The sequence below is a fragment of the Dysidea avara genome, chromosome 2, assembly GCF_963678975.1.
Source record: "Dysidea avara chromosome 2, odDysAvar1.4, whole genome shotgun sequence".
In the NCBI taxonomy this organism is placed as follows: domain Eukaryota; kingdom Metazoa; phylum Porifera; class Demospongiae; order Dictyoceratida; family Dysideidae; genus Dysidea; species Dysidea avara.
Window position 1 is genome coordinate 49,715,840 of NC_089273.1, and position 72,089 is coordinate 49,787,928.

At 38.0% G+C, this 72,089-nt stretch overlaps 4 protein-coding genes and 2 long non-coding RNA genes across 6 annotated transcripts; 4 read left to right on the plus strand and 2 right to left on the minus strand.

Moving 5' to 3' along the window:
- Positions 1-7,784: 7,784 nt before the first annotated feature.
- LOC136246245 (uncharacterized) lies at positions 7,785-10,569 on the plus strand. Its single transcript, XR_010696327.1, has 3 exons — positions 7,785-8,066; positions 9,722-10,410; positions 10,463-10,569. It is a non-coding gene; the product is annotated as an uncharacterized lncRNA (long non-coding RNA).
- A 12,772-nt stretch (positions 10,570-23,341) lies between these two features.
- Positions 23,342-24,597, plus strand: LOC136248191 (uncharacterized). Its single transcript, XM_066040003.1, has 4 exons — positions 23,342-23,432; positions 23,640-24,260; positions 24,312-24,512; positions 24,557-24,597. The coding sequence occupies exons 1-4, from the start codon at positions 23,342-23,344 to the stop codon at positions 24,595-24,597; spliced, it is 954 nt and encodes a 317-aa protein (XP_065896075.1).
- A 19-nt stretch (positions 24,598-24,616) lies between these two features.
- LOC136246246 (uncharacterized) lies at positions 24,617-25,389 on the minus strand. The gene is made up of 2 exons (XR_010696328.1): positions 25,295-25,389; positions 24,617-25,236 (listed from the first exon to the last, which is right to left on the minus strand). It is a non-coding gene; the product is annotated as an uncharacterized lncRNA (long non-coding RNA).
- Positions 25,390-26,370: 981 nt separating this feature from the next.
- Positions 26,371-29,007, minus strand: LOC136248193 (uncharacterized). The gene is made up of 7 exons (XM_066040004.1): positions 28,657-29,007; positions 28,420-28,605; positions 28,240-28,359; positions 26,927-28,122; positions 26,697-26,870; positions 26,454-26,642; positions 26,371-26,382 (listed from the first exon to the last, which is right to left on the minus strand). The coding sequence occupies exons 1-7, from the start codon at positions 28,886-28,888 to the stop codon at positions 26,371-26,373; spliced, it is 2,109 nt and encodes a 702-aa protein (XP_065896076.1). The 5' UTR covers positions 28,889-29,007.
- A 12,125-nt stretch (positions 29,008-41,132) lies between these two features.
- On the plus strand, positions 41,133-45,160 carry LOC136248194 (probable outer membrane protein pmp20). The gene is made up of 2 exons (XM_066040005.1): positions 41,133-45,075; positions 45,138-45,160. Exons 1-2 carry the CDS (start codon positions 41,133-41,135, stop codon positions 45,158-45,160), a joined length of 3,966 nt encoding a protein of 1,321 aa, XP_065896077.1.
- On the plus strand, positions 45,072-49,566 carry LOC136247550 (probable outer membrane protein pmp20). The gene is made up of 2 exons (XM_066039307.1): positions 45,072-48,514; positions 49,283-49,566. Exon 1 carries the CDS (start codon positions 45,174-45,176, stop codon positions 47,736-47,738), a length of 2,565 nt encoding a protein of 854 aa, XP_065895379.1. The 5' UTR covers positions 45,072-45,173; the 3' UTR covers positions 47,739-48,514; positions 49,283-49,566.
- The last annotated feature ends 22,523 nt before the right edge of the window (positions 49,567-72,089 follow it).

Here is a 72,089-nt window from a genome sequence, read left to right on the forward strand (position 1 = left end):
GTAGCAAAATCACCAGAGAACACGTCTGGCCAACGTTATAAGGCTGTCCACCAGCAAACCACTGACTCTTGCCAAGCCAGGTCCTTCACAAGGCCTGAAACCGCCATTTGAGCACTCCACACCACCCAGAAAAGACGTGTGTAAAAACCAGCCTCGTGTAGTTTGAGTAGTGCTAAGGGTCAAAACTTGTAGTACGATAGTGTAGCTATCCACTGGTGGTGTTAGTTTGATTTTGCCTGATGTGCGATTTGGATCGGTTCTGTAAAATCTGGTCACAATTCAGGTACACAATTTCCATTGAGAAGGCTCTCAGATTCAATATTGTATTGTTCAAATTTCAGAATTTTCCACTTTCAGCATTATTATTCTAACATGCACCTATTTAGTGTTGTGCAATTGTGAGAGGGTGCATCATGTACTTGGTTGTCTGTACCTACCCAAACTTTTCCATTAACAAAACGCTTCAGAGAGCCATACCTATAATCTAAAGGCAGTATATAAAATATCTACAGGCAGAAAATAGTATGAATGTTATGTGTAAATGTCTCCAAATTGCAGTATTTTAGCATCTAGTTTTCAAAAATCTCCTGGGAGGGGGGGGGGGGGGGGGGGGGGCATGCCCCCAGACCCCCCTAGTTCCGAAGTGTGCTTTGCACACCTCTACCCAAGAGATTAGTACCTTGAGTTAGCCCCCCCCCCCCCCCCCCCCTTTATAAATCCTAGATCCGCCCCTGTAGTGAATTGTATAATAATGCACATACATTATTATTATTAATTGTAACTACACCCATGCAATCGTGAGTGGCCCATGCATTGTCATTTACAGTTTGCTTGCTAGATGGGGACATGATATGGGCTTCAGCTCCCAAAGCCCCCCTGGATCCGTCCCTGCACTATACTCACAGGGGCGGATTTAGGATTTATAAAAGGGGGGGGCAAACTCAAGGTACTAATCTCTTGGGTATAGAGGTGTATGAAGCACACTTCCCAGCATGCAAAGCATGCTGGAACTAGGGGGTCTGGGGGCATGCCCCCCCCCAGAAAAATTTTGAAAAATAGATGCTAAAATACTGCAATTTGGAGGCATTTCCACATAAAATTCATAATATTTTCTGCCTGTAGATATTATCTAATCCAAAACAGCCAAGCTGTAAAAAAAGTGTGCAGCCCTCAGAAAGGCTATGGTGAAAAAAGATGTGAAATCCAAGGTGGCAGCCAAGAAATGGCTGTGATGGTAGGTTAATGGTAAAAAATTTAATAATGACAATTCAGGTAAATTTTGTGAAGCAGCACAAAAATTCACCTGAATTGTCGTTATTAAAATTTTTACCATTAACCTACCATCACAGCCATTTCTTGGCCGCCACCTTGGATTTCACATCTTTTTTCACCATAGCCTTTCTGAGGGCCACACACTTTATTTACAGCTTGGCTGTTTTGGATTAGATTTCATTTCTTTTTGTATTTGTATACCCCAAAACCGGCCTATGGCCAGCTTTGGGACTTTTTTAACCTATGTTTTTTTTCTTTACTACAGGAAGAAGTAAAAATGAAGTAGATATACTTTAAATATTTTATCAGTAAATGTACAAATTATATATATAATACATATGTGACCGGATTTGCAAAAAGGGGCCTTCCACACACATCCAATTTGCCAACTTTGACAATTGATAACTTCAGATTGGAAAGAGCTATTGCCTTGAAATTTGGGCAGTGGTGATTTCTTTGCAGCTGAACTCTCCACATGATGGTTTCTTTGTAGCTGAACTCTCTACAAGGCAATTTCTTCTAGCTGATCTCTCTACAGGGAGATTTGTTTGTAGCTGTACTATCTACAAGGTAACTTCTTCTAGCTGATCTCTCTAAAGGGTGATTTGTTCGTAGCTGAATTCTGTACAGGTGATGTGTTTGCAGCTGAGCTCTTTACAAAATGGTTTCTTTGTAGCTGAACTCTCTACAAGGTAACTTCTTCTAACTGATCTTTCTACAGGGTGATTTGTTTGTAGCTGAACTATCTACAAGGTAATATCTTCTAGCTGATCTCTCTACAGGGTGATTTGTTTGTAGCTGAATTCTGTACAGGTGATTTGTTTGCAGCTGAGCTCTTTACAGAATGGTTTCTTTGTAGCTGAACTCTCTACAAGGTAATTTCTTCTAGCTGATCTCTCTACAGGGAGATTTGTTTGTAGCTGAACTATCTACAAGGTAACTTCTTCTAGCTGATCTCTCTAAAGGGTAATTTGTTCGCAGCTGAATTCTGTACAGGTAATGTGTTTGCAGCTGAGCTCTTTACAAAATGGTTTCTTTGTAGCTGAACTCTCTACAAAATAACTTCTTCTAACTGATCTTTCTACAGGGTGATTTGTTTGTAGCTGAACTATCTACAAGGTAATTTCTTCTAGCTGATCTCTCTACAGGGTGATTTGTTTGTAGCTGAATTCTGTACAAGTGATTTGTTTGCAGCTGAGCTCTTTACAAAATGATTTCTTTGTAGCTGAACTCTCTACAAGGTAACTTCTTCTAACTGATCTTTCTACAGGGTGATTTGTTTGTAGCTGAACTATCTACAAGGTAATATCTTCTAGCTGATCTCTCTAAAGGGTGATTTGTTTGTAGCTGAATTCTGTACAGGTGATTTGTTTGCAGCTGAGCTCTTTACAGAATGGTTTCTTTGTAGCTGAACTCTCTACAAATTAATTTCTTCTAGCTGATCTCTCTACAGGGAGATTTGTTTGTAGCTGAACTATCTACAAGGTAACTTCTTCTAGCTGATCTCTCTACAGGGTGATTTGTTCGTAGCTGAATTCTGTACAAGTGATTTGTTTGCAGCTGAGCTCTTTACAAAATGGTTTCTTTGTAGCTGAACTCTCTACAAAGTAACTTCTTCTAACTGATCTTTCTACAGGGTGATTTGTTTGTAGCTGAACTATCTACAAGGTAATTTCTTCTAGCTGATCTCTCTACAGGGTGATTTGTTTGTAGCTGAATTCTGTACAGGTGATTTGTTTGCAGCTGAGCTCTTTACAGAATGGTTTCTTTGTAGCTGAACTCTCTACAAGGTAACTTTTCTAGCTGATGTCTCTACAAGGTGGCTAGTTTGTAGCTGAACTCTCTACATGGTGGTTTCTTTGTAACTGAACTTTCTGCAAGTTGACTTCTTCTAGCTGATCTTTCAATAGGGTGATTTGTTTGTAGCTTCACTCTCTACAAGGTAACTTCTTCTAGCTGATCTCTCTACAGGGAGATTTGTTTGTAGCTGAACTCTCTACAGGTGATTTGTTTGAAGCTGAACTTTCTAAATGATGGTTTCTTTGTAGCTGAACTCTCTACAAGTTAACTTCTTCTAGCTGATCTCTCTACAGGGTGATTTGTTTGTAGATGAATTCTGTACAGGTGATTTGTTTGCAGCTGAGCTCTTTACAGAATGGTTTCTTTGTAGCTGAACTCTCTAAAAGGTAACTTCTTCTAACTGATCTTTCTACAGGGCAATTTGTTTCTGGCAGAATTTTCTACAGGGTGATTTCTTTGCAGCTGAACTCTCTACATGGTGGTTTCTTTGTAGCTGAACTCTCTACAAGGTAACTTCTTCTAGCTGATCTCTCTACAGGGTGATTTGTTTGTAGCTGAACGATCTACAAGGTAATTTCTTCTAGCTGATCTCACTACAGGGTGGTTTCTTTGTAGCTGAACTCTCTAAAAGGTAACTTCTTCTAACTGATCTTTCTACAGGGCAATTTGTTTGTGGCTGTATTTTCTACAGGGTGATTTGTTTGCAGCTGAACTCTCTACATGGTGGTTTCTTTGTAGCTGAACTCTCTACAAAGTAATTTCTTCTAGCTGATCTCTCTACAGGGTGATTTGTTTGTAGCTCAATTCTATACAGGTGATTTGCTTGCAGCTGAGCTCTTTACAGAATGGTTTCTTTGTAGCTGAACTCTCTACAAGGTAACTTCTTCTAACTGATCTTTCTACAGGGCAATTTGTTCGTGGCAGAATTTTATACAGGGTGATTTCTTTGCAGCTGAACTCTCTACATGGTGGTTTCTTTATAGCTGAACTCTCTACAAGGTAACTTCTTCTAGCTGATCTCTCTACATGGTGATTTGTTTGTAGCTGAATTCTGTATAGGTGATTTGTTTGCAGCTTAGCTCTTTAAATAATGGTTTCTTTGTAGCTGAACTCTCTCAAGGTAACTTCTTCTAGCTGATGTCTTTACAGGGTCACTAGTTTGTAGCTGAATTCTCTACATGGTGGTTTCTTTGTAACTGAACTCTCTACAAGGTAACTTTTTCTAGCTCATCTTTCTACAGGGTGATTTATTTGTAGCTGAATTCTTTATAGGTGATTTGTTTGCAGCTGAGCTCTTTAAAGAATGGTTTCTTTGTAGCTGAACTCTCTACAAGGTACCTTCTTATAGCTGATGTCTCTACAAGGTCACTAGTTTGTAGCTGAGCTCTCTACATGGTGGTTTTTTTGTAACTGAACTCTCTACAAGGTGACCTCTTCTAGCTGATCTTTCTACAGTGTGATTTGTTTGAAGCCGAACTCTCTACAAGGTAACTTCTTCTAGCTGATCTCTCTACAGGGAGATTTGTTTGTAGCTGAACTCTCTACATGATGGTTTCTTTGTAGCTGAACTCTCTACAAGGTAACTTCTTCTAGCTAATCTCTCTACAGGGAGATTTGTTTGTAGCTGAACTCTCTACATGATGGTTTCTTTGTAGCTGAACTCTTTGCAAGGTAACTTCTTCTATTGATCTCTCCACAGGGCGATTTGTTTGTAGCTGAACTCTCTACATGGTGGTTTCTTTGTAGCTGACTCTACAAGGTGATTTTTTCTAGCTGAACTATCTCTTTCCATAGTTGCATGAACTCCCTACAAGGTAACTCCTTCTAGCTGATCTCTCTATAGGGTGACTTGTGTGTAGCTGATCTCTCTACAGGGTGACTTGTGTGTAGCTGATCTCTATACAGGTTTCTTATTTCTAGCTGATCTCTTGAATTCTCTTCAGGATGACTGCTCTATTAGGATGACTGCTCTATTAGAGTATCTCGATCTCGCACTTGCTGCACCAAGTTGGATTTCGTGTTATAACTCCGTGGCTTTAAGTTTGATTCTTCTACACCATTTATGAGCCTTTCTAAGATGATTACTCCATCTGTACAACGATTTTCAAAGCATTACCCTAAGCGGTTTATCTGGTAGGCGTGGCAAGCAGTCGTTTTTTTATTAGCTGATCTCGATTGCGTAATTGTTACACACTGTTGGTTTTTTCGTTGTATCTTCCTGGTTTTTAGCTCGATTTCTTTCAAACCACAATAAGTTTGAGGTTCAATAGTTAACCTATTCACCCACCGATTTTCAGCTTTTTCCCATACGCGGTTTACCCTGTAGGCGTGACAACATATTGGTGTTATTTTTCGTGAATAATCGCTCATAACTCTTTGCCTGTTTATCGTATTCCAGCCAAAGTTGGTACCTAGATGCGCCTTTATAGTCCCCTTCTGTGTGCCAAATTTCAAGGCAATCGGATATGGCGTTCGAGTTTTATAGCAGTTTTTGTAAGTGTGCGACAAGAAAAAGAAAAATAAGAAGAAAAAAAACGAAGAAACTGAGCCAATTTTTGAAGTCGCATATCTCGGGAACGCGTGAAGCGATTTCGCTCAAATTTGGAATGTAGAGTGCTGCAGTTTGGGGGAATGTCCACAGCAAAAATCGTCTTGTTTCATCAAGGAAGCACAGAGCTACGGAGGTGCGAAAATTTCGTTTTCTTTCTTCCTGTCAATATACTCACGGGTGTTACGCGCCGGCTTCTTGGGCCGCACGACACACTACCGTGTGTCTTGATATATACTGCCTGTAGATTATAGGTATGGCTCTCTGAAGCATTTTGTTAATGGAAAAGTTTGGGTAGGTACAGACAACCAAGTACATGATGCACTCCTCTCACAATTGCACAACACTGAATAGGTGCATGTTAGAATAATAATGTTGAAAGTGGAAAATTTTGAAATTTGTAAAATACAAGATTGAATCTGAGAGCATTTTTAATGGAAGTTGTGTACCTGATTTAAGTATTGCCATACATATTAACTACACAAGTAGATGAATGAAGCCCTTTAAACAGACCAATGCACTTCATTGTATGTATAGGTGCAGGCAGATTTGGAAAAATTCCTTAACAGAACCAACTACATGTTTCCAATGAATGTTCTATTAGAGTAGTTAGCTGACTGCTCTATTAGAGTATCTCGATCCTGTACACCTCCAATGCTGATACAGGTCCTTATTGCACAAACTGTAGCATAAATCTACTGATAATATCTTGGAAAGATGTTTATAAGGTGGTTTTATGAGCATTTGTATTATTAGTGATCATATAATTATGCTAAGACAAAAGTTCATTATAGTACTCAGCATATTTGATTCAGTAAAGCCTTAATATGAAGGGGGGCTTCAGCCCCCAAAGCCCGCCCCTGACTCAGGGTTTCTGATAAAGCATCACTACATGCAGGAGCATGGACAAATTGCAGTACTGGTATTATCAATGCCAGCCAGTTTACCCTGTGCAATCAGCCACGATGTTTTCAATGGACTCACAGGAACCATACATACTCAGCAGTCAGTGCTAGTTACAGGTATATCCAAAAATTTAACGCTACATGATGGTGACAGACATCACTGGCTAACTGTCAGTAACCTGACCAGGAATTGCATACGTTTATGTTATATAGCATGTAGCTATATAGCTCTCATTTTTGAGCTCAAATGGCTTGTTTGCGACAGATAGAGAGTCCATGCATATTCTAAATTTTGTAGACGTGCATGCATACACGAGAATCTTGATGACTGTGGCATATAAATTATTAGCATTACTTATTCTGTTGCTTTGTTCCTTGGTTGACAACCTGGATCTTTACTTTATGACCAGCTGTGGGAATTTATTGAAATGTCTTCAAAATCAGCATATAGTTTTCAATGTTTCCTATAGTAAAGGAAACTTCTATATATAAGAAGAGGGAATTTAAAGTCTGACAGCAAAACAGTGTGATTCTATGTTCCAAGGCAACCAGATATCAGTGATCTGATGAATAGTGGTACCCTCGGGCCTCAGTGGTAGCTACCATGGAAACGAAGATGCTTGGAACAGATATGCTCCTAGGTCAGTATTGCTTACAAATTCAGGCTGTGCGGCTTCAAATCATTATCTATACACATGCTTAATTATTTGGTTGTATGAAAAGCTTTCAAGCTGCTACATGTACAGACTGATATGTTGTTGAGTATAGCCACTATTTGCAATAATTTGATTTGTTCTATCACCTGAACAGCATACTCACACTATATTATCTAAACGATTGTTGCTGCCAGGTAGCTAAGGGAATTAAGATTGCTAAGTAATCGTCGCCTCTGATATGAACGAGCAAACTTCACCCGTGAACAGTTGCTATTTACTGTAAACTACAGTTACTGTAGTTAAAATGGCTTTTGCAGGGCTGTAGCTAGCTAGCTAGCTAGATGCGTACGCCTAAAGTACGAGAGTGACCAGACCAATACCAAGCTACAATCATCTGGCACGACAGAGCTGGAAAAATGCTCGTGGGCTGGCACACAGACTAGTTCTAGTCTGGTCCGTAAAATATACTTGAACATATTAAACACTTGGCTTGCTAATCAGAAACTTCCGGTCCGACGGTCCGGTCCGGGCGAATTTTTTTTTTGGGCACACTTTGGACTTAGAAAATTTTCACGAAATATTTTTTTTCCGGATAATGTTGTGTACGTATCCTGGATACTGACATGTTCAAGACTAGTTAGCAGGGCCAACAACGTCGTGCTCTCCGCCAGGCTGGCAGCCGCTAGAAAAGAAGGGCGAAAAAATTGAGCCAGTTTAGAAGAACACTTAGTTTCTCCTGCCGTTTTTTCAGAAGGACTGTTCTTACCTTGTTTCTCTCACTGGCTGCCTTGCTGGCTGCCTCATCATTATGAACTGATTTGTCAGTGGCGTCTCGCATTATCTGGCAGCACAGAGCTATTCACAGGTATTGGTGAAACTGATTATGTGAGTGTGAAGCAGCTAGTGGTTTATTCTTGTGACACCACTATGTGATTCTTGTGACACCACTATGTGTGTGTGTGTGTGTGTGTGTGTGTGTGTGTGTGTGTGTGTGTGTGTGTCTCGTTTTTGTGCTATGTAATGTACCTATCAATGTCACGCCCCACCTACCCCAGGTCGGGAAGCAGGTGAAGATTTGTAGGGGATTTGTCACCCAAGCTCGTCCCCAGGGTAGGGGCATTTGCAACACGAATATCCATACTTTTCCATACTGTTGTGATTCCTGGGATAATTAGTAGGGGATTCGTAACTCAAAGTTGTCCCCAGGGTTGGGGAATTTGCATTCTCGCATTTGCAAATCCCCAACAGTCCCCACCTCTGCCCGACCTGGGGTAGGTGGGGCTTGACATTGATAGGTGCATAACTGTTTGTACCTCTGCAAGGAAGAACAGCTTAAGCCGATTGCATTGAGTTTAAACAGTAAATCAAATCTGTGCGTGCGTGTGCTTGTGTGTGTCACTATAGGTGTTACGAATTCTCTCATGGAAGAACGGCTCTGCCGAATGTGTTGAGTTTGAATTTTTAAAAATTCTGACATTTGTTAACTTATCTGTTTTACCAGTTATAACTGAACAAGGGATGGTCACCCCCTATGTATGGTCCTGTAAAACCATCTGTGACTGTGATCAAGATATTTGATCAACCTTGATTTCATCTCAGGAAAAGGGGACAAAGCTTAATTTACTGTTTTGCTAATACAAGCCACTTGATTGCCTCTTTTAAGTCAGTAGAAATTAACATCACAGTGTTGATCTCTTGGTTGATCGCTGTCGTGGATAGTTTTACAGGAGTATTATATATGTGTGAACAAGCAGTTGTGCTTTTGATGGGTTTAATAAAGAGATGTTTTGGTCCTTGGACGCTATGATATTTGTTGTATTGGAGATAACTTTGATTCAACCAGTTCTACGACTATGCTGCTGTAATCTATGGGCCTCATTATTAGGGTGACATTAACAGAGTTGAATCACTTAAACACAGAGTTTCAAAACTAGTTAGTGACTTTCATCGTTATGAAAGGTTACAACCACCCACCTTAGTATACAGAAAATTTAGAGAACCACATATCAAAAATTTCATGGTAACATGCACCAATCCTTGCAGCTTACCAGATCCACCATTTCCCATTGACATTCAATTGTACAAGCATGCAGTGCATGAAAATTTGTGAAGAAATAATTATTTTCTAAAGAATAATAATTGAACATTGGAATGCACTACCGAAACATGTTGTAATGGTTGACAATTTTAAGTGAGATTACTATAAAAATTAAAAAATGTGATTTGAATTGATCAGCCATCTGTCTTAACCTTATTAAGTATTAAAGGAAGACATACAAAAGCATGATAATTATGTGTTTGTTATTTTATTGTTGTAATATCAAGTGACTACAAGTTTAAGACTGAATTGCATCACAATTCACAATATAAAGTAATATTTTTCCCTAATTTGCCACTCAGATGTTCCTTGTACTACAGAAATGTTGCTGTTTTTATGTACATTATAGGTATATTATATTAGGTAATGATTCACTACTTTATTATGTGGTGATGATTTTGTGTGATGATCTATGATTGAGTGTAATGTTCTTAATTTGTAGGTGGATTCACATTGTTATTGTGAATGATTTACTTCTCGTCTAAATGAGGTGTGGAACAATGAGTCCGTACTATGGTGATCTTGTGAGATGACTGATCTATGTTTAATGATGAACAATTTGACTGTGAGCATTCAAGGGTAACAGCAACAACAAAAGACATGATTGAAGTTTTGCATTTAGGTGTATATTACAATAGCACCAGTGTGTGTATTGTAAAGCACCTTTACACAACTAATTTTTGTTGATGGCTACATGTTATTGATATCACCCTCTTTAAGAAAATGGTATATTCTTTTGCTGGAGTGTAGCCAATCGTATTTTGCTGTACATATAGAGTGTATATATGCTCACCTCAATATGCTAGCTGTATCCTCACACCTGAAGGCTGCATTAGTGTTAGTGTAGTAGATTTAGTGCAAGTTATTTGCTATTTTATCCAATGGTAAATTTGCAGAAGTACTTTTATTACTCCATGATTTATAAGGTAGTTGTGCTTGAAAACTTATTGTCCTTTACTGTTTAAATAATGCCTGCATGGCTGACAGCTGTAAAGAAATTACTCGTACAGTCCTTCCTGACCCCTAGGTACCAAGACATGTTCAGATAATCAAAGCCTATTTTTATACAGAGTTACTCTAATGGAATGAACGCCTTAGACGAAATACTCTAATAGAACAGACACATCTACTGTAAGTGTGTTGATAGTCGAAGGTCAGATAATCAAGTATTCACTTCTATTAGGTGTGATATATCCATTGTTGTGACAGCTATAGTGGATACTTTATGTGTGTACTAATTGTGTCACCATATCATCTCTTGTACAACTAATGATAGCCTAAAGAATTAAGGGATAAAAAATGAAGTTGTGAAGTTTACTCCCACATACTACTGGTATCAGTTCTCAGGTGCTATAATATAAGAGCACATGTCATTCAAAATTTCCGCAATAAAAATCAATGCATCCTCGTCAATTTTATAGAGTACATCTACTGTCCTTCTTTATGCATGTATGAACTTGAAGTGCTATTGTTATTAACACTTTACAGTGACCAGCACTGAAGGTCTATTAGTGTGTTAGTGTCAGGTCATTTGGGTTGCATTTCAAGGGACTTAATGTGGAGCTGTACTCATGCACCATTTGAGAATGTTTTTGGTGTCTTAAGTGATATATGGAACCACACCCACATCCTCTATGGTATTATGCCCACTTATTGGGTTTGTGTTGCTGTACGCAACAAGTCTGCATGGCATCAAGAAAAGTCCTATGCCTGCTTATGGGAGCCTGTAGACTACCATGGAACCACACCCACTTATTGATCATTGAATATGTGTGTTTTGATACCTGTAGCTACTTGTTCATTTTCTTTTGCATACAATTCTTCCTGTTGGTCGACAACCTTGACTTGCACCATGTAACTCTTACTCCTGAATTTAAAAAGCATTGATGGATTATCTAACTGTAGAACCTCTCTTAAAGTACCCTCCACTATAAAGAAAAATTTCTGTGGTTCCTATAGAATACAATTTAAAGGACAAACTCTCAGTAAGATTTCATCAGTTGGTCTCAAACTGTTCGTTACATACGTACGTAGTGGTTCGTTACATAGTGGTTCCAATAGATAAGTTTATATATATGTACACAATTATACCATACATACACTAGGTCATTCAACATATGCTTGACTCATACAGTACGGGAGCAGTTCTAATTACCAATAATATTAGAAATGTTCCTGTACAATAACCTGTATAAGAGATAGCACTGAGAATTTACAAATTTGTCTACAATGAAACCTCTTAAAGATTGGTAATTTTTGTCCTTTATAAAAAAGATGTACCTTAACTGTATGGTTGAGTCATATACGTAGAACTATGTACTACATTAGCCAGCAAGTAGACTGTCAGTCACTCAATTAAATGGTTAACAGTAATCACATCTGTGGATCACAATTCCTGCACAGTATGTAACATAGTTATTAGAAACTACAGTGAGTTTCTTTTCTGTTTTCATCAGCTCCCACATATTTACCCATTATTGCAGATTTAACAATTATTTTGTCTGAATAACAAAAAACTTGAATATGCAGCAAAAGTACAACATTTGTATATAGGTACCTAACTAGTCTCACATGCCAGGCAGTTTGTGTGGGGGCGAGAAATAAACAGTCTGATCACTGTTGTACACTTTCCATGAATAAACTGACATGCAATTAGATTACATCACGCTATTGTTTTGTGGCAAGGATGAATCGTGCCAGTCACGTCAAAGCAAGCTGAGGCGAAAATTGTACTGGTAATGTCATGATGTATTTGAAACATTGCTGAAGGTCTTCCTCAACAATTCCACTACTTCACAAATCCAATGATTATAAGAGCTCTGTACAAGGGGAACAAATATCCTAAGCCTATGGCATTGTTAAACTTCCGTCCTTTATTACAGTAAGAATTTGAATAATTGGTGTTTGTTTTATAGAGCCTGCAAGGCAATCTGATTGGTTCTGCCAACATTCCACAGTGGTCACAGAATGTGTGCAACAGTGACTAGAAGCTTATTTGCCACCCCCACACAAACCGTCTGGCATGGAGACTAGTTAGAACAATGAGTCCTTATTCTCACAGTGATTGCATAAAGATGAGATGACTTCGATCCAATAAGCATTTCTTGGCATTCTGTAGTGTGTTAGGTTACCTCATTAGACGTTGAATTCCCTAGCCATTTGCTTGCAATATCTGAATTTCCACCTACAAATAAGAACATCATACCCAATACACACAACATCACACAAAATCATGACCACGTTACCACATAATAAAGTGGTGATGAAAATTAAAATATCTATAATACACCTATCAATGTATTTACAGGGAGAATTGACACAAAACTGTTGCCGCACTATAGGGCATTAATTTTGATAATCATTCATTAAGCACACAAGTATACTTTTTCTTGTAACTTGTCATATCTCTGTGTGGATAAGTGAGGATTTGACACAATAGGTTTGCCCTTCTATGGGTCATTTGACATTCAGCTGTTTGAAATCCCCATATATGCCCAAGGGCAGGATAGTAGGGTAATACATTGATAGGTGAATTAACGTATATAACAGTAGCATCTCTATAGGGCAAGGACCATCTCTAAGTAGCGAAATGTTATTTTCTATTGGGACTTAATGTCACTACAAATATCAGTCACTTAATTGTTACTACAATAGAATAGCAAATAATTTTTTCATATTTCTTTCTGAGAAAGTAGAATTTGGTAATACTAATAAGATGACAAAAACCACAACTGATGTTCAGCAACATAATATTATAGTTCCAATACTCAGTAGGACCATCTGCACAGTCGTAGATGGTTTTACAGAACCACACATAGGTAGTGACCATCCCTTGTTCAGTTATAACTGGTACAACAGATACAAACAAACAAGTTATCTAATGTCAGATTTAAAAAAAAAATAATTTAAACTCAACACATTCGACAGAGCCGTTCTTCCATGAGAGAATTCATAACACCTATAGTGACACACACACACGCACGCACGCACGCACGCACGCACGCACGCACGCACGCACGCACGCACGCACGCACGCACACACACACACACACACAAATTGATTTATTGTTTAACTTCAATGCAATCGGCTTAAGTTGTTCTTCCTTGCAAGAGGTACAAACAGTTTAATACATAGCACAAAAACGACACACACACACAGTGGTGTCAAGAATAAAACACAAGCTGCTTCACACTCACATAATCAGTTTCACCAACCTGTGAATAGCTCTGTGCTGCCAGGTAATGCGAGACGCCACTGACAAATCAGTTCATAGTGATGAGGCAGCCAGCAAGAGAAGCAAGGTAAGAACAGTCCTTCTGAAAAAAACGGCAGGAGGAAAGAGTTCTTCTAAACTGGCTCAATTTTTTCGCCCTTCTTTTCTAGCGGCTGCCAGCCTGGCGGAGCCGGAACACGACGTTGTTGGCCCTGCTAACTAGTCGGCTTCAACATGTCAGTATCCAGGATACGTACACAACATTATCCTGAAAAAATATTTCATGAAAATTTTCTAAGTCCAAAGTGTGCCCAAAAAAAAAATTCGCCCGGTCCGGTCCGTAAAATAGACACTCCCGGCAAACCATCGGTGGGGACTATTCTACGGAACGGAACGGAACGGAACGGAACGGAATGATGGACTAAACTGCGGAACGGAATGCTTTCTCAGATTGAAGCTTGCAGCTTACCATTGCTGTACAAGTTATCAGTGGCACTTCCAGCAGGTAATCAAACGTACCCCAAGAAAGATAAAACGAATTTAAGGATCGATTGTGGGTTCTTGTTGGTTGTCATTAGTAACGAAGTACTAATTGTGGGAATAGCTGACTCAGTGTGTTCATCTTCGGATATATCAAGTAGGGAACTTAATGCATGACTTGCTTTTGCTAGTATGTGAGTTATTTTTACTTACTTGACTTTAGAATGTACAGTCTGAGGCCCAGCCTTTCTAATCGGCATAAATCAGTATGTGTATAGCTACACTACAAAGGAAACAAGTATGCATGGTGACAAGCTGAATCAACTCAGTCTAAGCAGAATCTAAAGGAATTTTGTGCAGTGTGTGAGGAGCAAACATTCAGATACCTCAAGGAGGCTATATTGTGTGAACATCAATGATTCATTAACAGAGTAGTGGACTATTGTCAGATGTCTCAGCCTGAGTACTGAGTTGAATTCTGGATGGGGTCTATTTTACAGAATGGAATGCTTTCTGAATCAACTTGAAGCTTGGCTAGCTGCTATCATTGCTGAAATTGCATTTTATCAGTGGAACCTCCAGGAAAATGGAATAGGATAATTATAAAACATTAATTAAGTGATTGTTTAGGTAATCATGACTTTATTCAGTGTAATAAACAGAATATATGGTTGATTGAGTGAGGCATCACTTTCAGAATGTTCAGACGACCAGTGATGAGATGCATGGATTCATCAAATTTTTGTTGTGGTTGGAGGCATTAAATATCCAAAAGCAAACTGACTGTATAATATTAATATTAATTCACTTTCTTTATATTTTCTCAATTTTGAGCCTGTATGCAAATAATTGAATTTTCCTTGTCAATAGAAATCCTAGAATAAGATGGGAGAGAAACTTATCTTTGTTTACCTATACTGTACTACCAAGAGTTCGTAATACTGATTTGTATGGGGGAGAGTGTCTAACTCTCAGTATGGCCTGTACAAACACCCTGCGTAAAGTTCACCTTTCATCAAATCAACACCTTTACTGGGGGATAGAAAACTGTTGATTAGCGTTGCTGAAGAAGGTAAAGCCTTTGTTCTGAAATAAGGCCGAGGTGTTACTTTAAGCAGGGTGTTTGGTGAATGCGTTCAAGTTAGACACTCTCCACCTTATTATGAACTCTTGGTACAACTTCAAAGGAAAATGAAGAAAACATACAGATGAATCAATAAAATCACTACAGTAAGGTGAATTACAGACTAGTGAGATCTTGGTTAATTAATGACAGTGGTTGGAGATTAAGTGTGGTAGCTTCTTGTTCTTGAATACATTGCAAAGTGGAAGTACAAATCAAAATGGGATATCAATTTCATTATGAAAAATTTGTATACATAAATAATCTAGCATTACTATTTCATTTGTCCTCCACTTAAACATGCTACAACAGTACTAGTGTCAGTACATTGGCAGTGAGTCTACCTTGAAATCTCAACTCTAGAGTAGATCCAACACAGGACAGCCCGCACTGTAACAAATACATGTGATCCCATTGTAATTTCATGGACCAGCTGGACTGGGAATCACTTGAAAATAGACGAACAAATTTAACCTGTTTTGTTTGAAGTGAAGCATGTGAAATGTTACACTTAAGAAATCCTAGGATTCTTAGGTGGCATGTAATTAATGTGAGTGTTCCATTTCAGGTCTGACTAGATACATTGAAATTACACACACATCCTGGTCCAAATCACGTTTGCCTGGTGGCTATGGGCATGGTTTCACATGCGGCTTATAATAGAGATTTGGCTGATCTTGGAGTTTTGGCATTTAGCCTGATTCAAGGCTAGCAGTCAGACACATCCTTGAATTGTGCAACAGATAAAATCAGCTCACTATTGAATACGGCATTAGTCCATTGCACCAGCTGTTAATATATAAATAACTCCATGCATACACTTCAGTGATGTTTGCAGAATATACCCTCCTTACGGTCTGCCAAAATATTTGCTCCTCACACACTGCACAAAATTCTTCAAGTTTTAATTCAGCTGGCTCTTTCCTGTTACCAGTATCTTCCTGCTTGCTTTATTTATACACTGACTTATGACTTGAAAGACCGGCCCAGACTGTTTTCTAAAGTCTAAATAAGAAAAACAGCTCACATAAAGTTCCCTTCCGTATGGATGAACATCTCTGATACAGCTCATCCCACAATAATACTTCGTTACTAATGACAACCAACAAAAACCCACAATCGATCCGTTAATTCTTTTTATCTTATGTTTAATCACCCACTGGAGATGCCACTGCTAACTTATAAGGGAAGTTTCAACAATGGTAAGTTGCAAGCTTCAATTTGAGAAAGCGTTCCGTTCCGTGGTTTAGTCCATCATTCCGTTCCGTTCCGTTCCGTTCCGTTCCGTAGAATAGTCCCCACCCAAACCATCCCTTGAGCTATTACAGTTGTATGCCAGAACAAATCGATATAGTAACTCTTTCTTACCAAGATCAATACCAGACTGGAACAATTTAGATATGGAAGATCTTGACAATATAGACTTACTAACTTTCAAGAACCGTTTGCAAAATGCATAGACACTAGAATTTTGTTTTTGTACATTAGCGATTTACCCAATGGGTTTTGCTAATCAATAATAATATATAATATAATATGTAATCAGAACGCTTCACGTTTAATCAGCGAATTTTTGTTTATGTTACGTCAAAAGAATGAATCAAATACCCTAACAGTACTGAAAGAAACAAAAGGAGTTAGCTAATATAGTACAAAGAGAAGAAAGTGTTATTTCGGGAAGGGCTATTCGCCTTGTTTGATACGCGAAAAACTCGGGCTACACTCTGATTTCTTATGTAGGGAGAAATGTGTATTCTATAAAAGCAGACCAATCCAATTTCGCCTGTGTAAAGGCGAAGAAAGCTCAATATCACTGCCACAGTTTTGGGTGAGGCACTTCCGTTAAGACCATTTTCATTACGTCATTACATTGATTCAAATTAAATTCCTCCAGAACAACTCGGTGATACTAAGCATACTAAGGCTGCAGCACAGGTTGCTGTCAGACCTTCAGTGCTGGTCACTGTAAAGCGCTAATAATAATAATAACCAGACCCTTACTCTATGCAAAGGAGCGGGGGGGGACGCCAGACTACTGGCTGAGACCAGCCTCGCCAGATTTAGTAAAAATTCCTCCGCAATCCAACAAATACTGCAGTCTCGTGCACAAAAGCAACTTTAAGTGTGTTGAATTATGGAAATGAGTACTAAACACAAGTGCAAACTTCCAGCGAAGGCTAGATTACAAACACTTTAATCAATTATGGCATGCGAAACGCGATTCATTGCACAAAACCAAGCCTCTCGTAGCTAATATATAATTTACAAAAATATTGTGGAATATACTTGACAACTACTCTGAGTGCAGTTAACAATAATTTTTGTGATTGTTGATCAATTTCAGTGACATTGTGTACGAAAAATCAATTTCTGACTGTTCTATAAGAATATCTTACTGCACTATTAGAGAGTTTCCTTCAAGTTATACATATCTAATCCAAAACAGCCAAGCTGTAAAAAAAGTGTGCGGCCCTCAGAAAGGCTATGGTGAAAAAAGATGTGAAATCCAAGGTGGCGGCCAAGAAATGGCTGTGATGGTAGGTTAATGGTAAAAATTTTAATAATGACAATTCAGGTAAATTTTGTGAAGCAGCACAAAAATTCACCTGAATTGTCATTATTAAAATTTTTACCATTAACCTACCATCACAGCCATTTCTTGGCAGCCACCTTGGATTTCACATCTTTTTCCACCATAGCCTTTCTGAGGGCCGCACATTTTTTTTACAGCTTGGCTGTTTTGGATTAGATTTCATTTCTTTTTGTATTTGTATACCCCAAAGCCGGCCTATGGCCAGCTTTGGGACTTTTTTAACCTATGCTTTTTTTCTTTACTACAGGAAGAAGAAAAGATGAAGTAGATGTACTTTAAATATTTTATCAGTAAATGTACAAATTATATATATAATACATATGTGACCAGATTTGCGAAAAGGGGCCTTCCACACACATCCAATTTGCCAACTTTGACAATTGATAACTTCAGATTGGAAAGAGCTATTGCCTTGAAATTTGGGCAGTTGTGATTTATTTGCAGCTGAACTCTCTACAAGGTAATTTCTTCTAGCTGATCTCTCTACAGGGAGGTTTGTTTGCAGCTGAACTATCTACAAGGTAACTTCTTCTAGCTGATCTCTCTACAGGGTGATTTGTTCGTAGCTGAATTCTGTACAGGTGATTTGTTTGCAGCTGAGCTCTTTACATAAATGGTTTCTTTGTAGCTGAACTCTCTACAAAGTAACTTCTTCTAAGTGATCTTTCTACAGGGTGATTTGTTTGTAGCTGAACTATCTACAAGGTAATTTCTTCTAGCTGTTCTCTCTACAGGGTGATTGTTTGTAGCTGAATTCTGTACAGGTGATTTGTTTGCAGCTGAGCTCTTTACAGAATGGTTTCTTTGTAGCTGAACTCTCTACAAGGTAATTTCTTCTAACTGATCTCTCTACAGGGAGATTTGTTTGTAGCTGAACTATGTACAAGGTAACTTCTTCTAGCTGATCTCTCTACAGGATGATTTGTTTGTAGCTGAATTCTGGTGATTTGTTTGCAGCTGAGCTCTTTACAGAATGGTTTCTTTGTAGCTGAACTCTCTACAAAGTAACTTCTTCTAACTGATCTTTCTACTGACAGGGCAATTTGTTTTTGGCAGAATTTTCTACAGGGTGATTTCTTTGCAGCTGAACTCTCTACATGGTGGTTTCTTTGTAGCTGAACTCTCTACAAGGTAATATCTTCTAGCTGATCTCTCTACAGGGAGATTTGTTTGTAGCTGAACTATCTACAATGTAACTTCTTCTAACTGATCTTTCTACAGGGCAATTTGTTTGTGGCTGCATTTTCTACAGGGTGATTTCTTTGCAGCTGAACTCTCTACATGGTGGTTTCTTTGTATAGCTGAACTCTCTACAAGGTAACTTCTTCTAGCCGATCTCTCTACAGGGTGGTTTCTTTGTAGCTGAACTCTCTACAAGGTAACTTCTTCTAGCTGATCTCTATACAGGGTGATTTGTTTGTAGCTGCATTAGCAGCTGAACTCTCTACATGGTGGTTTCTTTGTAGCTGAACTCTCTACAAGGTAATTTCTTCTATCTGATCTCTCTACAGGGAGGTCTGTTTGTAGATAACTATCTACAAGGTAACTTTTTCTAACTGATCTTTCTACAGGGCAATTTGTTTGTGGCTGAATTTTCTACAGGGTGATTTCTTTGCAGCTGAACTCTCTACTTGGTGGTTTCTTTGTAGCTGAACTATGTACAAGGTAATTTCTTCTAGCTGACCTCTCTACAGGGTGATTTGTTTGTAGCTGAATTCTGTACAGGTGATTTGTTTGCAGCTGAGCTCTAAACAGAATGGTTTCTTTGTAGCTGAACTCTCTACAAGGTAACTTTTCTAGCTGATGTCTCTACAAGGTGACTAGTTTGTAGCTGAACTCTCTACATGGTGGTTTCTTTGTAACTGAACTTTCTACAAGGTGACTTCTTCTAGCTGATCTAACACAGGGTGATTTGTTTGTAGCTGAACTCTCTACAAGGTAACTTCTTCTAGCTGATCTCTCTATACAGGGAGATTTGTTTGTAGCTGAACTCTCTAAATGATGGTTTCTTTGTAGCTGAACTCTCTACAAATTAACTTCTTCTAGCTGATCTCTCTACATGGTGATTTGTTTGTAGCTGAATTCTGTATAGGTGATTTGTTTGCAGCTGAGCTCTTTAAACAATGGTTTCTTTGTAGCTGAACTCTCTCAAGGTAACTTCTTCTAGCTGATGTCTTTACAGGATCACTAGTTTGTAGCTGAATTCTCTACATGGTGGTTTCTTTGTAACTGAACTCTCTACAAGGTAACTTTTTCTAGCTCATCTTTCTACAGGGTGATTTATTTGTAGCTGAATTCTGTACAGGTGATTTGTTTGCAGCTGAGCTCTTTAAAGAATGGTTTCTTTGTAGCTGAACTCTCTACAAGGTAACTTCGCTAGCTGATGTCTCTACAAGGTCACTATAGTTTGTAGTTGAGCTCTCTACATGGTGGTTTCTTTGTAACTGAACTCTCTACAAGGTGACCTCTTCTAGCTGATCTTTCTACAGGGTGATTTGTTTGAAGCTGAACTCTCTACAAGGTAACTTCTTCTAGCTTATCTCTCTACAGGGAGATTTGTTTGTAGCTGAACTCTCTACATGATGGTTTCTTTGTAGCTGAACTCTCTACAAGGTAACTTCTTCTAGCTAATCTCTCTACAGGGAGATTTGTTTGTAGCTGAACTCTCTACATGATGGTTTCTTTGTAGCTGAACTCTCTGCAAGGTAACTTCTTCTATTGATCTCTCCACAGGGCGATTTGTTTGTAGCTGAACTCTCTACATGGTGGTTTTTTTGTAGCTGAACTCTACAAGGTGATTTTTTCTAGTTGAACTATCTCTTTCCATAGTTGCATGAACTCCCTACAAGGTAACTTCTTCTAGCTGATCTCTCTACAGGGTGACTTGTGTGTAGCTGATCTCTATACAGGTTTCTTATTTCTAGCTGATCTCTTGAATTCTCTTCAGGGTGACTGCTCTATTAGGATGACTGCTCTATTAGAGTATCTCGATCTCGCACTTGCTGCACCAAGTTGGATTTCGTTTTATAACTCCGTGGCTTTAAGTCTGATTCTTCTACACCATTGATGAGCCTTTCTAAGATGATTACTCCATCTGTACAACGATTTTCAAAGCATTCCCCCTAGCGGTTTATCTGGTAGGCGTGGAAAGCAGTCGTTTTCTTTATTAGCTAATCTCGATTGCGTAATTGTTACACACCGTTGGTTTTTTCGTTGTATCTTCCTGTTTTTTAGCTCGATTTCTTTCAAACCAGAAAAGGTTTGAGGTTCAATAGTTAACCTATTCACCCAGCGATTTTCAGCTTCTTCCATTACGCGGTTTACCCTGTAGGCGTGACAACATATTGGTGTTATTTTTCGTGAATAATCGCTCATAACTCTTTGCCTGTTTATCGTATTCCAGCCAAAGTTGGTACCGAGATGCGCCTGTATATCCCCTTCCTGTGTGCCACATTTCAAGGCAATCGGATATGGCGTTCGAGTTTTATAGCAGTTTTTGTAAGTGTGCGACAAGAATAAGAAAAATAAGAAAAAAACGAAGAAACTGAGCCAATTTTTGAAGTCGCATATCTCGGGAACGCGCGAAGCGATTTCGCTCAAATTTGGAATGTGGAGTGCTGCAGTTGGAGGGCATGTCCACAGCAAAAGTCGTCTTGTTTCATCAAGGAAGCACAGAGCTACGGAGGTGCGAAAATTGCGTTTTCTTTCTTCCTGTCAATATACTCACGGGCGTTACGCGCCGGCTTCTTGGGCCGCACGACACACTACCGTGTGTCTTGATTATAGCTATGTTGCAGTGGTGTAAATTGACCTATATAATTTAATGCTGGCATACTGCATGCTATAGTAAAATCATTGTACCTTTTTCTGAAAAAAATTTTTTCCTCATACTCCACAGGGCTAAAAGGTCTATATAATAATTGTATTTTCAATGCTTTTGTTAATTTATTACACTGGTTTCCTGTTTTTTCTTATGTTCCCTGCAATTATGTCACCAATCATGTTCAAAGCAGTTGTGGTCCAACAGTGAAAAAATAATCGATACCAGTCGGATGCTTCTAAGGTAGAAACTAAGGGAGGTGAGTAGCTGCAGCACCGGTTGTATTTATTTATTTATTTATTTATTTATTTTTATTTGTTAATGCTTTATAGTACACACATACAAGCATGAGCTTAGGTACACACACAAATACAAGAATTGACAATACACATGGTGTACTAAAGGTCTGTAGGCTTGTTCCTACAGCCAAAAGTAGTAACTATAAAATAATAATAAAAGATCACATGATAAATAGTCTAAAACAGTGTGTAGTTAATCGAGAAATGATCGGTAACACACCGACTACAGGGGCAGTGGTAGTGCAGTGTATGGGGATTGAGGGGGTCAAAGTTATGTATGAAATGATTCCAGAAGTGGGACTTGACTCTGTTCCTGATAGTGTAAATAGACAGATTAATGTCGATTAATGGAAGCGCATTCCATAAGCGACAGATCCTTACAAAGTAAAAGTGTCATGCTTGTTAGTGGTGGAGGGATTGTGATGTAATTTGAAGCCTCCTGATCTGGCACTGGTAGAGAAGGAAATGAAATGGTGAATATTGAAACTACTGGTTGGATTTTTGATAGATTTGATGAAAAACATGATGTCTGAAAGCTCAAAGGTGTACATTAATGGGAGAAGCTCTAATTTGAGAAGTCTAGTTTTATAGTCGGAATGATTACGAGTACGGATGTCCGGATTCGATCCCCTTTTTTCGCTTTCTTAGGTTTTTGTCTAAGTTTTTTTAATGCACGAGACTCCATATAGTCTAATACATTTTGGGAGCGTTTGCAAATCCGCGAAAAAATTATGTTTAGCAACATTGCTCAACCTCGAAATATGCTAAGGAACTACTTTTCGCATCCCCTAGAGTTGTATCGCGTGTCCTAAAGTTGAATGCTCCGGAATAGGGCTGGGCGGTATTGGAGTTTCGCTTCACGATATATCGTGCAGAAATATATCACGATATTACTATTTATCGCGGTTATTAAAGATGACTGCTATATTAGAGTAGCTGACTGCTTTATTAGGGTATCTCGATCCTAGCTGACTGTTCTATTAGAGTATCTCGATCTTTGTAAAAAAAATTGACTAGCTAGTACTAGGTCCTTGTTTGCAGTAGTATCACATGATTATTTGAAGTGCATTATAACAACCTTAAGGGCTTAATAAGCTGTCACAAACACTAAAAATCGTAATAATATCGATATCGTGATATTATCGTTTCACCGAAATCTACGCGATACAGATATCGTTTCATTGCAATACCGCGGTATTACTATAATACCGAGAAACCGCCAAGCCCTACTCCGGAAAACCTACTAGACGTGTGCCCTAAAGTCGAATGCTCGGGGAATGTTGGACGCGTACCAACTCTAGCTCGCCTAGAGAAACGGGAGTGTCTATTTTACGGACCGGACCGTCGGACTGGAAGTTTCTGATTAGCAAGCCAAGTGTTTAATATGTTCAAGTATATTTTACCATAGATAATATATACCTTACCCGGGATTGGAAACGGAGGCAATCAACACCTATCAACAAGTTCACTCAGCGTTGTAGTATCGCGAGTTTAGTGTAACGTAATTCCGTAATTCAGTCCGTGTTTTATAAAATGGCGAATGCCGGAACTCGTAAAAGAACTCGTGCTAGAAAGAAGAGCTCGAAGCGGAAGAGTGGAGAATCCGATGGAAATGACGATGCTGGTTCGTTGTCATTATAGCTAACAATAAACAACCAGTGCTGGTAGCAACATTTGGGCATTTTTACAGCTTAAAAATTCAATCACTGATGTGCCTGGCCTGGCCTTGTTTGTGTGCAAGTTATGTTGATGTAGCCATTCATTAGCTATACCCATAGATAATATATACCTTACTATGCTATACCATACCTGTCTTTTTCTTTCAATGCAGATCCCAAAGCAAAAGATGCTTTTGTGGAAGCACTCAGAAGCGTATTGAATGATGATTCATTTAAAATAATGTCCTCAGAAGCAATTGAAGCAAGAAAAGCGGCACAGATTCTGTTGGACTGGTGTCTTGATGCTGCCAACAATAACTGTTTTACAACATTTGTTTTGAAATTGTCAGAAGACCTGAAACAGGCAATGAGCTCTTGTAAGAAGAAATCATGCAATCGTGAGAAACTTTGGAGAAACTTTTTTCTGTTGCGCTCTTCAGAGAAATTTCGAGAGGACTGGGTAAATTTTTTGGACTCCGCTAATGTGGCTGCTACACCTATCCTGTATCAGCATTTAACTGATATTTTGTTCAGGGGATACATTGGTGATCATGTGACAGGGTGTACAGCTGAAACCAAGGTTGATCCAGCACCAGCTGTAACAAAACGCGAAGGCAATGCTCTTCGTTATGCTGCCGGCTATGTTTGTAGACATTTACGTAAGAAAATCGAACGCAGTAAACATGAGCTTAAGGAAGAGATGGTATTGTGCCTGATGGCTTTAACAAAGGACACACCCGAAGAACATAGTGAATGTGGCAGTTCTGAAGAATGGACATTAGCACTAGATAGAGGTGGGCTATGGTATGTTAAAGAAACAACATTTATATTGTTTATTGCAATAGAAGAAGAAGTGAGAGAATGCCTAAAAATGTTACTTGGTAGCAACCCAGCAGCTGGAAAAAAAGAGGAGATTGTTGAAAAAGTTATCTCCAGTGATGATGTTGAATTTTATTGGCTGATTTCCACTGCAGATTTCGAGATTGGTGAGAAGGAGGTACATAGTGCACTTCTTAAGGAAATAGTGCAGCTTTATGTGACTATCTGTGGATTTCCATATGCAAGCTTTTGGATGGAGAAATTTAAGCAGTCAGCAAAAAAGAGTACACAGCGGTCAAAAAGCTTACGTAGAGACTTGTATGATAGCAGCTTATAGTATATTATATTATTAACATTTGCAATGCTATGCATAACACAACTTTATTTTGTGATTACAACAACACAGTAAATGATACAAGCAAAATATTAATTAATTGATAATAAAAATGGAATTTAAGGCAACAGCTTTTGCAGAAGTAATTCTAATACCATTTGTCACCTAATGCTAGCCATATCACATTGACTAAAGTTGAAAGAAGTTTTGTTAGCCAGGCACTGAGCAATTCTGCATACAAACACACCACAGTCTGAATTATTTGTCTGTTGTGGAACACCTTGCGAAGTAGAGCAATTCCATTCCGTGGTAGAGGCACAGTTGGATGATTTCTCTAAAATATATGATTTTAATGCTTCCAAACATGCTGGATTTGGTTCATGCAGCGAGTCATAATAAACAATCTGTAGGTCAGCTGTGCTTATGCTTGCTAAACACCAGTGTGCTCCAAGGTGCACTGGAACCAACAACAACCTCTTGCTAAATAAATCAGTTTCCTTTGTCCACCGGCACACTGCCTGGGAACCAAAATGTACAAGCTTTGGATAGAAAAATGTGCTGTATACATAGACATCTGTGTTGGCCTCAGCTACTAATTTCATGTAGCAGTTTATCACCTAGCAAAAGAAAATGGCAACACATAAAAAATAAGTACTACATCACGAATAGCCTTACTTGGTCATTTAACCATCCGGTATCTTTTAAAGTCCAGAAGTCATGACGTGTTAAAGTAATGGTACAACACCTTGATAATTCTTCCTCCGCAGGTCTGGTCCTAGTGCCTCACTAATCATATCATCATCATCAGTAGAATGGGCCTTCTGCTCAAATGATATGTCCATTTCTGTCACATCATTTCTATCGTGACTGCCAGCAAGTGTATCCTTTTCATCCATTTCAACAATGTCTACTTCTGCAGAAGTTCGTTGATGCTTATGACTTTTCACCTGATCATTCGAGCAAGATTCATGGGAGGCTTCTGTCACATCTGATGTTGCTTTTTCATTAAGTACTGGTGCTGGCACATCATTACTGTTAGGGTTATCGCTTGAACTGGCAGGCATATCAACAGTAACAACTTTCTGTACAGGAATATCCAAATATTTTGAAGCTGTAAACAATTCTTTTCTTGGAGCAAATGACTTATTTTTAACCTTTTTGGCTGCCAGTAACTTCAATTTGCTTTTGAACACTCTTGGTGGCTTTATAAGCTTAGAATAAGATTTGTCCCTACATTTAGCCTTGCACCGTTTCTTAAGTGGCCTGCTCTCCTGCTCTATATCTATAGAATGCTTCTTGCCACGGCAATTTCCTTTTGAAATGCTTCCACAAACAGAATTGATTACTTTCAGTGCCTGACTATTCTTACAACTAAAATCATTGACATTTGGGTTTTCATGTCTCCCTCCACGTTGCCTTTGGCAGCCAAAGTAATTTTCAAGAGGATCTTGACAAAGCCTCTCACTCAAGAAGATTTTAACTCCTGGTATGGTGAATATGTATTTAACCAGTTCCACAAATGATTTAACTAAAAAAGATTAATTGATAATTAAAATAATATATTATTACTGCATGCAATACCTGTGACAGTGCTGCCAAGACGAGTTTCCCTAGGCATTAACATCATTTCCTTTTGTTTTGGAGAAAATCCTTCCCTTTCATAGACACTTTTCTCCCAGTTCTCCAAGTAAGGCAAAAATTCTTCTTCAAGCCACTGCAGTGCATAAGCAAACAATAAAGTACAACATCTACTAAGTAGTTCTCTAAAATGGTCTACTGTCTACAAACAATGTCACACCCCAATGCATACATTATAATAATACCAATAACATACTTGCAAACGAAAATCCTTTTTAGAAGTGTAGGGATCTTTGAATGATTTCCTGCTGTGGTATCCAGTAACAGCATTGGATACGTTGAAGCAATCAAAAAACTTATCAATCATTTTAACAAACTTGACTGTTTCCTGTACTTCTTCACCATAATTCTCTTCAAGCGACTTAGCCACTGTCTCACTAAGAGCCTACACATGTATAATGCATTATACAGCATGCTAATCACATTCTTGTGAACTTACTTGTGCAGCTAAATCCACTCTCATCTTCGAAAACGTCGTTAAATAAACATGCTCGTACCTCAGCTTTTTCACTTGTCTAATAACTCCTCCTTGTTGGGGTACTGCTTGTGGTCCTCCTGTATCATCAAGGTAAAGTTGTTCTAAGTGCCCCCATGATATTTCTTTACCATTGCACTAAATGTAAAAGGAAAAATAACGTACTCTCATTGCAGCTATAGCTATCAACTTACCCATAATTTTCGTTTGTTACTGTTCCAGCTATTTCTAATTGTTTTTAGCAAATGAGGAGGATCAGATATGAAATGCAAGTCACGTGGTCCCTCTCGTACAAAAGGGTTGGGTACTTTGTAGACCATTTCATCTTTGGCATTGTGGAGTTTCCACAATTGACGATTTGGTGATGCACCATCACACGTAATTCCTAAAACACGGAAGCCCATTCTCTCAAGCCTTGATATTGCCTCCCACACAGGGTCAAACATCAACTCTCCACTGAGGTTGTTACAAGCAAACTGCACATATGGGTAGTTCAACTTCTGAAAAATGCCTCTCACCATTAGCACCAACATTGAACTTGCGAGTTGTTGTTCATGTTGTGTCTCACCTAAAGCATCCTCAAATTCAAGCAGTCTATTGTTAGTGTTGCCTAGATTGACAAAGCCGATTAAAGAACCCTGGTGTTTATCATATACAAGGTCAGTCTTGATATGAACTTCATCCATGACTAAGAAGACATATCTGTTAAGCTCGTTACTCAAAAAAGCAATGTCGTAAAGCTCTCGATCTGTTTCTGCAGAGAAGCCGATGGTAGTTGATGTATAGTGGGTGTAATCACGCAGTGTTCTTTGTGAAGGCAGTTTGATGCACCCTGTTTTCCGCAGTAGTTCATATGATTTTCCAGATAAATGTCTGAGATACAAGCTCCACTTAATGACTAGTGGGTGCCACTTCATTGACCGAGAGTCCTTTATAGAGCATGCTGTTTGCTGTTGGTCCCAAAAAAGGCGTTGAAAAGATCCTTCTGGATACATAGAATGTACTTGCTTTGTGGTTGCATCCATCATAGCCTTCATATCATCATGCAGATCAACATTTAAGGTTACACCGTCTTGGGTAGCTGCAGTTGAAATCTTCTCTTGTAATCGACAAACACGAAGCTTTGCTTTTTTGTTCTCCTGGTGTAGATTTCTCAAGCGCTCATCTTTTTCAGACGCACTCAAATTCGCATAAGTTGTATGACTGCTGGGATGAGTCTTCTGATCTTTTCGGCGACGTGACAGCATAGCTGATAGTGTTTTCTTGTATTTCTTACAACATATGCACAGCCTGGACTCTTCTGTACTGTTCATCAATATATCACACTCAACATGATAGATGGATAAGCTACCAGTCCTTGCGGTGTCCAGTGCTGCCACAGTGCTGGTTCCTACAAAAGTTATTCACATCAAAGTATCGTGAACACAACAAAGGTATGCACACATAAAACTTGTCATGCTCTATTGACTTTACATACAGTTAAATGTATGCAGAAAGGACAGCTTACTTGAATTATCTTTGAGTTCGCCATTCTGAATGTTTGGGAGCTTCAAGAATGCATCATCACAGTTGCCTTCGCAAACCTTGCTTGTACGTAGAATATTGATAAAGTTTGATACATGTGAAACTACAGGAAACATAAAATTTCCATTGCATGTTTAATATCGTACAGCAATCCAACCAATACCTGAATTAAGAGATGTCGGAATGTCTTTCAAAAGAGCAGATGAGGGCTTCAGAGTTTCTCTTTTATAATTCACAATCCATGAGAAGTCTTCCTTAATGGCTAACGATCTTAAAACCTCAGTGCCAGACTCAAAATAACCCAGTTGGAATATTCTCAATTCTGCATTTTGGATTGTATCAATCCACCCTGTAAAAGGAACGATTTAGCTAAGCATCTGCACACACTGTGTCACTATACCTGAAGGAATGCCATTACACTGTTTCAGTCTACTGTGCAAAATATCCAAAGACCTGACTGGTGCATCAACAAATGAGCACAAAGGCAGAGACACTTGAAATGACAGTGGCAGAGACACCTTCAGCACTGACACATCTCTCAAAGGAATTGAAACTGGTAGCCTCTTAGGTTTAGGCTGCCAGTGTTTGTTACTATGAAGTCTAAGCTTTCTGTGACCTCTCCTATCATTCATCTGTAAAAAAATCCAGTGCAAACTATAGCTATATGCATAATAATAAAGCAACAGTTCTGAAAAGGAAATACTTGCATTCACTTGAAGATTCAAGGATTTCGCCTACATCAGTACAAGTCAGCAGCCTTACAACTATCCTATTTTGTTTGTATACATATGAATTACAGGAAATACTTAAGAAAGAAAGTTAGTAGCCTTTAGAAAATGACCTGTAGGCCTCAAAACTTAATACCTCAAAATCGCTTGTCTCGCAGTTGCGCTGCAATTTGATGGCATAAACGGTAAAACTAAGGGTTTTAAGTTGCATGATTTTGTCCGCTAATGTCTCAGCTTTCAAACAGTGTAGTTTACATCGAAATATATCGCTCCCACACTGCTCTACGAACCCCAAAAGTCGAGGGTACGACTAAAAAGCCATTTTTTGCATAAACCGCGTCAAACGCTATTTGTTCAAAATTTTGACGATTGTATGCAAGTAATACAACAGTATTGTTCTTACCACCACAGTAAATCCTCTTCATGTTCACAACTAGTAGCTTATCTACCCGTTCTTTCCTTTCTTCCGTCGGCGAGGTGAAACTTTACATATCAAAGCGAAAGTGTTAATTATTACAATGCTGACGGCTCGCGATTTTTGTATTGAAGTGTGTCCGGTTTCCAATCCCGGGTAAGGTATATATTATCAAGAGTACATAATAAAAATAGGGAGGGAGAGTGTCTAACTAGGACACCTTCAACCAGAATCACTGCGTATTATAGACAATCCACACATTGGTAGAGCAAAAACTTGGTGGGGACTATTCTACGGAACGGAACGGAACGGAACGGAATGATGGACTAAACCACGGAACGGAACGCTTTCTCAAACTGAAGCTTGCAACTTACCATTGCTGAAAATTCCCTTATAAGTTAGCAGTGGAATCTCCAGTGGGTGGTTAAACATAAGATAAAAAGAATTAACGGATCGATTATGGGTTTTTGTTGGTTGTCATTAGTAACGAAGTATTATTGTGGGATGAGCTGTATCAGTTATGTTCATCCATACGGAAGGGAACTTTATGTGAGCTGTTTTTCTTATTTAGACTTTAGAAAACAGTCTGGGCCGGTCTTTCAAGTCATAAGTCAGTGTATAAATAAAGCAAGCAGGAAGATACTGGTAACAGGAAAGAGCCAGCTGAATTAAAACTTGAAGAATTTTGTGCAGTGTGTGAGGAGCAAATATTTTGGCAGACCGCAAGGAGGGTATATTCTGCAAACATCACTGAAGTTTATGCATGGAGTTATTTATATATTAACAGCTGGTGCAGTGGACTAATGCCGTATTCAATAGTGAGCTGATTTTATCTGTTGCACAATTCAAGGATGTGTCTGACTGCTAGCCTTGAATCAGGCTAAATGTCAAAACTCCAAGATCAGCCAAATCTCTATTATAAGCCGCATGTGAAACCATGTCCGTAGCCACCAGGCAAACGTGATTTGGACCAGGATGTGTGTGTAATTTCAATGTATCTAGTCAGACCTGAAATGGAACACTACATTAATTACATACTACCTAAGAATCCTAGGATTTCTTAAGTGTAACATTTCACATGCTTCACTTCAAACAAAACAGGTTAAATTTGTTCGTCTATTTTCAAGTGATTCCCAGTCCAGGTGGTCCATGAAATTACAATGGGATCACATGTATTTGTTACAGTGCGGGCTGTCCTGTGTTGGATCTACTCTAGAGTTGAGATTTCAAGGTAGACTCACTGCCAATGTACTGACACTAGTACTGTTGTAGCATGTTTAAGTGGAGGACAAATGAAATAGTAATGCTAGATTATTTATGTATACAAATTTTTCATAATGAAATTGATATCCCATTTTGATTTGTACTTCCACTTTGCAACATATTCAAGAGCAAGAAGCTACCACACTTAATCTCCAACCACTGTCATTAATTAACCAAGATCTCACTAGTCTGTAATTCACCTTACTGTAGTGATTTTATTGATTCATCTGTATGTTTTCTTCATTTCCTTTGAAGTTGTACCAAGAGTTCATAATAAGGTGGAGAGTGTCTAACTTGAATGCATTCACCAAACACCCTGCTTAAAGTAACACCTCGGCCTTATTTCAGAACAAAGGTTTTACCTTCTTCGGCAACTCTAATCAACAGTTTTCTATCCCCCAGTAAAGGTGTTGATTTGATGAAAGGTGAACTTTACACAGGGTGTTTGTACAGGCCATACTGAGAGTTAGACACTCTCCCCCATACAAATCAGTATTACAAACTCTTGGTTGTACAGTATAGGTAAACAAAGATAAGTTTCTCTCCCATCTTATTCTAGGATTTCTATTGACAAGGAAAATTCAATTATTTGTATACAGGCTCAAAATTGAGAAAATATAAAGAAAGTGAATTAATATTATACAGTCAGTTTGCTTTTGGATATTTAATGTCTCCAACCACAACAATAATTCGATGAATCCATGCATCTCATCACTGGTCGTCTGAACATTCTGAAAGTGATACCTCAGTCAATCAATCAACCATATATTCTGTTTATTAGACTGAATAAAGTCATGATTACCTAAACAATCACTTAATTAATGTTTTATAATTATCCTATTCCATTTTCCTGGAGGTTCCACTGATAAAATGCAATTTCAGCAATGATAGCAGCTAGCCAAGCTGCAAGTTGATTCAGAAAGCATTCCATTCTGTATAATAGACCCCATCCAGAATTCAACTCAGTACTCAGGCTGAGATATCTGACAATAGTCCACTACTCTGTTAATGAATCATTGATGTTCACACAATATAGCCTCCTTGAGGTATCTGAATGTTTGTTCCTCACACACTGCACAAAATTCCTTTAGATTCTACTTGATTCAGCTTGTCACCACACTTGTTTCCTTTGTAGTGTAGCTATACACATACTGATTTATGCCGATTAGAAAGGTTGGGCCTCAGACTGTACATTCTAAGTAAAAATAACTAACATACTAGTAAAAACAAGTCATGCATTAAGTTCCCTACTTGATATATCCGAAGATGAAATCACTGAGTCAGCTATTCCCACAATTAGTACTTCGTTACTAATGACAACCAACAAGAACCCACAATCGATCCTTAAATTCGTTTTATCTTTCTTGGGGTACGTTTGATTACCTGCTGGAAGTGCCACTGATAACTTGTACAGCAATGGTAAGCTGCAAGCTTCAATCTGAGAAAGCATTCCGTTCCGCAGTTTAGTCCATCATTCCGTTCCGTTCCGTTCCGTTCCGTTCCGTAGAATAGTCCCCACCCAAAAACTTTACATTATTCAACACTTATCAAAAGCACTCAACACCTATCAACAGATCTCTATCATCAGTTAAAGTGTTAATTTGTTCAAAGATCATTGTCTGTTCAATAATACACAGTGATTTTGTACAGGCTGTATTAGCAGTTAGACACTCTCCCTCCCTATTTTTATTATGTACTCTTGATATTATCTATGATATATTATCTATGATAAGAGTCAGTTATAATTTATCTAAAAATACTTGTAGAGATTGGGATTCTATTGTGTCAGTTGGTAAATTGTTCCAATCGCGGATAGATTTGGGGTAATAGCTGAATTTATAATGATCTGTTCTAGCAAACGGAATCTCAAAATGGAAGGGGTGGTGATGGCGGGTGGGATATGTGGTGTTAGTGAAATAATTTGGGACTGTTAAGACTGATGAGGAGTAAACAATGTTGTAGAAGACTTTTAATCTAGTCACATATCGTCGGTGTTGAAGTGATGGCCATTGTAGATCTGCTAACATAGATGTAACACTACTGTTATATCGGTAGTCTGACTTGACCCAACGAGCAGCACGTCGTTGTACCATTTCTATACTTTGTATCTCCTTCTGCAAGTAGGGGTCCCATACTGCCGATCCATACTCCAACAGTGGTCTCACTATACTGGTGTAGGCTAAACATTTAGTTTCTGCAGAACATCTATAAAGGTTACGTTTAACAAAGTTTAGCATCCTTGTTGCTTTTGTTGCTTCAGATGATTGTAGCTTGATATTGGTCTGGTCACTGTCGTACTATAGGCGTACGCATTTAGCTAGCTAGCTAGCTACAGCCCTGCAAAAGCCATTTTAACTACAGTAACTGTAGTTTAGCAACTGTTCACGGGTGAAGTTTGCTCGTTCATATCAGAGGTGACGATTACTTAGCAATCTTAATTCCCTTAGCTACCTGGCAGCAACAATCCTTTAGATAATATAGTGTGAGTATGCTGTTCAGGTGATAGAACAAATCAAATTATTGCAAATAGTGGCTACTCAACAATATATCAGTCTGTACATGTAGCAGCTTGAAAGCTTTTCATACAACCAAATAATTAAGCATGTGTATAGATAATGATTTGAAGCCGCACAGCCTGAATTTGTAAGCAATACTGACCAAGGAACATATCTGTTCCAAGCATCTTCGTTGCCATGGTAGCTATCACTGAGGCCCAAGGGTACCACTATTCATCAGATCACTGATATCTGGTTGCCTTGGAACATAGAATCACATTGTTTTGCTGTCAGACTTTAAATTCCCTCTTCTTATATATAGAAGTTTCCTTTACTATAGGAAACATTGAAAACTATATGCTGATTTTGAAGACATTTCAATAAATTCCCACAGCTGGTCATAAAGTAAAGATCCAGATTGTCAACCAAGGAATAAAGCAACAGAATAAGTAATACTAATAATTTATATGCCACAGTCATCAAGATTCTCGTGTATGCATGCACGTCTACAAAATTTAGAATATGCATGGACTCTCTGCCTGTCGCAAGCAAGCCATTTGAGCTCAAACATGAGAGCTATATAGCTACATGCTATATAACATAAACGTATGCAATTCCTGGTCAGGTTACTGACAGTTAGCCAGTGATGTCTGTCACCATCATGTAGCGTTAAATTTTTGGATATACCTGTAACTAGCACTGACTGCTGAGTATGTATGGTTCCTGTGAGTCCATTGAAAACATCGTGGCTGATTGCACAGGGTAAACTGGCTTGCATTGATAATACCAGTGCTGCAATTTGTCCATGCTCCTGTAGTGATGCTTTATCAGAAACCCTGAGTATAGTGCAGGGACGGATCCAGGGGGGGGCTTTGGGAGCTGAAGCCTCCCCCCTTCACTTTTAGGCTTTACTTGATCAATATACTGAGTATTATAATGAAATGTTGTCTTAGCATAATTATATGATCACTAATAATACAAATACTCATAAAACCACCTTATAAACATCTTTCCAAGGTATTATCAGTGGATTTATGCTAAAGTTTATGCAACAAGGACCCGGATCAGCATTGGAGGTGTACAAGATCGAGATACTCTAATAGAGCAGTCAGCTAACTACTCTAATAGAACATTCACTGGAAACATATAGTTAGTTCTGTTAAGGAATTTTTCCAACTCTGCCTGCACCTATACATACACTGAAGTGCATTGGTCTGTTTAAAGGGCTTCATTCATCTACTTTTGTAGTTAATATGTATGGCAATACTTAATTCAGGTACACAATTTCCATTGAAAATGCTCTCAGATTCAATCTTGTATTGTTCAAATTTCAGAATTTTCCACTTTCAGCATTATTATTCTAACATGCACCTATTCAGTGTTGTGCAATTGTGAGAGGGTGCATTATGTACTTGGTTGTCTGTACCTACCCAAACTTTTCCATTAACAAAATGCTTCAGAGAGCCATACTTATAATCTAAAGGCAGTATATAAAATATCTACAGGCAGAAAATAGTATGAATGTTATGTGGAAATGTCTCCAAATTACAGTATTTTAGCATCTATTTTTCAAAAATTTCCTGGGGGGGGGGGGGAATGCCCCCAGAACCCCCTAGTTCCGAAATGTGCTTTGCACACCTCTACCCAAGAGATTAGTACCTTGAGTTAGCCCCCCCCCCCTTTATAAATCCTAGATCCGCCCCTGTAGTGAATTGTATAATAATGCACATACATTATTATTATTAATTGTAACTACACCCATGCAATCGTGAGTGGCCCATGCATTGTCATTTACAGTTTGCTTGTTAGATGGGGACATGATATGGAGGAGACATCAGGACCATTTAAGACAAAATAACGAAGCCACTGTCACTGAGCCATTTGGATCATCTGGGGATTTGTGGGGAAGACCCAATAACAGAGACTGTTCCCTCCCTTCTGCCACATCATAACCCAAGACATAATTGTACCAAACCTATAAAAGGTATCAGAATTATTTAATTATAATTGCTCTGTCAATTAAAGGAGGATGTGATGTAGCTAATGACTTGTAATAATGCACACATTATTAATTGTAATTACACCTAATCCCATGCACCTTGATGTAATATAACTTTTTGTAAAAATTGCTGTAGTTTCATGTTGTTGTGTCTCATTGAAGTGGGGATGTACCTGTTTGTGTTTTTGTAACCATTGTTTGATGTGAATTTTTTGAGTGATTATAACACCCTGATCTATAAGTTTCATGTGGAAACAGGACTGCTATATGTACACTGTGGTATTGCGCATGAATCAGATTTTTAACAAGTCAAGCATTAAAAAGACTTGCACACATGTCCTTTCCATCTGTTGTCACATACACACATTGTGAACCTTCTTGAGCTCTGCCAGAAAGTTCCGCTTTTGTCCCATTTTGATACCAGTATGCAATTCCACATGGTCAGATTTCTAGTCCTCTGTGTATAATTATACAAACCAATATCACATGAAAATATTACAGTATAACTTACTGTGTAACATTACAGCAGTTTTTACAGTCTAACATGTTATAGCTATACGTACGCAAAACACAATTGCAAGTATTATAAAAAAGGCCATAGCTATTATTTTTGATTGGCCAATATTCCTTGATCTATATCAGAAGAAAGTGTTTATTAATTTGATCAATGCTGCCGTTGGTTACATACAAGTTATATTTGCAGGTGTAGTATGGTTGCTATGACTGAAATAAATCTAGGTTACTAATATGCCACGGTTCTGTAGTTTGTCTAGAGCCAGATGCGCCCTCCCTTTGTACAAAATTAATACTATTTACAAAAAGGCTATCACTTGGTGGACTAAGCAGGCACTTGCAACCATGGCTGTACATTTTGTGTGGGCGGGAGAAAGCAGTGGCAGTGATCCCAGCGATTTCAGTGCATTTGATTACTACGGATATCCGAGGTCGCCACTATCTCAGCGAACACGAAGATGTTGCGTACTAAAGATATTCGAGGTCGCCACTATCTTAGCGAACAAGGAGAGGTTGTATAGTAAAGATATCCGAGGTTGCCACTGTATCAGCGAACACGAAGACGTTGTGTACTAAAGATATTCGAGGTCGCCACTATCTCAGCGAACACGGAGAGGTTGTATACTAAAGATATCCGAGGTTGCCACTGTATCAGCGAACACGAAGACGTTGTGTACTAAAGATATTCGAGGTCGCCACTATCACAGAGAAGCAGAGAGAGGTTGTGTACTAAAGATATCAGAGGTCGCCACTATCTCTGCGATTAAGAACAGTTTACGTGAAGGGAAGTGAAGGCGCTGTTATCTCAGCGTAATATCATCTTTTAACCCAAAGTGAGAGGTAATTGCAGCAATACACTGTCATCAATTTTTCTTTAATAGAAACGTGTTTGTGGCGATTTTATTTTGTTTAATACTAAAGGTCACAGCATCCAGTATTCTTCACTAGTATGAACTCCGGTCCAGCACGTGCCTTTGTGCTGGGGGTGGTAGGCAAGGGCAGTCCATCAAGCCCGGGTTAAAAAAAAAGTACTATATCGGCCACTTTGTATTGAAAAATATCCATTAGCAGAAATTCGGTCAAACTTGAACGCTCTATTAGAGAGTTTTATTATAGTAATTTTGTGGATTCAGTTAATTGAAGGTAAACAATCATGCTACAGTAGCTTACTATACCACGATCCATTAGAAGACTACAAAATGCATCATAAGTGGTAATAAATTCATTGGTGGTATGAATCACGTTAAGAAAATCTTCGGCGATAGGTATTTACCACACATGACTACGAATGTCGCCGAAAGCCATATGAACACGCTTAGCATTTCTAAGGATTTAATTAAGCAGACATACCATAATGAACCACCACTCAAGGATCCACTGTATACTGAAGTTAGATCTACAACTATACTGGAGATGCAAGTTGAATTACGACAAAACTCCCTATTATAGAGAGAATAGAGTAGTCACCGCATTTCTGCTAATGCCGTAAATTTGTTTAACCACTCTTTCTTCGTGAAGGAAGGGACTAACAATAAAACCCTGGATATCATCGTATTTGCCTGCCCAAGAGGAGTTGGAAAATCTGGCTTTGTTTAGTTGCAATAGACCCAAGGGTAACGTAACTTATGAGCGTTTGTTTACATCATGTCGAGGTGATCGTACGCGATCGATTTTTCTTCACGAATTTCGCCTTTGTATACAGTGAAGATAGGTGAGTAAAGGAAAAATTTATCCAGTAATTAATTCCCCTGTTCATGGCGAACACGATGGTGAAAATTGTAGCTCCGTATCTCAATTCGTTGGTAAGTTACAACCGTTTTTGTAAGCGCCTGTAATATATTTCCCGTTACTTGCTGTACATATCGATTTTTCTGTTGTTGCTACTTTTTAGGGCTGTAACTCTCAAAGTTATTGGCATATGAAGCTGAAACTTGGCCAGTGGGTACACTTGACTAAGTAGATTGTAAATATGTAATAAACAGGAATTTGAAAAATGCGATTATGTCCTGTTTTCACAGATCTGGTCACAAATGTAACTACCTGTTTTGTATGGTCGGTATAGAAACAACAATCCAATATACAGTTCTATTATTGAAAGTACAGTTTTTATTCTCATATGAAATTGCATCAGATTGAAACCAAACATTATTGTTTAAATATCCTCATTTGTAACCTGCTATGTTCCATAAAAGGTGACATATACAATTCATATATTGTGTTGTGATTCATTTACTCAGATTCAAGTCAGTTTATAGGATGTAGCTATCAGGCCACTCTTTCTACAGATTCTCACAAAACACTTAATTAATGAAATGGTTTAAATTCAGTTAGATAATTATTATTTGAATAGCTAACACTTTTCTCCATTTGTTTGTCACCTAGCTACCATAATTATGATGGCAAGTTCTCTCTGCATGATCTTTTTATCTATATAGCCTTAAATTACACAGTGTTTGAGTAATTACTTGTTTTAAAATTTAAAAAAAAGACTCATTACTTATAATTGTGACAAGCAGTACTGATTTGATCTGACAAACCATAATGTTACAGTAGTTGCTATGACAACTGTTAACTGATATTTCAATCCCCACATAAATTAAGATAACAGAAGATACACAATTGGTGCAGCCATTGTAAAAGTTCATAGAAACTTAAATTTAATTTCCTGTAAATGTGTAGGTTTCTGTCACCATGCAGGAAATATTGAATAGATATATGATTAGTGTAACCAAGTAACCAGATTGAATAGTCTGTGTTACACCCCTTTACACTGCTAATATGCTACTACAGATGTAGAAGCCTTGAGATAGTAATATGGTTGGTAGGATACTCTAATAGAATAGTCAGTCAATACTCTGAACAGTCACCATATCACTATTGAGAATCCTCCACAATTACATCTGCAGTACTATCCCATGTATGGGCACATTTAGCCTGTTATGATATTTTTGCAAATGAAATGCTCGTAGTCTTGTGTATGCCATTCCTTAGTTCCATAATAATTATTATAGTTATGACTGTCATCCCTATACAACTCTTGATCACTTAGAAAGTAGATATTATGTGCATAAAACCACACTACATTAAAATTTTAGTCCCTCCCCCAGACCCCCTACTCCACTCTGATGCACTACCCCCTGTCCTATATTTACATCAGTGACGTGAATTCATGTTGTACTATAGTATGATTCTTCCAAAGTGGTATAACATACTGAATTAATATCTCTACTACACTGTGCAACTTTCATTACATACTTATTCCTCTCTCTCAACCAAATCACTATTTGGTTTGTTCCACTGACCCTGTAGGAATTTCAAGCTGTCTGGCTCCTGATATAGTTATTTGACTATATTACTGGTTGCCTCTACAGCACTTCAGTGATCGAGTCACCATCTGGACTGGGAAATCATTCAATAGTGACACCAAAGTTACAATGTCAACATTCTCACTCACTGCTAGACAGGTTTTCACTTTTCAGTCTTGTGGGGTTGTAAGAATGAAACCATAATACTTCTTCATGCATACCCAGGGGGATTCTGAGGTTCCCAGGGACTGATCAACTATATTCAGGAAATTAAAATTGAGTTCCCATTGATTTGCAAAGGTTACGAATAATAGAGCAGTCACATTAATCTTTGTATGAAGCTATACTTGAGTCCACAGTCTAAAATAGTATCTTAGTGTATTAAAACCAGAAAATGTGGGCATTCTCCCAGGTCCTCCAGAATGGTATCCATGTCTGTTCAAAACTTCACATAGCTCCACCTCTTAACTCTTTAGCCTTCTCCTGGACACTATGCCAACAGAAGCAAGCATAAACAGCCTATACCAATTTCCTAAAATATGTCAGCTTTCAATGATTTTGGGTCAAACTTGTTACCAGATTCAATCTAAGAGAATGCATAATTTTGCTGGGGTAGCATTTCCAGACACCTCAGATTTAAGTGTGCATGTAACAGAAAATTTGGAAACTTGTCATCAAAATTTCTAGAGCTGCCCTTGATTTATTCTTAACAGTGATCAATGATCTTAGTATAAGTTGGAAAATATTACACCATGTACGTAGGTGTCCACAACAAAATGTTACTGTTTTTGTCCTTCACAAATACTTTAAAATGATTTTTCTAATGTATTATTCAAAGCTCTAGAAGCATGTATTTTGGAATGGGTTTGCAGTCACACTCTGTACTGTTTTGTATTTGAACATAAACTGATATCCATTCCACCACCCTCCACTCAAAAATGTGACCCAGTCTGGGAAAACCGGGCTTATCGCCTACTTAAAAGTATCGAGAAATGCCGGTTTAAAGTGTTTAGTGCGTTATAGCTTACCAATGGTTGAAGCTATGTGTACCAAATTTTCACACGTTTTACACCAATTCCTTACCTTCCAGAGCATCCACTGTGCAAGTAGCCAACAACTAAGTTTCCCACCATTTTAGATAGTTTTTAAACCGAAGTTGACTGTATCAGGCGAGCTGCAACTGAATTGGGTGAGAGGTGGGGGCCCTGGTAGATGGACAAGATAATGTTCAAAAATTGAAAAGGAAGGTGTAGGGATGAATTAGGCCAAGTTTTGGGCCATTGAGGTCTCAAAATTGGCTTAAATGAAAGGAAATTCACAGCAGAGGTACTTATTCAACACCACAGAGCTGTACAGCCACATACAGTCATCCCCAGGCTGACCAGGGCTCCCTTAAGTCCCCACACCGCACATACAGATCACCACTGGGCTTGGGAAAAGCAGCCAGCGAAACCAGACCACTCAAGTCTAGCTGATTTCTATTGTAGAATTAGATAGTTTATTCTTGTAGCTTTGTGTCCTGGGTGAAAAATCGAATCTGCTGACATGGGCAATAAGACTGGTTTAGTCAAACTGGGTCACATAATATTATGTTCATACCAATGATACAGTGATGCCCGTGAAACTCTTTATGAAACAAGTAATGCTTTTATGCTTCTATATAGCACTCATGATACACGGAAAGGCCTTTAAAAAGTCCACCATCAGTATAATTTAACATTACTGGTAATCTTGTTTAACTAGCAAGGTTTGTGAATTGAAATAGTGTTTATCTTCTAGTGCAAAGTTTTGCCCCCATAGGTCAGTTATACTGTATCTTCACAATACTTTGTAAACACCTTTATAAGCATCACAAAGAAATAATACAATAACACTGCATTACACTCCAATGACTCCACACAGCAAAAACATTTAAGGAACAAAAACTGGTTGTAATGTGCAATAAATAGCTATTTCCTTATTCACTAATGTGACTGTTCTATATATAGTGAGGGTTATAATTACATTAATTTTACATCGTGTTTCTGTGTCTATAAATAGTGTGAAGATCACAAAATAGTGAGGTCATATATGGTTAGGATTTCATCATGTTTCTGTGCCTATAAATAGTGTGTGGATCACAAACCAGCAGTAGTGTATGTGTTTCTCTGCTGTAGTAATGTGGAGCATGTTTACAAGATTGACAGTTCTACTGCTACTGTTACTCCTTTGGAATGTTGATGGAGTGAAAGGTAACATTGATGTCCATCCTGGTAATGATGCTGAAGTTGATGCTAGTGTTTCAGGTAGTGATGAGGATGAAATTCCATGTTGTAATATTGGAAACTATACTTTCTATTCAATTGTTGATGTACTGAATAATGTCACTACTAGTAACACCATTATCAATATATCAACTGATGTTGTGTTGTCTTCAATTGTGACACTTGAAGGTCTCAACAATATTACAATAATTGGACAAGGAAATCCCACTGTGAACTGTAATGATATTGGATCAGTGAAGTTTGTATCCTGCAATAATGTCACTATTGAAGGTGTCCATTGGGATAGGTGTGGATCTGTCAAACTATCAGCTTACCCTGGAGTGAAGTTTTACAATTCATCCAACATATTTATTAATGATTCCTCTTTTCATCACTCAAGAGGACACACTGTTGTATTGTCAAACATGTTAGGAAATGTGTACATTAACAATTGTCAGTTTGCACATAACAAATACCACAAAGGTCATGGAGCTGCTATTTACTATACATCTAGTCCTGAACAGATTACTCGGATACAGTTGGTAATTAACAGTTGTCATTTCACTTTTAATGGACCAGCTGAAAGTGTTGTTTACATTGATAATTCAAATAATAAAGTCAATGGCCATATTTCTTTACTACAAAATTCTACATTTACCCAAAACAAAGGAGTACCCATTTACATTTCACACACCAGTCTAATTCTCAGCAACAGTGTATCATTCAAGGATAATAAAGCCATTGCTGGTGGAGGTATTTATAGCAGGAACTCTATTATCAAATTTGATGACAAGTGTAATTTGAGCTTCTATAATAATTCAGTTAACAATAAAGGTGGAGCCATCTATCAAACTCATTCCAAGATGTTCATCAGAATGAATACTGTAGTAATGTTTGCAAGGAACTCAGCAGTTGGATATGGTGGTGCGGTATTTACTGAAGAAAGGTCACTCATCTCTTTTGAAGATCAGTCACAAGTAACATTTGATGATAACAGAGCCAAAAGTGGAGGAGCAATATGTTCCGTACAGAACAGCAGTTTATTATTTTGTAGAAACTCAGTTGTTGAGTTCAGTCACAATGTAGCAGTAGAGTTTGGGGGAGGAGCTATGAACGTTGCTTCTTATGTGTTAATATATGATAATGTAAGTATTTCATTCCATAACAATACTGCCAGATGGGGAGGAGCTATTTCTGAGTTTCATAGTTCAAATATTTCATTTGATGGAAATTCAAGATTAACATTTACAGAAAACAAGGCCACTGGTAGAGGAGGAGCTATGCACTGCAATTTCAATTCTAGATTCTCCTTTGATGGTAACTCATTGTTAACATTCAGTGACAACAGTGCTGTGTATGGAGGTGGAGCTATAGACTTATATTCTGGAGGTAACTGTTACACAACAATTCATGGAAACTCAACCCTGTCATTCTATAACAACAAAGCCAGGTACGGAGGAGCCATACTCTCTGATCATACTAGCAAAATGTCATTTACTGACAATGTAACAATAACATTCACTAACAACAGAGCAACACATGGTGGTGCAATAGATGCTAATAATTGTGATGTATCATTTACTGGCCACTCTATGGTGACATTTACTAACAATACTAGTGTGGATAGAGGTGGAGCATTGTACTGTACTAACAACTGTCACATGACGTTTAAGGGAAAGTCAACTTTAACATTTAACAACAACAATGCCATGAATGGAGGGGCTATAAGGGTTTATGCTAGTAGCAGAATTTCATTTGATGACAGCACAACAGTAATGTTAAATGAAAATACAGCAGGAACAGGTGGTGTTATCCATGCATATAATTCGTATGTTTCATTTTCAGGCAAATCATCAGTAAATTTTAGAGGTAACTCAGCTAGAGAAGGAGGAGGAGGAGCAGTAATGATTCAGTTTAGTTCATACATTGAGTTTCATGGAAACTCGATTGTTACATTCAGCAACAACCAAGCCAATTCAGTAGGAGCTATAACTTCCACTCATACTTCTTTTGTGCTGTTTTATGAAAACACAAAAGTATCATTCACTAACAATAGTGCAAAATGGGGAGGAGCCATTGAAGTAGTTAATGGTTCAAAGGTTTCAATTGATGGAAATTCAAGAGTAACATTAAGTGGAAATAAGGCCACTGACAGAGGAGGAGCTATGATCTGCAACTTAAATTCTAGATTATCATTTGGTGGTAACTCAGTGTTAACATTCAGTGACAATAGTGCTGTGTATGGAGGTGGAGCTATAGATTCTTACACTGGAGGTAACTGCTACACAATATTTCATGGAAACTCAACCCTGTCATTCCATAACAACAGAGCCAAGTATGGAGGAGCCATACTCTCTGATCATACTAGCAAAATGTCATTTACTGACAATGTAACAATAACATTCACTAACAACAGAGCAACACATGGTGGTGCAATAGATGCTAATAATTGTGATGCATCATTTACTGGCCACTCTATGGTGACATTTACTAACAATACTGGTATGGATAGAGGTGGAGCTTTGTACTGTTCTAACAACTGTCACATGACTTTTAATGGAAACTCAACTTTAGCATTTAACAACAACAATGCCACGAATGGAGGAGCCATGATGTCTTTTGGTAGGAGCAGAATTTCATTTGATGAGAGCACAACAATAATGTTTAATGTAAACATGGCATTTATGAGTGGCAGTGCCATTTGTGCATATAATTCTACAATATCATTTAGAGGTGAATCATCAGTAACTTTTAGAGGTAATTCTGCAAAAGAAGGAGGAACTATAACTGCTCAATACACTTATGTGGTATTTTATGAAGACACAGACGTACTATTCACAAACAATAGTGCAAAATGGGGAGGAGCCATTTCTGAGATTTTAAATTCAAAGGTTTCATTTGATGGAAATTCAAGAATAATATTAAGTGGAAATGTGGCCACTAGTAGAGGTGGAGCTATGCATAGCAACCTCAATTCTGAATTCTCATTTGGTGGTAACTCAGAGTTAACATTCTTTGACAATAAAGCTGTGTATGGAGGTGGAGCTATAGACTCATTATCTGGAGGTAACTGCTACACAAAATTCCATGGAAACTCAACTGTGTCATTCCATAACAACAGAGCCAAGTATGGAGGAGCCATACTCTCTGATCATACTAGCAAAATGTCATTTACTGACAATGTAACAATAACATTCACTAACAACAGAGCAACACATGGTGGTGCAATAGATGCTAATAATTGTGATGCATCATTTACTGGCCACTCTATGGTGACATTTACTAACAATACTGGTATGGATAGAGGTGGAGCTTTGTACTGTTCTAACAACTGTCACATGACTTTTAACGGAAACTCAACTTTAGCATTTAACAACAACAATGCCATGAATGGAGGAGCCATGATGTCTTTTGGTAGGAGCAGAATTTCATTTGATGAGAGCACAACAATAATGTTTAATGTAAACATGGCATTTATGAGTGGCAGTGCCATTTGTGCATATAATTCTACAATATCATTTAGAGGTGAATCATCAGTAACTTTTAGAGGTAATTCTGCAAAAGAAGGAGGAACTATAACTGCTCAATACACTTATGTGGTATTTTATGAAGACACAGACGTACTATTCACAAACAATAGTGCAAAATGGGGAGGAGCCATTTCTGAGATTTTAAATTCAAAGGTTTCATTTGATGGAAATTCAAGAATAATATTAAGTGGAAATGTGGCCACTAGTAGAGGTGGAGCTATGCATAGCAACCTCAATTCTGAATTCTCATTTGGTGGTAACTCAGAGTTAACATTCTTTGACAATAAAGCTGTGTATGGAGGTGGAGCTATAGACTCATTATCTGGAGGTAACTGCTACACAAAATTCCATGGAAACTCAACTGTGTCATTCCATAACAACAGAGCCAAGTATGGAGGAGCCATACTCTCTGATCATACTAGCAAAATGTCATTTACTGACAATGTAACAATAACATTCACTAACAACAGAGCAACACATGGTGGTGCTTTAGATGCTTATAATTGTGATGTATCATTTACTGGCCACTCTATGGTGACATTTACTAACAATACTGGTATGCATAGAGGTGGAGCTTTGTACTGTACTTACAACTGTCACATGACTTTTAATGGAAACTCAACTTTAGCATTTAACAACAACAATGCCACGAATGGAGGAGCCATGATGTCTTCTGGTAGGAGCAGAATTTCATTTGATGAGAGCACAACAATAATGTTTAATGTAAACATGGCTTTTATGAGTGGCAGTGCCATTTGTGTATATAATTCTACCATATCATTTAGAGGTGAATCATCAGTAAATTTTAGAGGTAATTCTGCAAAAGAAGGAGGAACTATAACTGCTCAATACACTTATGTGGTATTTTATGAAGACACAGACGTACTATTCACAAACAATAGTGCAAAATGGGGAGGAGCCATTTCTGAGATTTTAAATTCAAAGGTTTCATTTGATGGAAATTCAAGAATAATATTAAGTGGAAATGTGGCCACTAGTAGAGGTGGAGCTATGCATAGCAACCTCAATTCTGAATTCTCATTTGGTGGTAACTCAGAGTTAACATTCTTTGACAATGAAGCTGTGTATGGAGGTGGAGCTATAGACTCATTATCTGGAGGTAACTGCTACACAAAATTCCATGGAAACTCAACTGTGTCATTCCATAACAACAGAGCCAGGTATGGAGGAGCAATACACTCTAATGATGCAGTGTCATTTAATGATAATGTAAAGATAACATTCACTAACAATACAGCAACAACAGGTGGTGCTTTAAATGTTGATAACAGCATTGTGTCATTTTCTGGATACTCCTTGGTAAGTTTAAGATTTAACACTGCTGTACTAACAGGGGGAGCTTTAAGTTGTACTAAAAATAGCTACTTAATATTTCATGGAAATTCAACAGTATCATTTAAAAATAACAAAGCTGTATATTCTTCAGGAGGAGCTGTAGCCTCTAGTTCTAATTCACATGTGTTATTACAAGGAAGCACTTCAATAATATTTGCTAACAACATTGCTGAAAGCGGCGGAGCTGTGTCTATTGTGCAATCCAATATTAGCATTTCTACACACTCCTTATCAATGTTTGTAAACAACACAGCTAAAGGACATGGTGGAGCCATATATCTCAGTGATAACTTCACAGCAATGTTTAGTGATGGCTCTGATATTATGTTCAGTAATAACACTGCTACTAGATATGGTGGAGCTATCTATGGAGAAATTTCTGGTGCTTTTCAAAATAAAGTAATACTGAACATCACAGCCATTCATTTCTATAACAATACTGCTCTTGTAGGTGAAGATATATATGTTCATATATCATCATCTTGTGATGACTTGTGCCTAAACAGCAGCATTGTGGGTTATGAGGCATCTCTAGCATATGAAAGAGGAAACTATATTAATACTCCTCGCAATAAACTAGTTATGGATGAACCAGCTACATGTGTTCTTAAAAGCAATGACACTAACTGTAGGACATACTACATAAACAATGTAATGCTTGGTCCAGAAATTACTATTCATGCCTGTGTACGGGACTATTATGACCAACTTGCTGATGCAACAAGATTTTCAGTGATCAGTAACAGTCAAAATTATGACATTATTGGAGTGTCAACTGATGTGCTAATTTCCTGTGACGATTTAAGAGGAATAAGTGTAATAGGAGACAAAGTTACAACACCGTCAAATATTTCCACGACTCTTACTTCTCATGATGGTGGTCAAACTGACTTGAAAACTATTTCAGTACAGCTAATAATTGAATTATCACCATGTCACCCTGGTTTCTATTATGATAACACAACACAAAGGTGTATATGCTACTATGATGATGATATCATAACTTGTTCTGATAGTACATCATTTATCAGGAGAGGTTATTGGTTTGGAGTAGTCAATGATAAATCAACAGTGACAGTTTGTCCCAACAATTACTGTAACTTTACTTGTTGTGAAGCTACTAATGGATTTTATGAACTCTCACCAGTGAGAATGAATCAGTGTAGTTCACACAGATCTGGTACTGCTTGTGGTAGTTGTGAAGAAGGCTATACTCTCTCATTTGATTCTGTAGAATGTGTAAGTGTTGACAAATGTTCAACTGGACAGACAGTAATGATAGTCACATTATCAATGATATACTGGATAGTCATAGTTATACTAGTGTTTATTATGACATACTATCATGTTGGGATTGGTTATTTGTATGCTATTACATACTATTACAGTATGCTGGATATTTTACTGAGCCAAAATTTATACCAATCAAAAGGATTGTTTACAACTGTTACTACTTTGTCCAGTCTTGTGAAAATCACTCCTCGATTTCTAGGACAGCTTTGCTTAGTAAAAAACATGAGTGGAATTGACCAACAATTCATTCACTATACACATCCACTAGCTGTCTCAGTTATAATAGTAATAATCTGTCAATCAGCAAGAATATCTCACAAGTTTTCTTCATTTATTAGTTAAGGAATTATCCGAACTGTTTGTTTCCTTCTGCTCTTGTCCTATACCTCTGTAGCCACAACTTCATTGCTGTTGTTGAGATCACTGACATTTAATAATGTGGATAAGGTTTACACTTACCTATCACCTGACATAAAGTACTGTCATGGTCGCCATCTACCATATTTTATTGTAGCAGTGTTATGTACACTAGTGATTGTGATTGGTCTACCACTTCTACTGCTACTAGAGCCATTCCTTAACCACAAGATCAACTTCATCAGGATGAAGCCATTACTGGATCAGTTTCAAGGATGTTACAAAGACAACTATCGTTACTTTGCAGCTTATCACATGATTTGTCGACTTGTTATTATTGTGATAATCATTGCAATTCCGTCCAACAATAATCTCTCCCAATTTTTGTTGATCTTTTCGAGCGTGGTTTTAGCTTTTATATTAATAAAATTAAAACCTTATCAACACAAGATCCTGAACATCTTTGATGGGTTGATTTTACAATTAGTGGTCCTGGCTACACTGATACCACTTGCTGACAATGTTAATCAACAATTATCAACAGCTACTATTATCATTGTAATAATTCTACCATTGATCTTCTTCATTGCTCTGGAACTGATAGTACACAAAGAGACCATCAAGACTATGGCTACAAAGATACTTGTAAATTTTAAGACCGAGCCAGTTGCTACCACCAATGATAATAATGAGGTACCAATGGGTGATATTGGAATAATCATTGATGATAATATGAGGAAGAATGCTACTATCTGTGAAATGTAAGTATGTACTATAGCTAGTTGTCAATGTCAACTATTATAATGTATGCAATTAAATCTACTGTAAAGTGATGTAAATGCAGTTGTGTTTCTCTGACTTGATAGTATGTGTTTATTGTTTATAATGTTACTATATGGCTTATCTGTATGTGACCGGATTTAGCAAAATCAACCATATGGCGCAAACGCCAAAAGTGAGATAACACTAGCATGAAGTCACTGCACTATCAGGCTAACAATTTTCATATCAAACTTGCCTTCAACTTGTTGGGTCTGCTTTTGTTGGACTGTTCTCTGGTGGCATGTATAACCACACCAGATGTCTTTTCAGGTCTGTGAATAACAGGGAAATGCTTTGAAGGGTTCATATACTCTGGACAGATGAGCAGGGAGCTGAATGTGTGATGTATGTCTGTTTTGTGAGATTTCAATCTATTTCCTGCCTCAGGCGGGCTGTTTTGTGGTCTGGTGCCTTCATATTACCATTCTCAAACCTATCTAAAATGGTAGGAAACTCTACAGGGATTACCTTGGCCACTAGCTGCTCTTAAAAATTGTGAATTGCTCCATCTTTGCTGAAAATTCCATACGTGTAGCTGTCAAGGCTGGTGAGTGACAAAGCTTCAAATTATTAAAATACGTTTCTCTCTGAATCAACAATGTTCCCATAAGGGCGATTTTCCAAAATCCAGTCACATATGCTACAGTATTATTGTACAATAGTAGTCAGTTTCTACTGTGTATTATGTTGTTGTTTATGTGAAACAGTCCATCAAACACAAGAGATGATGCTACTCACTACCGGGATTCTTTCCTGGAGGTGATGGATGAGATAAAAGATTGATGTATACAGTGTGATCAATAACAATGACACTGATAGTCATGCATACACACTTTTCATATTTAGTAGCTACTTTGAACTATGTTATCTTGTGCTGTATACTACACCAAGCTTGTATAAATAGAACTCTTATAGTTATTGCTGTATTAGACTTCGCTATGATTAGCTATGCACTTAGCATTCTGTAAGTCAGCATTAATTTCCATGATTATCATCGTACTAGATTATGGATTAACACTAGACAATAGGGATCACATAAGACAGATCACGTTAGACACACAATTAGATAGCACACAACAAAACTTCAACATTCATACTGTACGTATGATTCAAAACTAAGGGTTCATGAACACACACATACACATGCACATACACCACTATGTGTCTACAACACAAATGACAGTTCAGTAGCACACCTTGGGGATTTTTGAAGCTATAGAAAGTATTAAGAACTAGGGAATAAAATCAAGAGTCTTGTAGATATGCCTTCTTGAGATTGGAATTTTAGTTATTCCAATATTTTAACTTTCAAATAAGACATCTGCGGAGATAAAGTTGCCCTAAACTGTAGTATTGATTAATCTGTTACATATGCTTGACTGTAATTATTATGTATATAACAGCGATGGTGAACTTCTACAACTATAATTCTTCAACGCTGTAGTATTTGAAGAGTTCACTATGTCCGTGGATTTATTAAACTAATCTAGATAGGATTTGTGGTTTCTATAGGAGACATTAAATATTTAGTTCTGAAACACAGCATTATGAGTTTAATTTAAGGGTAGAATAAGATACATTGAATTACTAAAAATATTTGAAAAGAGTTTTCTGCTATTAACAGTACCATGTTAATTGTTTCAGGCACAACCATAAACATGATTTCCACAATTCAGTTACATTACATGTAAAAAATACATTCTACTGTGGTCATGCCAATGGAATAAGTTTCCTGTTTCCAATCACTTCAGGTAGTGAGGGTGGGCAGTTATTATCATTAATAAATAAAATTTCATTATTTTAGCAAGCCTTCAAAGACAATAATCAGTATCTACCAGTTAACTGTTTTCAAACAACTGAGTAGCTATTATGGATGTTTAAAATAAGTGTAACAGGTGACTTTCCAATAAATTAATTCATTTAGAGGAGTTCAAATCCATAAAATACTTCCCAGTAAATACATAATGGTTTTGATAACTATGGTAGGATTAAACTGTGTTAGTATGAATGACTGTTCTACTAGATTATCTAGACCTTTACCACCAAAATAATAATTATTAATAATTATTTTATTGATTTCCTAGTACATGTAACTGGTAGGATACCACTATTATACATCTGATTTGATATCCAATATTTATTAGTAATGATACAGATATTTTAAAAGTGTAGCCAATATCCACTATTTTGATATACAAGTGTTAAGTCACTATTATATGCATGCATATGGTTAATTCAAAATTTGTGACTGGGTCTGGGAAAACCGGTCTTATCACCCATGACAGCAATTTGAATTTTCACCAATAGCACAAAGTTATAAGCATAAATAAACTATGTACATATCAATAATCATTATAAAAATCAGCTAAACCTGAGGGGTATATGCTTTTGTTGGCTGATTTTTCCAATCCATATAAGCAGTCTGGGTACCTAATGGACAGCCTTGGGATGGCTGTATGTGACTGTACAGTGCCGTGGTGATGAAGGCCTGTCCTTTCATTTTAGCCTGTTAAGAGAGCTGAATGGTCCATAACTTTTCCACCTCTTTACGATATTTAAATAACCTTTATGTAAAATGGCAGGAAACTTGGTGCTCTGGAAGGTAAAGAATTGGTGTAAAATGTGTGAAAATTAGATACAAGTAGCTTCAACCATTGGCAAGCCACAACAAACTGAATAGTTAAAACCGGTGAATCTCGTTATTTTTTAATAGGTCATTAGAATGGTTTTCCCAGACTGGGTCACATTTAATGCTTTCCAGCAAGTATCTAGTTACCAATGATTGTTTGTAAAGCTCTTTGATAAGACTATGGTCTGATTTGTTAGTATAGTACAAATCATCTACAAAAATGTTATAAAAAGGTGGTACAAGCCATACCAGAATTCCCTCCTACACACAGGATTTCAGCAGTTCCATTACACCATGAAGTCACTTGCACAAATACTTGGCTTATAATAATACTTATGCAGCATAAAGTATCAGTGATATAATACATCATAATTGACAGATACCCATACTTGTGATATCGATACCAATACCGATAAAGTATCAGTACTGGTACAGCTGTAGTGTAACTAGTGGAATGCAGGAGGGTCAAGGAGTTGACTATTGATTTTATTATTAACCTTCACTCCTTCAGCAACACTGTTCTTGAAATTAACAACTTGACAGCTTGATATAATTGTCATGATGCTGTTTATACATGATAATACTGGCAATATATGCCTTGCTGATTGCAGCCTCACTATACAAATACCATTGTATGGAATCTATGGGTCGAGTCCTATTTTCCTCCAGTATACAATAACTCACTGATAATGTACAGTAATATCTCAACAGTCACACGTACAAATAGTTTATTGCAAATTTTCCATTGTAAAGTACATAATTTTATTGAATTAAGAACAGTTAAGCAAGGACAACCAGATATCAGCACTTTATGTGGTGTAAGTTTTAGTTGCAACTGTTACTTTATGTAGGCTTTACTGCACAAGTGCTGAAGGTCTGTAGCAGGGGTGGATACAGGGGGGGGGGGGGGGGTCAAAGGGGGCTCTTGACTCCCCTCCAAAATTTTTTAGTATACCAAGATCGAGACACTCTAATAGAGCAGTCACTCTAATAAAGCAGTCACAGTATTAGAGCAGTGTGTAGCGAACTATATGTAAGGATTTTTATGTACTTTATTAGTGATAAATACGTAGTTGGTGAGGTGGGCAGCTATTTTCAGCTGGCTGTGACCATTTTTTTGGTCTCACCTTACCAAACCAGACAATGTAGTGTCTCAGAGTTCATTTTGACCCCCCTTTCCATAAGTCTGGATCCGCCCCTGGTCTGTAGGATACCTAGTTCTACAGCATGATTAACCAGGTAGTCTTACAGTTACTACCTGAATAATGCTACAGTGTCATGTACCAAGTACTGAAGTCTATAATACAAGCATGAACAGTAAGACAAAGTCACTTATCCTTATTATTAAGTTTCAGATCAGGAAAATTAACTAAATCACTACAAGAGGGTTGACGGTTAATTACTCTCTTGCATGCACCTGATATATAGTCTATTAGAATTAGCTGATCGCTCTACAGTTTTTCAATTTGTAATTAATCACCATGCAAGCATTAAAGCGTCCACCCCTGGTGGGTCTTCTGTCCTTCTATCCTGATGTCTAGCTTTGTAAGAATAAGGTAGTTTATTAGCTACTCCAATACACTCATTAATGATGCAATAAAATATAAACTTATAATGGTGACCAGATTTAGGAGGTATGACACAGCAATGTGGGAGGTTACCACAATAAGTGGCTTTAAATGACAAGGAATGGTCAATGTGATTATGAAAATTATATCCAAAATAACAAAAACAAAATATACAATTATACTTTTGCTAGTAGCAATCAACATGTGCTATAGACCATCACACTTCATAACTATGCCTAATGACATCTGAGACTACGAAGTGATGCCCAAAGGAGAGGCACTTGATTGATGATTTGTGGATATTTTCTTGCAAAGTAATGAAAGTTTTCCAATGGCCTGACTACATATAGTAAATCCTGCAGCGCCTGGTAGTGAAGAATCACTACCAATATTCTTGTGGGAACACTGTAACAATGTTTCTTCAGCTACAAGCAAACTCTCTCAGTAGAGAGATCAGCTAGAAGCAAGTTATCCTGATAAGGGTTCAACTACATTTCAAATCATCCTGTAGAGAGATCAGCTCAACACAAATCACCCTGTAGAGAGTTCAGCCAGTAAGAAGTCACTCTGTAGAAAGATCAGCTAGAAACAAGTCACCCCGTAGAAGGATCAGTTAGAAACTAGTCATCCTGAAGAAGGATCAGTTAGAAACTAGTCATCCTGTAGAGAGATTAGCTAGAAACAAATCACCTAGTAGAAAGTATCCACTTAAAACAAATCACTCTATTGAAAGATCAGTTAGAAACAAGTCACTCTGTAGAGACATCAGATAGAATGAAGTCACCGTGTAGCTAGTGCTACTAGAGAACAGTGCCATGAAACAATTACCTTAAGTGCCATGAAAGTCATTTCGTGGATATTTCATGGTAATATCCATGCCTTGAAATACAGTGTACTCATGAAAAGTGGAGATTTCATGGTAATTTCATAGCACTGACAAAATATTTCATGGCACAAGGAAATTTAAATTTTGCAGAGGCCATAAATAATGTTGTTAAAGCGGTGTCCATGAATTGTCATATTTTCATAGGCAGTGTCCATAAAAATTACATGTTTTACCATGGCAATTTCATAGGCTGTTCTCTGGGAGTTCAGCTAGAAGTAAGTCAGATCAGTTAGAAACAAATCATGCAGTAGAGAGATCAGCTAGAAAAGAATCACTCTATAGAGAGATCAGCTGGAAACAAGGCACCCTGTAGAGAGATCAGCATGACCAAGTCACCCTGTAAGAGTCCTACTACTTTTCAAGTCACCCCATGGAGAGTCCAGCTACGTACAAATCTCTCAAAATAATAAAATATCAACTAGAAATAAATCACCCTGTACAGTATTCAGTTAGAAACAAATCCCCCTGTAGAGAAATCAGTAAGGCAAGTTATCCTGCATTACCTGCAAAGAGTTCAACTATTTTTCAAGTCACTCTGTAGAGAGCTCAGTAGAACAAGCAGCCCTGTAGAAAGATCATCTAGAAAACAATCACCCTGTAGAGAGATCAGCCAGAACCAAATCACCCTGTAGAGAGATCAGCTTGATCAAGTCACCCAGTAGGGAGTTCAACTACATTCTAAGCCATGCTGCAGAGAGTGTAGCTAGAAACAAGTCACCCTGTAGAAAGATCAGCTAGAAACAATTCACCCTGTAGAGATCGGCTAGAAACAAATCGCCCTGTACATAGATCAGCTGGAAACAAGTCACTCTGTAGAGAGATCAGCTAGAAACAAGAGAGAATTCAGCTATATTTTGTAGAGTGTTTCAGCTAGAAATAAGCCACCCTGTGGTGAGTTCAACTACACACCATTCACCATGTAGTCAAAGAGCATAGTTACATTATGAGGCTCTCTGTAGAACTATCAGATACAAACACATTTCCATGTAGATTACTCAGCTGCGTACAGTTCAACATGTGTGACTTAATTTGATGATCAATCAACATAATTGTATATTATTGCCTAGATGTACATTATCATTAGTATTACTGAGCAGACAGCACAGCTTAAATATATGTTCAGGAAAAAAAGGAAGCAATCACAAAATGAATTTAGCTACGTAGTTACAAAAATTATATAGTTATCGGGTTCCATACAATGTTTGCAGTTCTGTTGAAAAAGAATCAAAACTGTTGCACTCAATTATGGCAAATGGTAAGCTGTTCCAATCCTTAACTGATTTAGAGTAAAAACTCTGTTGGTGTAAATAGGTAGATGAGTTTGGTAGAATGAAATGACGTGGGTGATATAGTCTGGTGGTTTTTGTCAATGAAATTAAATAAGGAGGAACTGACAGTGAATAATCTTGATGTATAATTTTGAAAAGTGTTTTGCAATCTGGATGTTTTCCATCGCAGCTGAAGGCTTGGTCAAGAAAGATGCTGCATCATAGCTGTGACTGAGTTGAATCAGTTGAAATCATTTAGGACCCATGTAGCTAAACAAATCATTAAAATCTTCTTCATAACACTCTTCTCTCTGTGGTACAGAAAAAGACAAGTTAAAAGAAATACCTGAAACTGGCCATAGGCTTGCTTTAGGTATGAAATTACAAAAAGAAGTGATATCTAATCAAAAACAGCCAAGCTTTAAAAAAGGATGCAGCCTCCAAAAAGCCATGGTGAAAAAGATGTGAAATCAAAGGTGGCGGCCAAGAAATGGCTGTGATGGTAGGATAATGGCAAAAATTTTAATAACAACAATTTTAAATTAGGTGAATTAGGTGCCGAATCCTTGTGAAGCTTGGAGGAGGCAAAACAAATTCACCCGAATTGTCATTATTAAAATACTTGCCATTATCCTACCATTACAGCCATTTGTTGGCTGCAACCTTTCATTTCACATCTTTTTTCACCATGGCTTTTTTGGAGGCCACACCCTTTTTTACAGCTTGGCTGTTTCTGAGTAAATTTATTTATTATCATTACTGTACAAACTCAAAATTGAGTATAATTGTACAAAAAGTAAAAGGGAAAAGTAGTTAAGTAATTAAGGTAGTTACATGTTCAATTTACTTTTAAAAATTTCAAGGCTAGCTGATGTTACTGCATTAGTTGGCAAGCTGTTCCAGAGTCTAAAAGCATGAGGATAAAATGAATATTTATAAGAGTCAACATTAGTTTGTAACTGTGTGATTCGGAGTGGATGACCCCTGGTAATACTGTTAGTTTAGCATAAATCCAGTGATAATGTCTTGGAAAGATGTTTATAAGGTGGGTTTATGAGTATTGCAGCAAAAGTTGCTATATGTGACTGGGCCTGTGAAAACAGGGCATGTAAGCACAAACTACACCCTATCATTCCACAAGTCATATCTCAGTACTGGAAAAGTATATTTCCATTCTGTAACTTGCATTATGATGCCAATTAATTAAAATGCTTACTAAATGCTGAAAATTGCAATGCCATAGCATAATGGTACAAAACGTTATGAGTGATGAAAGTGTGAAAAAGTAGGCAAAAATCATGTGCCCACATGCCCTATTATCGCAGGCCCAGTCACATATTTTGCTTGTATAGGATCTTCAATGCCAGATCCTCAACATCATGGGACGTTACTGATCTGTTGGACTAATTATTGTGCTGTACTGTGTCTTGGTGTTGTTGCAATGTGTATGCATGTTGTTATTAATTAATTTATGTATTTTTTGTATTTATGCTTCACCAGGACCCTTGTTATTTCAACTTGGCACCCCTGAGTCTGGGCCCCCATTATCTCTTGTATGTTGTCATACTCATCATGTATCATTAGTGATCATATAATTATGCTAAGACAAATTTTCATTATAATCCTCAGCTTATTGATCAAGCAAAGCTTAAAATGAGGGTGCTTCAGCCCCCAAAGTCCCCACCCTTGGATCCGCCCTTGCAATAGCTCTGTTCATGGCATGCCACATCTTCTGATACATAGATAAAAACAACCTGCTTTTGTGCATGCATGATCATATTTACCTGGCCATTACAGTCGCACAGCACAGGATAGACCAGTAACCTATACCCTGATGTAGTCACCAATCCAGTCATACACACTCTGAAAGTACATTATGCGTATATAGAATGTAATATGCACAGTGTCTTTTGTCCCTGAATAATAGAGCCTACTACTAGAGTAAGCCACCAATGTTCGACCACCATCGGTTCGGACGCGATTTTTCTTTAAACCCTCAAAGAAAATTTCTGCTCTTGCTATGCCTTTGGAGAGGTCTAGGCCATAAACTCTTACATGCAAAATTTCAGACCTGCAGCATTCTTCGTCTGGCTGCGGGAGCTGCAAAAGTGACCTGTCCGAATGTTCTCAACTCTCGGACAAAAATATGTATTATCGGTCGAGTGGCACTGCTCGTAATGCTTGAAGCTGATCAAATCTTTCTGTGCTTGATATGAAAGAGCAACTCTTATACTCTCCAAATATATGCAGATATTTAGTTTAGTTCTTATTGGCTGTGAATTACAAAGCTCCAAAGTCACCTCTGTCGTGCAATCTTAAATTAGGCCACATGTGAAGCTCGTGCAAATAAATAGTTACCTATATCGAATTCAAAGCTATTTTATGAACAATGAGTGCATCAGCTACTGTTCAATAGCAAATAGATACATGCACAATGACCGCACCTTGATTTTTGCCCAAATAGCTACATTGCATTTAGGCTTCTCTGAGAGTAGCAGCCTAGCTACTGCACCCAGTACACATATACAATAACCAAATCCACTTAAAGGGTTTTTACTATCCCCTGTCTTAAAAATGTCAAAAGTTTCTCTTCAAAATGTCCAGGACATTAGCCAGATCGAAATACTCTAATAGAACAGTCACCTATTAAACAATTGGAGCAGTCAGAAAATCTGTGGTCCACGCTCAGGCATATTCACATCAATAAGACTATTAATATGTGAATTTTGTTGATTATACAACACTTAAATACTGATTAAATGCAATAATGTATTGGCTGATCGTTACATTAGAGTAACTGACTGTTCTATTAGAGTATTTCGATCTGGCTAATGTCCTGGACATTTTAAAGAGAAATGTTTGACATTTTTAAGACAGGGGATAGTCAAAACCCTATTTAAGTGAATTTGGATTGCGTACATGTGTGCTGGATGCAGTAGCTAGGCTGCTACTGTCAGAGAAGCCTAAATGCAATGTAGCTATTTGAGCAAAAATCAAGGTGCGGTCATTGTGCATGTATCTATTTACTATTAAACAGTAGCTGATGCACTCATTGTTCATAAAATAGCATTGAATTCGATATAGGAACTATTTTATTTGCACGAACTTCACATGTGGCCGAATTTAAGATTGCACGACAGAGGTGACTTTGGAGCTTTGTAATTCACAGCCAATAAGGACTAAGCTAAATATCTGCATATGTTTGGAGAGTATAAGAGTTGCTCTTTCATATCAAGCACAGAAAGACTTGATCAGCTTCAAGCATTACGAGCAGCGCCACTCGACCGATAATACATATTTTTGTCCGAGAATTGAGAACATTCGGACAGGTCACTTTTGCAGCTCCCGCAGCCAGACGAAGAATGCTGCAGGTCTGAACTTTTGCATGCAAGAGTTCATGGCCTAGACCTCTCCAAAGGCATAACAAGAGCAGAAATTTTCTTTGAGGGTTTAAAGAAAAATCGCGTCCGAACCGATGGTGGTCGAACATTGGTGGCTTACTCTAGCAGTAACAGTATAGCTTTGGAATTATAGCGCTAGACACGATTTGTACAGCGACTATACTGAAAATAAACTACAGGCGCTTACATTCGCAGCCATACCTTCCGTTTGGATTAGTCTACAATGTTGCAATTTGGCTTAAAACGTTCACCATGGATCAGCACATCAGCTAAGGTATAGTAGTAGCCCTGTAGATACTTGCGCATATGGATATGAAGGCAGTTTGGTAGAAGAAATGATGACGATCAGGGTCGGATCCAGGAGCTGGCAAGGGGAGGGGCACAAACAGGCTAAGTTGTTAGTTGTACAGCCAGGTTCTCTTGTTAGTTGCTTCATTTTTGAAGCAGCAAATAGCCACCTCTTAGCAGTGTTGACTTTTGCCATTTTGGCCTTTGCAGATGGTTGTGAAGTCTTAAAAGCTGCTTAAAAGGCTCTGAATGTGTTGAATAACAGCAACACTATAATTATTTTAGAGGCGCTTAGCACAAACGAAGGTGCTATGTGACTATTTCACAGCTACTTTGATTTTGGTTTCAGGCGAATTTATAATAAATGCTAGTAAAATGTGCATACTACAGGGGCGGATCCAGGAGCTGGCAAGAGGAGGGGCACAAACAGGCTAAGTTGTAGGTGGTTGGGGAGAGCCAGATTCTCTAGTTCAGTGCTGCAATTTTGAAGCAGCAAATACTGGTAATCACCTCTCAGTAATGTATCACTGTTGAGTTTTGCTATTTTGACCTTTTCAGATGGTTGTGAAGGCTTAAAAGCTGTTTAAAAGGCTCTGAAAGTCTTAAATAACAGCAACATCATAAATATTTTTAGAGGCGCTAAGTACGCACGAAGGTGCTGGGTGACAATTTATAGTTTGTTTGATTTTCAGTTTGGTTTGCTTTGGTTTCAGGTGAATTTGTAATAAATGCCAGTAAAATGTGCATACTTTCACGAGTTGATAAACCGATCTTGGCCTGACAAAGTTTAGTAGCTATTTTACTCAGGCTCCTCCTCCACCGACCCTGAGGGGGAGGGCATTTGCCCCAAATACCCCATCCTGGATCCGCCATTGTACTATCATGAGTTTTATAAACTGATTTTGGCCTGACAAAGTTTAATATTTTAGTCAGAAGCATGGCTGGCTTCTCCACAAGGTGAGGCGAGGGGCCCCAAATTCCCCATCTTGGATCCGCCATTGACGATTTTGTTTACGTTTACCGAATCGTAAACAAACGCACGTGACACGAATACTGTTGGAGCCGCTAGAGAAACGAAACAAAGATTTTCAAACTCTCCATGAACAGGCGAATAAGATAGTAGATGAGCTCACCTAATATCGGACGGGCTCCAATATCGGACGCTATTTCTCCTAAACTACAATGAATATTCAAACATTCTGCACATCTCCAGGTAGGCCAATGCTTCATCAACTTGTGTAGCTACCAAGTTTCAGATCTCTCGGATTCTTGGTCTCGGTACAGCAACCTTTTGAAGACCAGTACGAATAATACGGAAAATGCTCAATTCAAGGACAGCCATTGTTTGCAGATCACACTTTCATTAAATCAAAAGTCACATACCTTCAGATTGTAGGGCTACTTATTTACTTTCTAAATGCATGGTTTATTTCATTTAAAGTATTGTACTGATGAGTTATAGACCAAAGAAAAGAGGCTGTCACTGGAACAATAATCGCCCTAGCTATTTTTGCTCAAAATCAGAAAAAAATAGTTTGAAAATGCATACAAGGTGGATGATTGCTTTCGATTATGTACTGAAAGTTATTAAACACTAGTTCATGCAAATCCAACACTATAAAGACATAAAATACTGCAGACATGACTGCAGAAATAGCAAAATCTTTAATATGGCTGTCAAACACCCTAACTTAAAAAGTCAATCACTTCAGCTGAAAACCTAAAACTCTAAAACAAAAAGTACATAGAACCACATTTTAAGCATATCAGCATTATGTAGAATTGATTTACACCACCTTTTTGCAAAAAATTGGTGACTGTTATATGTGACCGAATTTTGGAAAATCACCCATATGGGCGCATTTGATACCTAAAATATGTAATGATCAAATTACAAACGTCAAGTGCAAATCTACTTGTTGATGGTTTTAAACCATTCTCAATGCCTTAAATTACAAGAAAATTCTTGAAATATTTTTAGAACTGTTTCCTGCTCTTATTAGCAACCCACTAAACATGGAAATTCTAATTATTTCACATGCACCCATATGGGTGATTTTCCAAAATTCAGTCACATGTTAGGGTATTTGACTGCTCTATTAGAGGGTTTTGGTATTCCTGTAATACTTTAAGTCTGGAGGACAGTGAATTTATTGGAAAAGTTGCTTGACAACTTGTAAATGATTAATTGTATCCACTTTAAAATAGTTTCAAATATTCTGGCAGACAGCAGGGTGATTCAGAAGTTTGCAAAATGGTCTATAGTTTATTTTAATGCACTTTAGGATTTTCCTGTACACCTAAAACAATATTCCACCTGCTGGACAGGTGTCAGCCTTGGGCATTTTGCCATAGCAACGAAAATTTAATTAACTGCATAACAACCATACAAATTTTACAAAATAGCTTCTGTGGGTTTCAGTTTTACCCAAAATTGTTTGCTAACCTGACCATTTAACAAATCTTAGGTGTTACAATTAATGTCAAAACAAACCTGAATAATTAAATAGTCCCATAAATCCCTGAAGTCATCCATACTGTAGTTATGTATGTCTCAGTAACCATCATAGGGCCTGCGGGCACAAACTACACCCTGTCACACAACAGGATGTATCTCAGTACTGGAGTAAAGTATTTGCATTCTGCTACTTGTATTAAACACCCAATCAATTGCTTACTACCTACTTAAATTTTCAAAGCTATAGCACATTAGTACATAAAATTATGGGCAATTAAAGTTCAAAAAGTAGGCAAATTTTATGTGCCCACATGCCCTATATTCACATGCCCAGTCACATTTGCTCTCTTGACGTTCTTTAGTTTGGTTATTAAAAAAATGTTGTTTCAGCTTAAGCCATACTATAATGGTTACCATTGCTTTTATACTTGAGAGAATAAACATAGTTTTTGGTAGGAAATTTAATTCCGGCCTTTTTCTTTCAATGCTTCTAAATCATTATGATAGTATCTGGTGATAATGGTTTGCCTCTTTTTGGTATTGCCGGTGTGGAAAGGCTTGGTTACTACACAGCTAAAGTCCATGAAGTGCAAACAATATCAGGTGTAGTATTACAAAATGTTCAAAATCTAACCATAATATTAATTGGTGCTAAAAATAGAACTTGAGTTGAAGTTGATGTACGTGTATGTAGATCATCAAATGTCAGCTCAAAAACTAGTACTTGCTATGTACTTGTGGCAAATAGGAGTATGTCACAAAGTACTCACTATACAGCAAATAGTGTATGTGTGCTCTTCATCTATGCTTATTAAATGCCTGTTCAGGGGTGGAGGAAGTAGTTGATATGAGGGGGAAAAAAGGTCACAACCAGCTGACAATAGCTACCCACCTCACCAGCTACGTATTCATAACCAATAAACTACATAACAAATCCTTACATAGCTTGCTACACGCTGCTCTAATACTGTGACTGCTATATTAATGTGATTGCTCTATTAGAGTATCTCAATCTTTATCGCTGTCTTCAGCCCCACTCCAGGAAGGATAATTTCGGAGTGGTATCATTTCCTCAGCAGACCAAGGGGGGGCTTCAGTCCCCTAGCCCCCCCTTTCCACCACCTATGCACCCGTTTCACTATCATCTAATTTAGCAAGAAATAATGGAAGTCATGCCTTATTTGTGGCATCATACGTATGTGGTATCCATACAATAATACAATAAAACAGTAGCTTCCTTTTGTACCTCCCTATGTAAGTTAAACCACCCTAAAATGTGGACACCATGATATCAGAATATTTGTCTAAGGTCCCATTTGTATTGAATACACATACAATTAAGCCTCTGAGATCAGGACAACTTTCCAATAAGAACAGCATAGTGGGGCCTCAGAATAGTATTGTGAGAGCCTCTAGCTATGTCAAGACACACGGTAGTGTGTCGTGCGGCCCAAGAAGCCGGCGCGCCACACCGTGAGTATATTGACAGGAAGAACGAAAACGTCATTTTCACACCTTTGTATCTCGGTGATCACTTATCTGATTGGAACCAAATTTGCTACACAGTTTCCCGCCAGCCAAGGGAGTCTACATTCCAAATTTGAAGGGAATCGCTCCAGCCATTTCCGAGATACGAGCTGCCAAAGTTTCGTTTTTTTTCTTCCTTTTTTTTTTATTCTTCTTCTTCGTCTTTTCGCACACTTGCAAAAATTGCTATAACAAGCAAACGCGTACTCCGATCGCCTTGAAATTTGGCACACAGAAAGGGAGTCCAAAGGCGAATCCTAGCATCAACTTTGGTACAAATCCGATGAATGGTTCAGGAGTTATGACCGATTATTCGCGTAAAACAAGATCGATTTGTTGTCACGCCTACAGGATAAACCGCTTCATGGAATGAGTTGAAAATTGCTATGTAGATGGAGTAACCATCGTAGGAGTGCCTTTTGGTGGTTTGAAAGGAATCGAGATAAAGACCATGGAGATATGACACAAAACCCAACCTGTGTTAGGGTCCGCAATCCGAAAAATCAACTTTCACAAATCAATCCCCCTACCATTGTGGGATGTTCATTGTAGTATCCCATCGCTAGATCCACCATGAAACCGGAGGCACGATTGTTGTCTTCACAGAACTAGTATTTCGTGAGATGCAAAAATAATTTTTAAAATTTCGTGCTCCACACAAAGAACAGGATAGAACTTGCTGCTTAGCTAGGTATTATCTAGAGTTAATGTAGTTAAAAGTACGCACAGTAATAAGCAAATGATTCACTGGGTTACCAGCACAGGGTTGCTTTCTCTCAAAAAGCAGAAAACAAAACACGAATTTTCAAATTCAAACTGCCCTACCAGCCAAGATAAGAAAAGCCAACTCTTCCTCATAGTGATGTGATAAGGTTGGATGCATAGTCTGTCTATGCTGTTAGTCTGGAAAGGATCTGAGACTTCTCACCATCTGGGTGAAGAACGTCAAAATTTTCGTTCGTCATTTCAAGGGATTCTCTCAATGGTACCGAAGTGCTTTCCAGTACTTCTGATGCCACACTGGTCACTTAATTTTGTTTAGAATGATGATAAATGATGGATCAAAACGTTTGGTAGTAGTGGTAGTTGGTGTTTCTGTGATTTCATATGATGCTGTATACCAGCAGCTCACCAGGAGCTCCACCCAGCTCGAATCAAAAATGAAAGATTTTGTGCATTTTTCGGTTTGTTTTGGGATGTTTTGAAGCATAATGGTGATGTAGGGTGATCTAGTGAAGATTTGAAGCTGCTGTGGAGCGTGAGAGGTGAAGTCAAATTTGGACGATTTTGCTGCCTCTCTTGATGCATAGCTTAGAGCAAGGCATGGAAGCCGTGGATGAAATAATAATTGACAACCGCTGTTACCAAACGTTCAGGGACATCTTTTGCCATAGTTTTAGTCTATAATTGATGATTGTTGTGGCTGCAGAAGCGATGGAAATGGCTAGAAAGCGTGACACAATTCTTTGATGGCGCAGAAAATTTTGACGCTTGTCACCCAGATGGTGAGAAGTCTCAGATCTTTTCCAAACTAACAGCGTAGACAGACTATGCACCCAACCGTATCGAAACACTATGAGGAATAGTTGGCTTCTCTTGCCCTGGGTGGTAGGGCAGTTTGAATTCGAAACTTCGTATTTCTTTGTCTGTTTTTTCAAAGAAAACAATCCTGTGCCGGGCACCCAGCAAATCATTTACTTCTTTCTGTGCGTAGTTTTCAACTACAACAACTCTGGATACGATTTGGCTAAGTAGCAAGTTTCATCCGATCCTTTGTGTGGAGCACGAAATTTTAAAAATAAATCTTGCATCTTGTGAGATACTGAAAATGATATTTCTGTGAAGATAACAATCGTGCCTCCGGTTTCATGGTGGATCAAGCAATGGGATACTACAATGAACATCCCACAATGGTAGGGGGATTGATTTGTAGAAGTTGATTTTTCGGATTGCGGACCCTACCTGTGTTACAATTATGCGATCGATTTTTATGAATAAAAAAGTATTAGTTTTCACGCCTACTAGGCAAACCGCTTAGAGCAATGAGCTGAAAATCGGTGTATAGCTGGAATAATCTTCATAGAAAGTCCTTGCAGTAGTACAGAAGAATCGGATTACAAACCACTGAGTTATGATTCGAAAGCCAACTCCGTGTAGCAAATGCGAGATCGAGATACTCTAATAGAACAGTCACCCTAATAGAGCATTCGGCTAGTTTATTTATTCCATTATAGAATTTTAAAAGATCACAAGTTATTCTGTAGGGAGTTCAGCTGCAAACAGTTAATCTTATAGACAGTTCAGCAAGAAGACAGTCACCATGTGGAGAGTTAAGCAAATATACCACTATAGAGATTCAGAACATTACAAGTCACACTGAAGAAAGTTCAGCTATAAACAAGTCATGCACTGTGTAGAGAATTCAGCTACAATTAAGTCACTCTCTAGAGAATTCAGTTACACAGAATTCTGCTACACACAATTAAGTCACTGTGGAGAGAGTTCAGCTACAAACAAATTACCCTTTAGAGTGATCAGCTACAAACAAAACACTTTGCAGGGTGTTCAACTGCAACAAATCAATTACCTTTAGAGCGATCAGCAATGAACAAATCAACACAAATCTACCTGTAGAGAGATCAGCTAGAAACAAATCACCCTGAAGAGAGTTCAGCTACAAAAAATCACCCTGTAGAGACATCAGCTAGAAACTAGACACAATGTAAGGAGTTCAGCTACAAGCAATCACCCTGTAGAGAGTTCAGCTAAAACAAACCAACCTGCAGAGAGATCAGCTACAAACAAATCACCTTATAGAGAGTTCAGCTACAAACAGATTACCTGTAGAGAGATCGGCTACAAACAAATCAACCTGCAGAGAGATCAGCGACACACAAATCAACTTGTAGAGAGATCAGCTACAAACAAATCACCCTGTAGAGAGATCAGCTAGAAACTACACACAATGTAAGGAGTTCAGCTACAAACAAATCACCCTGTAGAGAGATCAGCTACAAACTAGACACAAAGTAAGGAGTTCAGCTACAAGCAAATTACCATGTAGAGAGTTCATCTACAAACAAATCAACCTGTAGAGCAATCAGCTAGAAACAAATCACCCTGAAGAGAGGTCAGCTACAAAAAATCACCCTGTAGAGAGATCAGCTAGAAAAAAATCACCATGAAGAAAGGTCAGCTACAAAAAAAATCACCCTGTAGAGAGATCAGCTACAAACAAATTGCCCTGTAGAGAGATCGGCTACAAACAAATCAACCTGCAGAGAGATCAGCTACACACAAATCAACTTGTAGAGAGTTCAGCTACAACCAAATTACCCTGTAGAGAGATCGGCTACAAACAAATCAGCCTGTAGAGAGTTCAGCTAAAACAAATCAACCTGCAGAGAGATCAACTACAAACAAATCACCTTATAGAGAGTTCAGCTACAAACAAATCTCCCTGTAGAGAGATCAGCTAGAAGAAGTTACTTTGTAGAGAGTTCAGCTTCAAACAAATCACCCTGTAGAAAGATCAGCTAGAAAAGGTCACCTTGTAGAGAGTTCAGTTACAAAAAAACCACCATCTAGAGAGCTCAGCTACAAACTAGTGACCTTGTAGAGACATCAGCTAGAAGAAGTTACCTTGTAGAGAGTTCAGCTACAAAGAAACCATTCTTTAAAGAGCTCAGCTGCAAACAAACCACCTGTACAGAATTCAGCTACAAATAAATCACCCTGTAGAAAGATGAGCTAGAAAAGTTACCTTGTAGAGAGTTCAGTTACAAAGAAACCACCATGTAGAGAATTCAGCTACAAACTAGTGACCCTGTAAAGACATCAGCTAGAAGAAGTTACCTTGAGAGAGTTCAACTACAAAGAAACCATCATGTAGAGAGTTCAGCTACAAACAAATCTACCTGTAGAGAGATCAGCTAGAAGAAGTTACCTTGTAGAGAGTTCAGCTTCAAACAAATCACCCTGTAGAAAGATCAGCTAGAAGAGGTCACCTTGTAGAGAGTTCAGTTACAAAAAAACCACCATGTAGAGAGCTCAACTACAAACTAGTGACATTGTAGAGACATCAGCTAGAAGAAGTTACCTTGTAGAGAGTTCAGCTACAAAGAAACCATTCTTTAAAGAGCTCAGCTGCAAACAAACCACCTGTACAGAATTCAGATACAAATAAATCACCCTGTAAAAAGATGAGCTAGAAAAAGTTACCTTGTAGAGAGTTCAGTTACAAAGAAACCACCATGTAGAGAATTCAGCTACAAACTAGTGACCCTGTAAAGACATCAGCTAGAAGAAGTTACCTTGAGAGAGTTCAGCTACAAAGAAACCATTCTGTAAAGAGCTCAGCTGCAAACAAATCACCTGTACAGAATTCAGCTACAAACAAATCACCCTGCAGAGAGATCAGCTAGAAGAAGTTAACTTGTAGAGAGTTCAGCTACAAAGAAACCATCATTTAGAAAGTTCAATACAAACAAATCTCCCTGTAGAGAGATCAGCTAGAAGAAGTTACCTTGTAGAGAGTGAAGCTACAAACAAATCACCCTATTGAAAGATCAGCTAGAAGAAGTCACCTTGTAGAAAGTTCTGTTACAAAGAAACCACCATGTAGAGAGTTCAGCTACAAACTAGCTACCTTGTAGAGACATCAGCTAGAAAAGTTACCTTGTAGAGAGTTCAGCTACAAAGAAACCATTCTGTAAAGAGCTCAGCTGCAAACAAATCACCTGTACAGAATTCAGCTACGAACAAATCATCCTGTAGAGAGATCAGCTAGAAGAAGTTACCTTGTAGATAGTTCAGCTACAAAAAAATCACCCTGTAGAGAGATCAGTTAGAAGAAATTACCTTGTAGAGTGTTCAGCTACAAAGAAACCATCATGTAGAGAGTTCAGCTGCAAAGAAATCACCCTGACAAAAAATCTCCCTGTAGAGAGATCAGCTAGAAGAAATTACCTTGTAGAGAGTTCAGCTACAAAGAAACTATCATGTAGAGAGTTCAGCTGCAAAGAAATCACCACTGTCCAAATTTCAAGGCAATAGCTCTTTCCAATCTGAAGTTATCAATTGTCACAAAGTTGGCAAATTGGATGTGTGTGGAAGACCCCTTTTCGCAAATCCGATCACATATGTATTATATATATAATTTGTACATTTACTGATAAAATATTTAAAGTACATCTACTTCATCTTTTCGTCTACCTGTAGTAAAGAAAAAAAACATAGGTTAAAAAAGTCCCAAAGCTGGCCATAGGCCGGCTTTGGGGTATACAAATACAAAACGAAATGAAATCTAATCCAAAACAGCCAAGCTGTAAAACAAGTGTGCGGCCCTCAGAAAGGCTATGGTAAAAAAAGATGTGAAATCCAAGGTGGCGGCCAAGAAATGGCTGTGATGGTAGGTTAATGGTAAAAATTTTAATAACGACAATTCAGGTGAATTTTTGTGCCGTTTCACAAAATTTACCTGAATTGTCATTATTAAAATTTTTACCATTAACCTACCATCACAGCCATTTCTTGGCCGCCACCTTGGATTTCACATCTTTTTTTACCATAGCCTTTCTGAGGGCCGCACACTTTTTTTACAGCTTGGCTGTTTTGGATTAGATTTTATATAGCTAGAGACACTCACAGTACTACTATTCCTCTAGCTCTCACAATACTATTCTGAATCCTCTGAGATCAGGACAACATTCCAATGAGAACAGTATAGTGGAGTCTTAAGGTGTCCAGAATAGTGTTGTGAGAGTCTCTAGCTATGTTTATATAGAATACACACACACATTAGTATAACTGTGTGCTACCTCTTAATCAGTGTTTTTATGTACAGTAAATAGATCATGACCTTTTGTGCTGAAGTTATGTCTGTTCTCAATCACTTCTGCTGAATCACTTCTGTCTATACCTTTTGTTATTTTCACTGAAATGACCATCAAATCAACTTCTTTAAGGTACAGGGGTGTATGTTATTCTCTTACACTTGCATGCTGCTCCTACTGCCTGAGAATTTTGATAACCTTACAAGTAGTTTTAGCATGCAAGAGAGAACTTTCAATGATATTAAGGTGCTACATACCAGCCTTTTTTGTGACCAAATTTGCAAGAAAGGTCTTCCACACACCAAATTTTATCACTTTAATGATTCATAACTTAATTTAGATTTGAAATAAGTTATTGATTGAAATTTTGTCAGCTGTGAGCCATAACATAGAGCATTGGAGGAAGAAAATTTCACATCTGTTTGAAACAAAGTTATTCAAGCAATTGCATGTGGAAGATGCAATTCCAGCCTTTAAGAGCATCCATTGCATTATATTGCATAAACAAAATTTGACTTAAAAGTCTTTCCTGCTGCCACTTATTTGCTCCACTAATGTTTTCCTCAATTGGCATTTATCTACAGCATATATTGTGGTTAGCAATAGCATGCCATATGTATGTGTGTGGCACACAGTGTGTTGGGTACAAATTTTGTTCTACAAATAATTCATAATAGTGCATGCTAAATGTACAGTGTTTGCACATGTATATATGACATATATGCATACAGCCAGTGTTCTATGAAACACAGTGGTAGACAGGGACAGTGCTCGGCTACAACAAATCTATGACAGTCAAGCTGTGAAAAGGGTGCATGGAGTGGCATTACAACTACATGTATCATTCAGAGTTAGCTATAAACTAAAAGTAAAGAGTATTGGTCTAGCTGAAATTTAACCATTGGAGCAATTTCTTGGTTGCTGATTTTGATTTACTTCATAGTTGGCTATTCTGTCTGCAGTTTGGCTATTTTGGCATGGATACCATCATTTACTACTTTACATGTGCTCTACTCAAGGCAGAAAGTCAAGCTAATGTTCAAAACACAACTTATACAATTACTTATATCTAAAACCATTTAGTTGATGAGATTACATTAATTTAACTACTATAAATTTACTTAATCACTCAGCATAAAAATAATAATGAATTTGCCCGTCCCTGTCACCTGCCTTATTAAGGAGTTGGTTGCATTAAACATGTTAATGTCACCGTGTACACAAATGACACATGCAGTTAGGAGATTGTTATAAAGTGGTCAGTTAAATCAGGTGACCTTATTATACAGTGATCCATTAGGACAGGTTTTACTGTATAGTTCAATATCAGAAGTATTGCGCAATCACAAATGCAGTAAAATACCTACAGTATGTGATCAAAGGAATCTAATGAAACTTGGTGTATGACTTTGACTCATAATGCACTGTCTTTGTGCCAATTTTGAAGAAATTTTAAAAGAGTAGGTTAACATTTTAATTTATTTGATACTTTAGCATGGAATGACCAAAATACTAGAATTTCCTGAGTTAATATCCCAATTTGCCCAATGCTGACGGAGGTCCAGCAGGTGGTTTTGAGTAGTCCATAGTATGGAGAAATATTTTGTGACAAAATATTAAACTAGCTATATACTACATTGCAAGGTTCAGCCAAAAAAGCCCCTTCTTCTGCCGGACTAAAAGCATTGATTACAATTTTGAGTTAGGGCGATTATTGCTCCAGTGACAGCCTCTTTTCTTTGGTCTATAACTCATCAGTACAATACTTTAAATGAAATAAATCATACATATTTAGAAAGTAAATGAGTAGCCCTACAATCTGAAGGTATGCAATTTTTGATTTAATGCAAGTGTGATCTGCAAACAATGGCTGTCCTTGAATTGAGCGTTTTTTTCCGATTTTAGCTATAATTCGGACTTGTCTTCAAAAGACTGCTGTACCGAGACCAAGAACCCGAGAGATCTGAAACTTGGTAGCTACACAAGTTGATGAAGCATTGGCTTACTTGGAGATGTGCAGAATGTTTGAATGTTCATTGTAGTTTAGGAGAAATGGGCCTAGGGACCCGCCGATTATGCTAGCATAATTATGAGCATAATAGGTGCCTGAAAGCATTGAGCATAATGCTAGCATAATAGGTAGAATATTTTGTAACAGTATGAATTCATGCTATAAAAAAAGCTATCATAGAAAGATCGATATACTCTAATAGAACAGTCAGTAACTCTAATAGAACAATCACATAACGGACTGTTCTATTAGAGTATATCGATCTTTTCTGTGATATGCATTTTGACAAGTAGGTTTGTGCTTCAGCCACTTATTATTTATCCATAAACTGGAAATTATTAGCAGTGCATGGGAACTGAGGCATAAATAATTGGGCATAATTTGAGCATAATAGGTAAGTTTTGAGCATAAATTTAAGCATAATAGGTAAATTTTTGAGCAGTGCAGCATAGCATAATAGGTAAAATTATGAGCATAATCGGCGGGTCCCTAGAAATGGCGTCTGATATTGGAGCCCGTCCGTTATTTGGTGAGCTCCTCTATATAGTTTTAATCGATTTGAGTCTTCCTTCTTCAAGTACTATAAAAACTTGCGTACTTTTTTTGTAGCATGCGTAATTTTACGAATTATTTTAACGGAGTGTCTACAGGTATATCCGGTGTCAATAAGAACCACCCACTAGCTATTGACACCGGTGTATACAGTGGCGATTCTAGACCTGACCAATAGGGGGGGCCAAATAGGGAACAGCATAACTATTGTTGTTTGGCTATAGTATAAAGTAGAATTTCAGGGGGGTCTGGGGGTGCAACCCCCAGAAGCTGCAGGATTTTTTGCAATTTAAAGGCTTGAAAACAGCCTAAAATTTATTCTAAAAACATGAAAAATGCTAAAAATAACAATGCCAATCTATACTGCAACTTTTCCCCAAGATTTTTTAAAAGTTATTTTTTAGCAGGGGGGCCATGGCCCCCCCTTAGAATCGCCTATGGGTGTATATGCCCCAAGCATTCGACTGTAGGGCACGCGTCTAGTAGTTCCCCGAGCATTCGACTTTAGGAGAAGCGTCTAGTAGTTGCCCCGAGCATTCGACTTTAGGGGATGCGAAAAGTAGTGTTAACATTAGGGTTAAGGTCGGGTTCAGCTTTGGTCGAGCTTTGGTTCCTTGTTCTTGTACACCCTTGTGGTTTGCTACTATAGTTGTAAAACAAAGGAAGGTGGTAGCTGGCAGCGGTGGCTCAGTGGTATAGGCCCAGTGACTCAGTGGTAGGCCCCGTGACTCAGTGGTAGGCCCCGTGAATCAAGTACGGAGGGTCTGGGGTAGGGGATCCGCTTTAACCCAACTTTTTTTCCGTTTTACAGTACCTTTTTTAGTCTAAGTTTTTTTTGTTTTTTTAGTTCACCGGTGGCAATAGCGACGGCCACCGGTGGCAATACCCTTTCGTGGCTCTAAGCGACACCGGTATACAGGTGGCTATAGAGCCGGCCTTATCAAGACACACGGTAGTGTGTCGTGCGGCCCAAGAAGCCGGCGCGCCACACCGTGAGTATATTGACAGGAAGAACGAAAACGTCATTTTCACACCTTTGTATCTCGGTGATCATTTATCTGATTGGAACCAAATTTGCTACACAGTTGCCCG

What these genes read in the sequence shown, in the direction of transcription:
- LOC136248191 (XM_066040003.1), top strand. Translation starts at nt 23,342, where the DNA reads ATGGCGAATGCCGGAACTCGTAAAAGAACTCGTGCTAGAAAGAAGAGC. An exon ending in CGATGGAAATGACGATGCTG is followed by an intron (nt 23,433 to 23,639) that starts GTTCGTTGTCAT and finishes CTTTCAATGCAG; the next exon opens with ATCCCAAAGCAAAAGATGCT. An exon ending in GACATTAGCACTAGATAGAG is followed by an intron (nt 24,261 to 24,311) that starts GTGGGCTATGGT and finishes TTATTGCAATAG; the next exon opens with AAGAAGAAGTGAGAGAATGC.
- LOC136248193 (XM_066040004.1), bottom strand. Translation starts at nt 28,888, where the DNA reads ATGAATGATAGGAGAGGTCACAGAAAGCTTAGACTTCATAGTAACAAA. An exon ending in TCCGACATCTCTTAATTCAG is followed by an intron (nt 28,360 to 28,419) that starts GTATTGGTTGGA and finishes TGTTTCCTGTAG; the next exon opens with TTTCACATGTATCAAACTTT. An exon ending in CGAACTCAAAGATAATTCAA is followed by an intron (nt 28,123 to 28,239) that starts GTAAGCTGTCCT and finishes TAACTTTTGTAG; the next exon opens with GAACCAGCACTGTGGCAGCA.
- LOC136248194 (XM_066040005.1), top strand. Translation starts at nt 41,133, where the DNA reads ATGTGGAGCATGTTTACAAGATTGACAGTTCTACTGCTACTGTTACTC. An exon ending in TATAGACTCATTATCTGGAG is followed by an intron (nt 45,076 to 45,137) that starts GTAACTGCTACA and finishes AACAGAGCCAAG; the next exon opens with TATGGAGGAGCCATACTCTC.
- LOC136247550 (XM_066039307.1), top strand. Translation starts at nt 45,174, where the DNA reads ATGTCATTTACTGACAATGTAACAATAACATTCACTAACAACAGAGCA.